This window comes from Sapajus apella, unplaced genomic scaffold (assembly GCF_009761245.1).
Source record: "Sapajus apella isolate SASKATOON/1434 unplaced genomic scaffold, GSC_monkey_1.0 scaffold157, whole genome shotgun sequence".
NCBI lineage: Eukaryota > Metazoa > Chordata > Mammalia > Primates > Cebidae > Sapajus > Sapajus apella.
This window is the reverse complement of record NW_022437097.1, coordinates 546,041-618,129: the sequence shown is the minus strand read 5'-3', so window position 1 is coordinate 618,129 and position 72,089 is coordinate 546,041. Positions and strand designations below refer to the sequence as shown.

Here is a 72,089-nt window from a genome sequence, read left to right as displayed (position 1 = left end):
CTACATTACATATATTGAGCGTGTTTTTTGGTCAATATTATTTCACAAAATCTATCAATTCTTCTATGAAATGAGATCAAAAAATGAGATCCTATTCACATGGTGGCGGGGGAGGGGAGGATGCGGAGGGACAGAATCAACAAGAAGTTAGTGCGATCCACGTGAGCACAGGTGCAAAGCTTCGCTCCTCAGCGACTTTCCTAACCAGTGCTGGTCCCTGTCCTCCTGGGGATACGATCCCGAAGCCCCAGAGCCCAGCCTGGGCAGCCTGTGGGTGGGCCTGAGCGGCTGCCGCAGACTCCAGGAGGCTTCCCCCGCGGCATGCCCCAGGCCCTGGCTGCGGGGTATCTGGTCGAGTCCCCTGCCTCGCTAAACCCCAGTAAGCCGGGTCTACGGGGTGACTCAGCAGCTTGCTCCCAAGACCACCATGAATGAATCTCCATCTACCCTAGCTGGCAACCAGGTCCTCAGTGATGGTCGATTCCCAGGGGTCACAGATTTGTCTTCTTATTTGGACTGAATTTCCTGTCTTTGCAAAAATGGACCCTACTCCCTGTCATGAAGGCTTCCTTTGGGAAAGACAAAAATCAAACAAACAAAACCAGAGACATCCAAATCAAGCAACACAAAACACAAGTTGATAGGTTTGACGTATCCTTCTTTTTTTTTTTTATTAAATACAATTTTCTCTGTAAAAATCCTTGAACCTTTAATGCAAAAGCTGACTGTGACAGTAGTGACAGTGCAATAAACCGGCAGCCCAGCCTTAATTCTTTCTTTTATGCAAACAGGATGTACTTCATGTGAAGCTGTGGAAAATCACAAGCAAACTGTACAAGTTGGCGTTTCTGATCCCCCTTAAGTTCGGTGTTGAGCAAGGCTGTTAAATAAGGCTTATCAGTCCCCTAGCACTTAAAAGAGTTTATCCTGTTTCTTTTATGTAGGTGCATGTAAACACTTTTGTTTTGGAGATGGAGTTTCATTCTGTCACCCAGGCTGGAGCACAGTGACGCAATCTCGATTCACTGCAGCCTCCACCTCCCAGGTTCAAGTGATTCTCCTGTCTCAGCCTCCCTAGTAGCTGGGATTACAGGTGCACACCACCACACCTGGCTCATTTTTTGTAGTTCTAGTAGAGACAGAGTTTCACCATGTTGGCTAGGCTGGCCTTGAACTCCTGACTTCAGGTGGTCTACCCTCCTCAGCCGCCTAAAGTGCTGGGATTACAGGCGTGAGCCACCGTGCCCAGCCGAAAACTTTAAATTATCAAGGTATTAGTTCTAACAGGCTTTTTGTGTGTGTGGAATTTTTAGGGTTTTCTACATATGAAATTCTATCATCTGTAAACAGAGATAATTTTACTTTTTTCTTTCCAATTTAGATGCCTTGTTTTTCTTGTCTAATTGCCCTGGCTAAAACTTCCAGGACTATGTTGACTAGAAATGACAGAAGTGAGCATCCTTGTCTTGTTCCTGATCTTGGAGGAAAAGCTTTCAGCCTTTCACCACTGGGCATGGTGTTTGCTGCAGTCTTTTCATACCTGGGTTTTTATTATACAGAGGTAGTTTTGAAGCCTGATCATGTTAAACATCCCTTACTTTTTATTGTGTCCAATTACATAATTATTATTGGTGCTTTCACACTCTCAATAAGCCAGGGTGTATACAAGAGATGCTACTTGTTTACAAACTGTTTTACATCAACATGTTTACAACTTTAAGGTAATTTCCAATTTAAACCTATAGCAGGTACTTACCTTTTATGAACCCGGTAGCTTACATTTGAGTCAGAAGCAGCTTACGTAAACATGTCCACAAGTCTAAGGATAAAATCAAGATGGCTTATTAGTTACTTCTTTTTTCTTACGCAGTGCTGCTGAACAGTAACACACAAAGAGGAAACACCTCAGGGTCAGATATGCATTACATCATTTGTGTCAGCCACTGCCCAGCCTCTTCACTGCCTGCAGGATCCACACTCATCCAACTCCCCACTCGCTGGGGAGCCCACAGGGGCTCACTGTCATTCGGTCCCTGCTGCCCTCTGACCCTGGCTCAAAGCATTTCCCAGCAACTCGCTGCACTCCAGGAGGGGTAGGGCCCCCAGGAAGGGGCTGTGTGTTCTCAGGATTCTGTCCTTTCTCATGAGATGCCCTTCTGCCTGGAATCCTTTTCACTCCACCTCTGCCTCTGCTGAGTCCTGCTTGTCCTTTATGATACAGCTTGATTTTCATTCCTCCTTCTCAGATCCCTTTCTTCCTCTACCATTCTGCCTAGGATGCTCCAAATATGTGGTTGTGTCTATCATAAGTCCTTAAAATGTAGTGTGAGAGTCTGCTGTGTGCACTGCTCTGAATAAGCCTTGAGCTCCTGGGGGCAGGACAGTATTTTTCATCACTGTCCCCCAGGGAGCCTGGGTATGGCAGGTGGCTGGCTCCCTGGGGGACAGAGATGCTCAGCAATCTTCTCTTACAGGCGAAATGAGTTGAATTTGAATTTCATTTAGCTACCTACCACTCACATAGCCATCATTTAATATTTATTAAGCTTCATTAAATACAGGTAACGTGTGAAGGACAAGAGATGCAGAAATACCAAGGCAAAGACACCTAGGTGGCCTTAATTAACTGCTGGAGTAGAGGTAAGGACAAGATGCAAAGTCAGTGCAGGAAGCAATTACTTTTTACTGACAAGACATTGAGGGGACGTTTGATTTGGGCCTTAAGAGATGATCAGAATTTCATTATTCTGGAGTCCAGTGAAGCATTCAAGGCCACGGAAATGAAGGGCAGAAATACATCAACTTAAACTGTCATAAAAGAAACATGTGCTCTTTTTAAAAATTAAAACAACACAAAAGAATTTGAAATCATGGCTCCATAATCCCACACCTCAGAGTGGGATTCTAACATTTTTCTGTATTGATATATGTGTGTATTATCTACACATATATATGTTTATGATTAGATACAGCTTTTGTTTTTATAAAATTAGATCGTACTACACGTACTTTCTGCAACTTGGATTTTGGCTCATGCCATAGTCAGCCTTCTATGTTGCTACATTCAAATTGATAAACCTGTAAGCATTATTCCAGAATAGCTGGATGTCCAAGAAATAAATAGGCCTTTTCACAGAATGATCAAAATAAATGGAATTGATGATTTTCTTGCTCCATTTATACACACAGGCACATGCAGGCACCTGTGAAAAGGAACCACCCATCCTTTCCATTCAGGACTGGAAACGGACAGTGTCAGGTCCACCCAAGGAAGCAGCTCTTTTACCTCTTTTCATTCTACATCTGCTTCAAGTAGAGCTTTGTTGAGAAAACAACCAAGCAACCAACCAATCAACCAGCCAACCTGAATCCAACCTCGATGTGCGCATTTATATACAAAGCAGCAGCTGCTGCACACGAGTTCTCATGAAAGCTCCCCGAATGTTGGTCCATGAGAAAATATCTGGATGTGATGGTATCAAGAGTGCTTTTGTTGGTAGTGTACAAAATTTAAAAAGGATTTTTACCTCTTAAGGACATATTAATACTTTCCTATAACAAACAGGTAGAAATTGACTAAAAGCACACGACAGCTACTGAACGAGGTCTGTGCTGGTTGGAGCTCTGGCCTGTGGTCTGCCCTGGCCTCTGACACTGTTGCATGATCTTGGACCAGTTCCCTTCCCTGGTTCAGATTCCTCTTTTGAGGAAGGAGACCCAGGCATCTGGGATTCCCTCCCCCTCTGTCATCCACTGTGCATCTCAATAGAAGAGAGGCCAGCTCAATAGAAGCAGGCCAGCTGGCACCTCCTGAATCTCCTTCCTGAAAATAGCACGCTTGGTCTTGGGGAAACTCTCTGGAAGACACTATTTTACTTGAAACAAGATCAAACCAGAAACCTTTTCACATGTGAGTCCTAAAACTGTAAACTGGAACCCTTTCATATGTGATTCCTAAAGCTATAAACTTAAGATTCTTCCATGTGTGACATCTAAAGTATAAGCCTACATAAAGGCAGAACCTTCCTTTATTAAATGAGCTGGGCTTTTGACAAATTACCGCCTGGTCTCCCGGCCAGATAAACTCTTCCCTCCTGTATTCGGTGTTCGAGAGATCTGTTTCCCACGGCCGCTCCTGCTACACTTTGAGGAAGACCTGCCCAGGGATTACTAAAGCTTCCTGCAGTTCTAACATTCCTATCCGTTTGCCATCTTGATGCCAGGCTGCAAATCGACCCCAGAATTGCTTCTCAGACATGGATGTTACTGCCCATTTCTCTGTGGAAGAAATGTGCAGTGAGAACAACAGTAGCAATGACGAAAAGGACAGGACATGAAGTGCTCGATCCATGCCTGGTGTAAGTTACTGGATCAGAGCACGATTCTACTTACAAGGCTGACAGAGCTCGTCCTCTGGGCTGATTACGTGATATCTATCATTTAGAAAACCTTGGGGAGGGCAGCTGTTAATTCAAGAAGAGAGAAGAGAACACTAATAAAAAAGCCTGTTGGATCCCTCCAGAGTGTCTGCCCTAGAGAGGATGCCCCACTCAGCTCTCTAGGCAGCCTCCTGCTTCCCCCACATTCACAGGGGGTGTCTCTGCTTCCCTGGACCTGTCCTTCAAAGTTGAGAGAGAAGGCTTAACTTCCCCTTCCCACAACGTCTCACAAACCCCAGGAGCAGAGCCGGGTTCAAAAGCAGTCCTTAGAAGTAAGAACTGCCCCTGAATATTTCCTCTGAAATTCTTCACCTTGTCATTGTACCTAAACGTCTGTTTGGAGAGTCTGTTTCCCCAGCTCAGTTTATCTGAAGCCAGGAGCCACCTCCACTTGGATGCAGTTAGCAGCTTTCCTCTGAACTCTTCATCAAGGTTGGGTGCCGTGGGTGTGGGGAAGGCAGAAGACAGACGGCTGACCTGTGGGTAACTAAGGGGACAAACGGAGGAGGGGTCTGAGAGACCTGCTCTGAGGGGCCTGTAGGTGGAGGCATCCACTTGCGATAAGAAAGATCAACTTGGTTTATTTAGACATTTTGATCGTTGTTAGTCCCAGGGTTTGTAGCCCTAGCAAAATAAATAGCAACCATGAAAGGACGTGAAACATATGAAAAAAACAGACAAAACGATTTAAGATCAGTCAGTTCTAGAGCCGATTTTGACAAGAAATATTTCATCACACTCTCAGGTTCACACCTGGCATTTGTAATTCAGCCACTAGGTGTCAGCAGAGCACCGTGTGCAAATGTGTGCAGGGTTGTCCCAATATATTTTATTTTGAAAAGCGGGCTAGGAAGGTTTTGTGATTTCTGCTTCTCATAACATTTTATTCTACGTGTGTTAATAATTTCAGTATTGCCTTTTCCTTTGGTTTTTTTTTTTTAACTTGTTCTCTTTTATGGGTGACAGTATCATGTGAAAACCGGTTGAAAGATTTTTGACAAAGCTCCCTTCTCCGGATCCACCCTCCCGTCAGCTCCGACCTGAGGCTGTCATTGATGCAGGCGGGCACCCTGGCCGGACCCTCAAAGCTCTTCTCCCAGAAAAGAGTTTTTTCTTTGCTTAAGATAATTCCCTCCAAAATTTTAACATGAATTTGAAAGGGAAAAACTCAATACCCGGTAAGTATAAACAGATGAGAAAGAAAATCAAATGTATTCAGTTGACACATTATCTAAATTACTTGCCTACATTTATTCACTCAACAAGTATGGATCAAGGTCTATTTCGAGCAACTGGGATTAAAAGAAATCACAGGCCAGGTGCGGTGGCTCACGCCTGTAATCCCAGCACTTTGGGAGGCTGAGGCAGGCGGGTGGATTACCTGAGGTCAGGAGTTCGAGACCAGCCTGACCAACATGGTGAAACCCCATCTCTACTAAAAATACAAAAATTAGCTGGACGTGGTGGTGTGCGCCTCTAATCCTAGCTACTCAGGAGGCTGAGGCAGGAGAATCACTTGAACCCAGGAGGCGGAAGTTGCAGTGAGCCGAGATCATGCCATCATATTCCAGCCTGGGTGACAGAGTGAGACTCAATTTCAAAACAAAAAAGAAAGAGAAAGCACAATAGACCTAGCATGAATTGGAAATCAAAGTTAATAAAAACCTTTAAAAATTTTTAAAAAACAGCTTCATTGAAATGAAATTTCTTCATCCTAAAATTTACCCATTTGAAGTCTATAATTAAAACATCACCACAACACAATTACAGAACATGTTAATGACCACCCAAAGATCCCTTATGCCTATTTGCATCCCACTACTTTTAAAATTCCATTGTTACAGGAAGAAGCACTTGCGGAGAGTTATTTAATATTTAATTTGTTCAGTGGAAAAACATGTTTTTCTTCCCTTTGGGAGTGTGTCTCCAAATTACCTATTAAAATTTTGCTCCCAGCCTTTCATCACAAACCATCTGCTGTAATCAGCAGATTCCCCTTGTTGTCCCCACAGCATCGTAGGTTAACTCCCTGTTCTGGGTCTTTGCTCACACCGGTCCCCTTGCCTAGCGCCCTCCGTGGCCTGCTTCACTTACCCAGGTCTTTCCATTGTACGCTGCAGGTGAGACTGCATCAAGTTTCTGAAGCCTCCCTCACTCAGCCGGTGCCCAGCCCTCCTCACTTCATAGCTTCTGGTTGGTAGAATCTGTTTGGTAGAACCTGAGCATATTTCATTTCTCTGCAATAGAGCATTGAGTGTTTTGATGCTGAGCTGACCGGGTACACTCTCTCTTTAGCATTTCTGAACTCCTTGGGCTCAGTTCAAGAAACCGGAGCTGATGGACCAACTGACGGCAAAACAGCGGAAGGAAAACGGGATCACGGGGGACGAACTTGACACCAGTGACTTGTGGTCAAGATAAGTTCAAAATTAGAGAGGCAAATCCATCTGTGTGTCCAGTGATGTGGAATAGAAAGGAGAGGGGAGGGAAGTGAAACGTGTTGAGGGGCTATTTGCCAAGTTATTTTTCCATACAATATTTTGGTAATTCTAGTAAATTTGCAGATGAGGTAACCGAGGCTCAGAGAAGTTAAGAAACATGACCAAGAAGGTAGAACTATAAGTCAGAATCCAAACCGAGTTCTCTCTGAATACAGAGGCCTGGCAATTTCCATACACACCATGTCTCACGAATGCCTCTCCCTCAGTGACATTGTTTCAGTTTCCCAAATCACAGAAAATCCCTCTAGAGTCACCTTGCACTCTGCTGCAGTAGAAAGGCATGGGGGGAATGAGAATAGTAAATAACCATCACACAAAGAAATTGAGGTCATTACCATAAGTGATGTCTAAGTGCTGTAGGGACTCAAGGGAGGTAAAATCATCTCCCACTGGGAGAAGAAGAACAGCTTCAAGGAAAGTGCATTTGAAATAAACCTGGGAGATTGGAAAGACAGTCCAAGCTGAGGAAACAACATGTACAAAGTGACCGTGCAGAAAGAGCTAACAAAGCAGGGTGGAGACCGCTTTCCTCGGAAGAGTTGATTGCAAGGTCGGCGTTTGGTTGGTGTCGGAGACCTGAGTGGGTAAGCAGTTCCCTACCTGAGTGGGAAACTTTCCCTAAATGAGAAGAATGGCTCCTGTGTCTGGGCTGCTTGCGCAAGCAATCTAGTTTCTACTGACTACATGCCTTCTTTCTGGAAATCTAGCATTTTGGCACTTGCTAGGCAGAAAGCGCTTATATGGCCAGCTTCCAATACAAAGATGTTGGATCTCTAATGAACTTTCTTGGCAAACAACACTCCAGACATGTCGGCACACTTGTTGCTGGAAGGGTTAAGTGGATCCTATGTATCTTATGTAATATACTGGGCTGTGACTCTTGGAAATTCAGATTTCCTTCAGAATTTACTTCATGTATGTTTTCTCTTTGCTGATTTTGCTTTGCATCCTTTTGCTGCAATAATTGTTTTCCTTTTTTAAAAAATTGTGCTTTAAGTTCTAGGGTACACGTGCAGAATGTGCAGGTTTGTTCCATAGGTATACACGTGCTTGGTGGGTTGCTGCACCCATCCCCCGTCAGGTCATCTACATTAGGTATTTCTCCTAATGTTATCCCTCCCAAAGAGCCCTCCTTGGTCCGCTTGACTTACCCAGATCTTTCCATTGTAGGCTGCAGGTGAGACTGCATCATCTTTCTGAAGCCTCCCTGGCTCTGCGGGTGCCCAGCCCTCCTCACTTCATAGCGTCGGGTTGCTAGAATCTGTTTTGCAGAACAGTGGTATATTCATATTTAACTTTTAACCATCTACTCAGAGTGAGTATTTTACTACTTCAAGTTGCCTTACCAATATAATTCCTTTTATCCTCCCACATTAATTTTATCTACAACTGTTTTATATATTATGTCAACATACATGGAAAACTCTATCAGACAATGTTACATTTTTTCCAACCATCCGTACTTTAAAAAACTTAGGAGAGGAATAGTAGTGTATCGAATGTACCAAGATTTTTACAATTTCTGTTTTTATTCCTTCACACCTGATTATCTAAGTTTCCCTCTGATAATGATTTCCTTTCTACTTGTAGAATTTCATTTAGCACGTATTCTTTTGATTAACTCATTCATCTGAAAATATATTTGGTTCACCTCATTACTGAAATATTTTCACTGGATATAAATCCTGAGTTGACAGGCCTTTTAACACATCAATACTGTGCCTTTTTCTTCTGATATCCATGATCTCTAAAGAGAAATTCAGTCATTCAAGTCATTATTTCCTTGTATAAAATGTCATCATTCTCTGACTCTTTTAAGAAAATTGTGTTGGTTTTAGTTTTCAAAAGTTATTTTATGATGTGCCTAAACAATTTTTTTGAGTTTATCTTGTCTGGTGTTTGCTGAGATTACTGAATCTATAAGCTTATATTTTTTGCCGAATTTGAAAGATTTTAGTAATTATTTTTTCTACAGACACACACACACACACACACACACACACACACACACACACACAGAGTCATGTGCCACATAATGACATTTCAGTCAATGATGACCTGCATATATGATGGTGGTCCCATAAGATTATAAAGAACTGAAAAATTCTTGTTGCCTATTTATGTCACAATTGTGACAATGTCGCGCAACACAATACTTAAGTGTTTGTGGGGATACTTATGTAAACAAACCTACTGCACTGCCAGTCATGTGAAAGTATAGCACATGTAATTATGTACAGTATATAATACTTGATATGGTAATAAATGACTATGTTACTGGTTTATGTACTCACTATATCACACTTCTTATTGTTATTTTAAGCTATACTCTTTTTACGTATTAAAAAAGTTAACTGTAAAACAGCCTCGGCCAGGTCCTTGGGAGTATTTCAGAAGAGGGTGTTATTATACAGAAGATGACAGCTCCTTGTGTGTTATTGCCTTTGAAGACCTTCCACTGGGGCAAAACCAGTGACGCTGATGATCCTGACCCTATGTAGGCCTAGACCGATGTGAATGTTTGTGTCTTAGTTTTTAATAAAAAAAAATTTTTAAGTAAAAAACAGTTAAAAATTTTAAAATAGGAAAAGGCAAAAAAAATAAGGATATAAAGAAAGAAAATATGTTCGTACAACTGAATAGTGTGTTTGAGCTATTACAAGAGTCAAAAAGCTTTAAAGAATTAAAAAGTTTATAAAATAAAAAAGCTACGGTAAGCTGATTAGTTTATTATCAAAGAAAAAATTCAACAAAATGAATTCAGTGTAGTCTAAGAGTACTGTGTTTATAAAGTGGGCAGTAGTGTACATTAATGTCCTAGGCCTTCATATTCACCACTCACACACTGACTCACCCAGAGCACCTTCCAGTCCTGCAAGGCATACACGTGGCATGGTGGTTTGCTGCACCTATCAATCCATCCTCTAGGTTTTAAGGCCCACATGCATTAGGTATTTGTCCTAATGCTCTTCCTCCTCTTTCCCCCACCCCCTCAGCAGGCCCCAGTGTGTGATGTTCCCAGGAGTGGGTCTTTATATTAACGAGTCTCTAAGGGGTGAGAGGAGAAAGAAAACAGACTGGGCTAGCACTCCGCTGAGTTCTGCTGCACGGGGTGCCTAACGTCGTGCTGTTTCCTGCTGTCTCCCCTGCTCCTGGGGAACCTGGCAGCTGTGGAAAGCCAGCTGTCTCTTGTGGCCCAGGAAACTTCTGTTAAAAGAGAAGCCAGCACACGAGATAAAAAAGTGAACAAGAAAGTGAACATAACTTCAGAGCAGCGACGTCAGGCCCTGTGAGGCATGCTTGGATCTTGACACAAAAATCCCTCTTTGACTAGATCTGGCTTTAGTATGGATCTTTCACTTTAGCCCAAAGCGCCTCCTTGAACTCTCAAATGTATTCTGAGCTGAGCATGATGGTGATTTGGGGTCAATTGACCTTCCTCATGATCTTCCCCAGGGGGACTTTCTCTCTCAGAGCTCAGACCTTACATATGGCCCCTATGACCCACCTCCTGAAACTGGAGGCTCTGGGAAACGGCTGATGTGCCTCGGGACAGAGCAGGCACTGTCCGCCACCGCTGTGCTAACCGTGGAAATAAAGTGTGGGTAGGGTATAGCTCAAGGGTTACGTGCAATTTTATCAGAAAGGAAATGCAATTTATTCTGACACTGAAAAATGAATTAGGTCCTCATGCTTCTTTTCTTTTTGTTTGTTTCTTTCTTTCTTTTTTTTTTTTTTTTTTTTCCAGGCAAGATCTCACTCTGTCATCCAGGCTGGAGTGCAGTGGCACCATCATGGCTCACTGCAGCCTCGATCTCCCGGGCTCAAGCGATCCTCCTGTCTCTCCTGTTTCTTAAGTCTGATTGACAGGGGGACAAAAGCACACATACCTGGCACCTCTCCTCGGAGGACTGGCCACAGTCATTTTTCGAAAGTTGGGGAGGTGTACACTAGATGGTGCTGTTGGCTTGTGTTATAGAACTCACACGGCAAGGGCTGGAGAACTGAATTTCACATTTGAGAAATGGAAAAGGAGGAAATAAAAACGCGGAATGTCCTAAACTTTCTGAAAATCCAAAAAGGGCCCAAGGGAAGCTAGTTCCATTATTCCTACTATGACGAATTGTATGATAGTCAAACATGTGCACTCTGGCGGGTGTTCCTAGCCTGGGCTGCCCAGGAGATGGCAGCTGTTCTAGGACTGGAGTGTGGACCCCTTCCCTGTGGTGAGCTGGGGTCCCTCTTAGGAATGACCATCAGCCCAGAGAGGAGGAGGGGCTTGTTAATGCAGGGGTGAGAGGGGGCTTGCAGAAAACTGCCACCTTCGGTGCTCTGATGTCTGAATGCCACTCTTGTCACCTTGAGATTAAAATTTAGAGACAGACCGTCCTGTGTGGCCTATTGTTGAGACGGGGCCTCTGAAAGGAACACAGGGACTACCCACACTCTCCCTGCTGTGGCTACTGGCCGCGCTGGCCGGCTTTGGTTCCCTGCGAGTTGGCCATTCTGATTGCCACATCCCATCCTTTCTCAGACACATCTATTTTTCTCACACCTGGGAATTACATCTGCTGGCAGTCTTCCGAAGTTTCCAGAGAGTTAGCAGCTTGGGGCTCATTCGTTTCTGCTCATTTCTGTTTAGCTTTTGAGAGGTGCTGTGGTCCATCCAGGCAAGACATGATCATAGCTCATCAAAGAGAGGTTGTTTTTGGGAAGCAGAGCAGCTGATTCCGCTGATTCCGGAGCTGAGGTAGCTGCTGCCGCCGCCACTGCAGCGACCTGAGGAGTGGGCTTGGGAAGGTGGTGGCCGCCATGCCCAGAGCTGTGCTCGGAAGTGCCAATGGATAAAAGTGCAATGGTACAGAAAGCCAAGCCTGCTGAGCAGGCTGAGCGCGGCGATGATGTGGCCGCAGCCTGAGAAGGCAGCCGCACGACAGGGGCACGCACTCCCTGCTGAAGACGGCCACATGCCCTCTGCCTCCTGCAGGAACACGGTGGGTGCCTGCTGTTCTATCTGGCTGGTCATCTCCAGCGCTGAGCAGAGAACAGGGAGGAAAGGGAAGCAGCTGATGGGCAAAGAGCACTGTGGGGGACAACGGCAGAACTGCTGGACATCTGCAACGAGGTTCCAGGGCTGTTGGAGAAATCTCTGATTCCCCAGGTGACACAATCTGAAAGCAAGGTGTTCTGCTTGAAAATGAGAGGAGATCGTGCCAGGTGTCTTTCTGGGGTGGCGTGTGGAGACAATAAACAAGCCACTGTGTTGAACTCCCAGCAGGCTTACCAGGAAGCACCTGAAATCGGTAAGAAAGATGTGCAGCCTGCATACCAATTCGACTGGGCCTGGCACTTAATTTCGCAGTCTTTTGTTATGAGATGCTAAATTCTCCTGAAAAGGCCTGCAGCCTGGCAAACGCGGCATTTGGTGAAGCAATTGCTGAATTGGATACACTGCACAAAGGGTCTTATAAAGACAGTGCTCCTACCATGCAGTGAGTTCGGGGCAATCTCACTCTGTGGACATCGGGAAACCAGGGAGACTTGGGAGATGCTGGGGAGGGAGAGAACTGCCTCTGTCATGCCCCGTGATCTGTTGTTCAGTGTCACCCTGTCCCACCCACATACATCCCTTTGTGAGATTAAAACAAAAGAATTGTGCATCGACTTGCGATTTTTCATAGCCTCAGCCTAGCAAAAATGGTTCATGGGATAAACAGCTGGCATTTGTATCTAAAACCCAGACTGGTTGCAGAAATGGCACGGCATTCTGAAGTTTTGGCTCTGATTAACATTGGCAAGATTACTGTGTGTTTAGTTTTCTTAAAGCTGAACGCTGTGATGATGGGTTTTATAATTCAGCAGAACTCTTACTGACAGGAAAAATAGACCCGAATGTTGTGTAACTCTTTGGAATGTTTAATCCAATATCAAAATAGTCACTGAAATACAATTCCATTGTAAAGTTGTACAGAAAGTTAGAGAGATTATGTTGTGTAATGCTGGGGTGTGGAGTGAGACACCGTCGTTTGGCATCCGAGTTTAATGGTAATTCACAGTGTTGCTGCCTGATCAGAGTTATAGACACTGGAGCTGTTTGGGCTGTTGGTGCTCAAAAGTTCATGACCACAAATGTCCACAGCACCCTCCTCGGAGGAAACTCAAATCCTGAAGTTGAAATTCTTTGTGACAGATAATTTGCTTGCGACACTGTGAAAAGTTCTGGTGCTCATATGACACACCTGACTGAACCCCCTTTCCTGCAGCGCTATGTTACTGATTTGCAACTTGTGCTTCTGGAGTGAAATTATTTTTCATTGTTAACACTGAGCTAAAAAAAAAATGCTGTGTGTTTTATGAATGCTCTAATCTGTTTCCTGGCTAATACTTTTTTTTTTTTTTTTTTTTGGTGTGAGGAATTTAATGAGGCAATGCATACAAAGTGCTCAGAACACCAGAGATACACAGCATTCAACCCAAGTGTTAGCCACTGTCATTATAGCACCAATGTCCTTCCCCCCACATGCCTTCACCCCACATTCCTGGATAATACCTTTAAGGATAATGCTCTGAGTCAGGCGTGGTTGTGCGTGCCTGTAGTTCCAACTACTTGGGAGGCTGAGGCAGGAGGACCACCTGAGCCCAGGAGTTTACGGCCGTAGAGTCCTATGGTTGCACCTGTGAATAGCCACTGCACTCTCGCATGAGCAACGTAGCAAGACCTTGTCTCCGAAAAGAAAAAAAGAATGTTCTATAGAGATTGACTTTCACTTGAGGAATACTCAGGCTTTAGGTTCTTCCTAGCTTGTGGCTCTTATTTATTTATTTATTTATTTATTGAAACAGGAGGTCTTCCTCTGTGGCCCAGACTGAGGTGCAATGGCACAATCTCAGCTCACTGCACCCTCTGCCTCCTGCGTTCAAGCTGTTCTCCCGCCTCAGCCTCCTGAGTAGCTGGGATTACAGGCATGAGACATCACAGGCCGGCTAATTTTTATATTTTTAGCAGAGATGGGGTTTCAACATATTTGTCAGGCTGGTCTTGAACTCCTGATCTCAGGAGATCTTGGCCTCCCAAAGTCCTGGGATTATAGGCATGCTTGGGGCTTTTAGATTTCGAAATCTAAACATTCATTGCCCCCGTCCCTTTTGACTGTTGACTTTGGTTTTCTCTTCTCTCTTTAAATTTCCGTCCTTCTGCTTTCTTACATTGTTTTCTTTTTGAATTCTTGCTTTATCTGTGTTTTGTTCACGTTTTAATGCTACATGTGGGCAGGGGTGAGAGACATGAGCGAGCGCCTTGGTGAGCAAGCTTGCTTTAAAGAGCTGAGAAGAGCTGCCTGCAGCACAGCTTCGTCTTCCTCCAGGCCTCAACATAGCGTCGCTCTTCAGTCACACCATGATCTGCATCAAAAGAGTATTTTAAAATATCCAACATTTTCTCCCTGTATTGAGGCTGACCCTGATCAGGCTTGTAAGTACCTGTCATCAGGTCTGCCAACTGCGCCCATGCAGCTTCGCTCTCAGAAGTGTTTAAACAAGACGCTAGCACTCGGGGCAGTTGTGTGGACATTGCGGGGGACAGGCTGGAGAGGATCCAGGCCCATCGGTCTCCCAGGGTCTCCCTCCACCTCTGACATTCCGCCTGGCTTCAGGGTCCATCTGTTTGTCCATCCGCCGAGATGAACAAAAAATTCATGCACTGACTCAAAACAAACCAAAAAAGAAAAACAGACAATAAAAATCCCTCCCTCCTTTGTAGCTGAACAAAAACGTGTATTCAGTTAATACTTGCTCCTTGAAAATGAGTAGTGAACGTGGAGCCAAGCTGGTCTTGTTTGTGTGTCTGGTAGCTTTGTTTTTTCTTACCAGTATTCTGCCTAACGTTTGCTTCTCTGATAGTTGTATTTATTGCCTAGCAAGCATGCCTGTGGCTGGGAAAATAGAATAGCAAAAAAAAAAGAGAGAAACAAAATGAAAAATGCCTGGTTATTGATGTACTAGGTTTGTGTATGTATTTTAAACGCTTACTATTTTGCCTTACATGGAGTAATCAAGAAAAAGGTAAAAATTCAAAAGTGAAATAAAAGTTTTATCAGTTAAAAGAAGGGAGACTTTGGATTTTCCTATTCAGGCAGCACTTAAAACACTTGAATTATACTTTCCATTACTACGTGTGGATGTTAGCCAATAAAACTGTGAGTGAAAGGCTTGACTTCCTTATGCCCATTGAAAAATTTATTTTGAATTTTTGTGGGTACACAGTAGGTGTATATATTTATAGGGTAACAAGACATTTTGATAGAGGCATGAAATGCATAATAAAATGCATTGCATCAGGGCAAATGAGGTCTCCTCTTCACTCTTACTTATTATTATTATTTATTTTTTCAAACAGAGTCTTCCTCTGTTGCCCAGGCTGGAGTACAGTGGCACAATCTCGGCTCACTGCAGCATCCGCCTCCTGGGTTCAAGCAATTCTCCTGCCTCAGCCTCTCAAGAATCTGGGATTACAAGCATGCACCACCACACCTGGATAATTTTTGTATTTTTAGTAGAGGTGGGGTTTCACCATGTTGGCTGAATAGGCTGGTCTTGAACTCCTGACTTTAAGTGATCTTCCCGCTTTGGCCACCGAAAGTGCTGGGGCTATAGGCCTGAGCACCATGCCTGGCCTTCCCCTTCACTCTTAAGTCAGAAATATTTTTCTATTTTTTCCATCATGGAGTTTATGATTTAAAACAGAAGAGGGAAAGTCATCTTATGCTCCTGCATTTACTGCACTATTAGGTTCATTTAACAGCAAACATATTTCTTGAGGATGTTGGCTGCCAAAAGTTTTAAAATCTGAGTGGACAGGTGTCCCATTAAGCGGTTTTGGTTTATGAATTTTAGGGAAGTTATTCACTGGATACGTCTAAATGCCCTGTTGTTTATTGTTGCAAAGTATGAAGACTTTGTTTGGATCTCACCCCATTATACGTATTTTTCTCTCTTTGGTGTCTAAAATCTACCACGTGAATATACGGCGAGGATGAGGCAAATGTGCCCTGCCTGTAATATGCCAGTTTAATTGCTCATGGAATTTGTGAATGACGTGGAATGGGAAGTGAGGGGAGAGTGAAATGTGGGGATGGGAATCTCAAGAGCTGGTCTTGACAACATGTGACTTGCCACAGTCAGGCCGGGTGTGGTGGCTCACACCTGCAGGCCCAACAGTTTGGGAGGCTGAACTGGGAGGATCACTTGAGGCCAGGGGCTCAGACAAGCCTGGGCAACATAGAAAACCCATCTCTACAAAAAATAAAAATAAAAATTAGTAGGGCATGGTGGCACCTGTGGTCCCAGCTGCTTGGGTCTGTTTAGGTCACCGCTGTCTCCCCAGTACCAGGATCCCTTGAGCCCAGAAGTTCAAGGCTACAGGGAGCCCTGATGGTGCCACTGCACTCCAGCCTTGGGTGACAGAGTGAGGCCCTGTCTCTAAAAAAATAAAAATTAAAAAGAGCAAACGTCTGTGAATGGTGGAATTCATTGACTTTGGTCAAAGGCTGAGATCACCTGTAAGAGGGGGGACCATTTGCTGCCAGATTAGCTTGGTTCCATGGTGACATATTTTCATAACTCCTGCACATTGCCTTTATGGAGGGTTGCTGTGTCTAGTAGTGTGATAATCTGGTTATCATATTTCTCCCCCGCCAGACTAGAAAACCTACGAGCCCCAGGGCTGAGTCTGTTTTGTGCATTGCAGCATTCCCACCGCCCAGGCCAGAGCCCAGAACAGGGACGGTGTGCAGTGCACTTAGGATCAAAGGTGTATCCTTTGCTGTATCTCACGTACCTGTGTGACTGGCTGCAGCCCCTTTAGCCTCCAGATAGTTCTTGGAAATGATGGTAGAGAAGCGTGGATGCCTGGACTGGGAAAGGGGCGACGGGAAACTCTCCTGTATGGCAGAATAGCAGCCTCCATGCAGGGCGCACTCACTGTTTAGACAGCTGTCAATTAAGAACTTTTGGTGTGCCTGCTACTGGCGAGACAGTGGTGGCCGAAACAGACATGAGCTCTGCCACACAGTTTTTGTTCTTCTGGAATTTACAGTCTAGTGAGGGAGATAGACTGTAGCAAAAGAGCCACAGACATGAGTGGACAATTACAAACTGAGGGCAGCAGGTCAACCCAGAAAAGCCAAGGGACAGGCAGCCATAAGAGCATCCATCAGTGGAGCCCAGCGTAGAACTGGGGAGTTAAGGGTGGCTTCCCATAGGGAGCCACACTTCTGCTGAGTTGCAGGTATCTAGAGTGGAAAGGCTTGTGCAAAGGCCCTGTGTCTAGAGAAAGCTGAACTTCTTCAAGGACCTGCCAGAGGACAAGATGTCAGGAGATGAGAGGTTAGAACATGAGAGGTCAATGGCAACGTGCAGTAGTTGTGAAAGCACGTCACAATGGAACCAAGCTAATCTAGCAGCAGGGGGTCCCCCTTTTATAGGTGATCCCAGTCTTTGACCAAAGCCAGTGAACTCCACCATTCACATAGGTTTGCTGTTTATTTTTGTGTTTTTAGAGACAGGGTCTTGCTCTGTCACCCAGGCTGGAGTCAGGGCTCCCCGTAGCCTTGAACTTCTGGGCTCACGGGATCCTCCCACCTGAGCTGCCCAAGCAGCTAGGACCACAGGCACCATCATGGAACCCTGAAAATAGGGGAGCCTGGTGCCAGGTGAGGCACAGAGGTCAGCAGAGGCCAGATCACACGATCCTTAGGTGTCAAGTGTTTTAGTCTTTATTCTTAAAGAATGGGTGGTCTTGAAATAAAGCAGAGTGTGGTATAATAGGCGTATCTGTTATTTATTGCTGTGTAACAAATTACCCCAAAGTGTAGTGCCATAAAACAACTTATATTACTATATCACAGCTCTTTGGGCTAGGAATTTGGTCATGGCTTAGCTGGGTCCTCTGCCTCTGGGTCTCCCACAAGCTTACAATCCAGTGTCAGCGGGAGCCGCAGCTATCTCAAGGATTGCCTGGGGAGAGGGTTCATTTCCAAGATCACCAAGTGACTGTTGGCAGACCTCAGGCCTTTGCTCACAGCGGGCTGGAGGCATTTCTTCATTGTCTCACGAGCCTCTCCCTAAGGCTTCTCACAACATGGCAATTTGATTCCCCCTGAGTGGTAAGGCAGGAGACAGAGAAAACATTGCTTTTGTAACCAAATCTGAAATGTGACATTCTGTCACTTTTACGATATTCTATTCATAGAAACAACTCACCTGCTGCGGCCCACACTCAGGAGGAGGTTGTACTAGGGAGTGAATGCCAGGGGGTGGGAATGTCTGGGTGCCAGTGCAGATGCTGCCTACTGCAGTGTGAAGAATGCATTGGAGGGGTCAGAATGAACATAGCGAGAAGATTCAAAGTCTCCTGAAGGAGTCTAAGCAAGGGACGGTTGCAGACTGTAGCTTGGAAGAATCCGGTAGCTGTGGTGACGATGGACTCCGGGTGTATACGTTGGAGAGACACTTAGAAGGTGAAATTGACAGGTAGTAGCTTAGAGATGAGTTGGATATGAGAGAAAAGGAAGAGAATGTCACAGAGCATTCTTAGGTGTCTGTCTTCTACACTGCGCGGACTGGGGCCATTTGTGGAGTCAAGGACCGTGAGACGAGGACCAAGTTAATGGGGAAAATCAGGGGTTCCATCTTGAAGGGACTGGCACTGAAACGATACACAAGGACCCTGAGATTCCAAATCACTTTACTGGACATCTCGTGCATGCAGGAAGATGTCTAAATCTTGAGCCCAGACATGCAGGCTTGATGTTTAAGAGTGGGAGCGTCAGCAGGCTGCCTTGTGAAGAAAGTTCAGGCTGATGAGGGGTGGATCTGGGCCTGAGTCTTGGTGAGCTCCCCATGTCATGATGGGTAGAGAAAGAGCAGCCTAAAAGAAGGTAGATAAGGTGGGGCTATATCAGAGAGACAGTGGTCAGGGAGGGGCTATTTCAGAGGCACAGAGAGGAGAACATTCAGGAAGGAGGGAGTGGCTGACAGCACTAGGGCTGCTGGATGACTGTCACTCGTTGGCACACACTTACTGAGCACCTGCTAAGCGTCAGGCCCTGAGAGCCTCCATTTGTTGTCACCTTCCTGCACGTCTCAGTGTAGGGGATATGTGGGAACCGAACACCTGACGTATACTTTTAAATCCCCCAGCCACAATGCTAGCTGCCAAATCAATGTTAGCAGATGCTTGACATCGCGATTTTTCCAAGGGCCTGGCTGGATAGGGTGGGTGTTTTGCATGCAGCCCCTAGGCTGACCGCATAAGGCTGGGGACTTCATAACAGAACAGACAGCAGGACCGTGGTCCCAGGAGACTCCAAGTCAGTGGGTCAAAGATAACTAGGCAACTGATTTTAAATAATCAGGTTTTTTTTTTTCCTGGTGCACAGGCAGGATGGGGAGCCCCTCAGAGGTCTGGGCTGAATTCTGTTTCCTCCAAGAGTCAGTGCTTCCACCCCGCATGGGTCACTTGCTGAGCTTCCTTTTCCTACCATGAGAGATAAGGAGGAAGGCAGTTGCCCACTAGGTTGTTGTCTTGAATGGGATCCTGTTTGTGGAAGCCCTGGAGTAACGTCTCAAAAGAGTCCCAAGTCTCAGGGTGGTTGAGGATGGTGCCACTCAGGCATTAACGTGCATGAAACATCTGGAGATCCTGTAAAATGTGCATTCGGCTTCGGTCGCCCTGGGTAGGGTTGTGAATCTGCCTTTATAGCACACTGCCATCTGAGTCAATGCTCTGTCGTGTGAACCATGGGTCCTTCGGATGGTAATGGTTGGTGAAATTTGCATGTGGTGTTATGCATGACCTCCTAGCTGAGGTCTTCATGATGTTCGCATTTGATGACATCATCACAAGATTGCTTCGTGTTTCATAAATGGTATCTTCTGCAGTACTAATAACCCAAAGAAGCCATTCTAACCCCAGAGCCAGCAATCATAGAAACAGTGAACCCTCCAGCTCGAGCACTTTGATAATGAAAAGCAAGCAGCCCACTAGAGCATCGGCAACAGAAGAATACAACACTCAGTCAAACCCGTGATTGTAAACCGCGGCACGAGCAGCATAGGTTGCGTAGGCGTATGAATCGATCAATCCCACCCACTGCAAATGCAGAACGTTTCAATATGCTTCATTCCAAAGTTCTTTTGAATAAAAAGCTTATTCAGGGGGTAAATGCAAATTAGCTCTAGGTGTGCTCCCTTCAGCCAGCTGTAGAGGAATCTTAAGGGCAAGGATTCAGCGCCCATAGATTTTGCTCTGTGCAAGCCCGATGACGCACTGTTTTCTAAGGCAGGGATTTTGAGTATGTGCAATTTTCAGCAGCACAGCCAAGGCATTTAAAAGGATGATCATGAGAATGAGATTCAGGTGATTGGAGGTGGTCACAGTTTCATGAAGGGGGTTGTTCATATGGGATACAGCCCAGGATGACACGTGCCCGGACCTTTTTTAAGCTGATGATGTTTGCAACAGGCTCTGACAAGCAGAGTATGTACAGAGATGAAATGCATTTTGAAATTATGCAGGTAAAGGAAATCACGCTCTCAGGATTGTAGAGAGGGCTTGCGAGCAGAGAGGAGAAAGCAGAAAGGGTTTGTAGAGGCCCCAGTATTCCAGAATAGCCTTGACTTCAAGGAGACGGCTCTAACGTCCCCACAGTCACCCCATTGTTTGTCACACCAAAAGTTTCATTACCATGAAGGGCAGGCACCAACATTTCTTTGTGCTCATGTTGTTTCCAGGTACCTTATGTGCTTTTTTTTTTTTTTTAGATAGAGTTTTACTCTGTTGACCAGGCTGGAGTGCAGTGGCACAATCTCAGCTCACTTCAACCTCCGCCTCCCAGGCTCAAGCAATTCTCCTGCCTCAGCCTCCTGAGTAGCTGGGATTACAGGCACATGCCACCATACCTGGCTAATTTTTGTATTTTTAGTAGAGATGGGGTTTCACCGTATGGGTCAGGCTGGTCTCGAACTCCTGACCTCAAATGATCCACCCACCTCGGCCTCCCAAAGTGCTGGGATTACAGGCATGACTTTTTCTTACTTAATACTCAAAACAACCTTAGGAGGTGGGACTATTATTATTCCCACTTTGGGATGTGAAAACTAAGGTTCAAAGTCGTGTAGTTATAAGCAATGAGGACAGGATTGGAGTGTGACTGAGCAGCATGTGGGATTGCATGGTACTCTTCCATCTCTGCTCACAGGAGCTTGGCCGAGGACACAGCAGCAGCCTGGCCGGTGTCATCCCCACTCCCCACTTCTGCCATGCACTGCATTCCGCTGATGGCAGCTCTGCCACCCACACTTCTCAGAGGTCACGTCTTGTCTAACAGCAGTGTCCCTGATGTATTTTAAATAATAAGTAGCATTTTTAGAAAATGCATACAGCAGAACACTCGGGTCTGGGTGTGTGCATGCCTGTGCCCGTGTGTGTTTCAGACCCCTTGCACTTCACTATACTTTGAGGAGGGAATGGGGAGGTTGTGCCACTCACAACTGATTTCCTTCCAGAATGGAAGTTAATCTGTTTTAGAGAAAATAATGTGGCATTTTACATATACATAGCAGTGAAGTTAAAATTTCATCCCGGTTACACACACAAAGGAGCAAGACTGACTCCCAACACTGGAGTTTGCTCTCAGTTTTAGCTGCTGCTGTGTCCCCTCTGCACCAAGGACCTTTGTCCACCTCTCCACTGTTTGTTAGCAACGCTGCTGACTCCAAAACGCTTAATCGCTCTCAAAACGGCTCAACTTGTAAAGAGCTTTGGAGGGGTAAAGATGGAGAATGTTTCATGTCAGTATCAAAGAGGAGGCTGTGCTTGTGTCTTCTGGGGCCAGTTTCCCAGAAATTTTGCCGCATCTGGCTTTCTGAAGATTCAAATGTTATAAATTATTTGTTCCTTCTTACAGCTATTGTCAATTGAAAGGTTTCGTCGTTTGTGAGAATGTAAAACTGAAGTCTTCATTATGTCTTGCTGAGAAAGGTCATACTGAATTTTTTTCTGGTGGGAGGTGGTGGGTGAGGCAAGCAGAACAGACTGTCTAGGAGTAATTTAGACAGAAACCGAAAGGGTGGAAGGTGACTTCAGTGAGCCTCAGAGGAAATAGCCTGGGATCCCCTTTTCCAGGTAGAATAGGGACAGCTGGGCTAAGTTTGCAGGGAAAGCAAACAGCAAATATAACATTTACCGTGGTAGTGATGGTGAAAGGGTCTGAACTTAATCTGAGTGGCGAGTCCATTTGGGGGCTTGGCTGTCACATTCAAATGGTTACTGTGAAATAAAGCCTTTCTGTCTGTGCACCAGAATCACTGCTTTTGTCTACATATTTTCTGAAAGGTTCTTCTCATTCTATTGCCCTTTACTTAATGGCATCATCAATGTGAATATTATGAATGAGTTTTATGCACTGCACAAAATATCATTGTCAGAAACATATTCTGAAGCAGGGAACATTAGATAAAATCAACAAAGGTTGGAGAACCTGTCCCCTCTGCCGCCACCTGGGTGCAGGTTCTCACTGTCTCTTTCTAGACAATTGCAATAGCTTCATAACTCTTCTTCTTGCCCTGGGTCTCTTCCTGTGAAAAATCTGTGCTGTTCTGCACAGCCACTCTGGGACACAGGCTTCTGGCACATTGTGACTCGGAGTCCCCTCCACGCAGCCACGAGATGAGGAAAGAGCCAGTAAAGAGCTTGTCACTTCCACTTACACGTTGTTAGCAAGAACCTGTGCACCACTTAACTGTGACAGAGCTTGGGAAATGTCATCCATCTCTGTGCCCAGGGAGAAGAGGAAGATGTGGGTATTGGAGAGTACCAGCAGAGCCTGCCACAGGGGCCGATCCTTCTCAGGCTGGCCCCAGCCTCCCCTTTTCCTTGTTGCCCCACCCTCAGCCCCAACTATGGGACTGCATGTCTTTGCATGTGCTGATGCTCCTGCCAACAATTCTCATCTGACTCCTGTTCTGGGCATGTCCCACCTGAGCATTTATCTCCTGTGAAACTGCCTTAGAACACCTAAGTGGAGAAACACTTTCTAAGTGTAATGGGCTGTGTTTTCTTCTGAGGCTGTGTTTTCTCATGAGCCTGTTCAGAAATACATTGCCTTGTATTTGTATAGAATTATAAAGGATCTTGAATAGCCCAGGTAAATGTTAAAGAATAAAAAACAAAGTTGAGGGACGCTCAATGCCAGATTTCAAGATTTAAAATAAAACTTTGCTAATTAGGACACTGTGGTATTGACACAAAGACAAATAGACCAATGGAAGAGGCTGGTGAATCCAGAAATAGCCTGCACATAAATGGTCACAGAATCGACACAAAGCCGCTCCTACAATTCAGCGAGTGAAGAATGTTTTTTTCAATAAATGATGCTACATCAACTCCATATCTATTTGGAAAATATGAACTAAGCTCTTAGCTCACCCCATTTACAAAAATTAATTTGACATGGATCAATATCTTAAGTTGAAGGTTAAAACAATGATGATTTAAGAATGAAATGTAAGAGAATATCTTCATGACCTTGGGATAGGTAAAGATTCATTAGACATGACCCACAAGCACTAACAATAAAGAAAAAAGTGATACATTAAACTTCATTAAAATTAACAAATTCTACTCTTTGAAATACACTATTGAGTGAAAAGACAAGCCAGAATCTCAGAGAAGATAATCACAATGCATATGTCCAACAAAGGACTCATGTTCTGAGTATCTAAAGAACACATTCAAATAAATAAAAGACAATTTTTCTAAGACAAAAGAATTAACAGACACGTCCCCAAAGAGGACATACAAAATGGTCAAGAAATATGGAAATACGTTTAATATCATTACTCATCAGAGAAATGCAAATTAAACTCACCATGAAAGATCACCATACATTCAACAGAATGAATAAAATTCAAAAGACTGACGATGCCAAGTGCTGGCAGGGATAGCAAGTACACGGAACTCTCACCCACTGCTGCAAGGGGGCAAAGGGTGGATCAGCTGCTTTGAAAACTGGAACTACCTTCTCAAACTAGATCTATGCCTGTCTTGTGACCCAGAAATATCAGTTACCTGTAGGTGTTGTCAGGCCTGAGCTCTTTTGCTAAAGCAACTGCTGACCCGTAGTCAGAGCATGAAACGTCATGATTAATTAATAGTGGTGCTTTGCACCTGTGGATTTGAGGAGCACCGTGTGAGCTGTGCCGGCTTGTCAACATCGTTCATTGGTAACAGATGATTTGTACCTGGCGTTGCTGAGAATCCTAGAGGGCTCGGCTATTGCAGCCATGGCGTTCTAAAGTGCCTGATAGATGGAAAGATTAGAGGGAGTAACAAACATGTTTTGTAAATATCTTTTTGTTAAAATTCATATGAAATGTTGTTTTGGGGGGAGAATGGCCAAACTGAGGGAATGTGTGCTCTTTCCAGGGCCACAAGGGGGTGTAGTTTCTAGGGCAGGAACTTCCCAGCGACAGGTCCTACCTGCCTTCCCCCATGCCTCCATCCAGGACTTAAGGGTCTTTGTTTAACTTTGGCACATGCGGGAAAGGATCAAAGATCAGTCACTCCAGCAGAAGTTTAAAGGAACTCTTTCCATTGGCCAGGGGGCTTAGAGAAGGTGGAAATTCCTCCCAGATTAAAAGTCCCCTTCTTCCTGACCTCCTTGGATTCCATACGTGGGTCCCCTTCCACTACCTTTGTGGAAGCTGCTTTCTCTCTCCTGGATTCCATCTTTCTGGATTCTCTCACTCAGTGTGAAAGGAGCTTTCCTTCCCTGATTTTCCCCTTCTGGGGACCCTTCTCAGGAGAAAGCAGCTTTTCTTTCTCCTCATTCAGTGTGAGAGCTAGCTGTTTCTCTCTCCCCCTCTTCTTCTTTGTTCTCTCTCTCTCTCTGCCTAAATAAATCACTTTCTGCAAAAACTTGTTGGGTCCAGTATTTACTTACGAGCGCACCTCACCTTCTCCCATTCTTGGGAGAGCGAGAGACCAGCAGCCTGGATCCCAGCAGGGAGCAAGCTAAACCTCCCCTGCACCCCGAAACCTGGAAACAAAACCACCTGTTAAGTAATCTGCAGTGTGTTTGAACCCTGGTTCAGGGGAGTCAAGAGAAGGGTGAAGTGTAGAGAGCTCTATGCCACTGCGCTCACAGTGAGGCAAGATGAACCATTACCTGTTATGTCTGTGCATTTTGTTTTACTTATCTCTGTAAATACGTACTATATATAAAGGACAAACGAGTCCTAGTTTACACCTAGTTTTTCTAGATGTTAAAGAGGGTGCTAGTGTATGGCAAAAGTAGAGTTAGCGAACTCATATATTTCATACATTTTGTTTTAAAATTCCAAGGAAAGATTGTCTTCTGAAAAGCCGAGCATTCTTTCTCACTGGGTTGAAGGAGCTGGGAAGGATCCTAGGCCAGAATGTCCATATTTCAAAGACTCTTTCAAATTATAACTATGGTTACATGTGTGCAGTTTATTCCAGACTGCTGTGTACATAGTCTGGAAAATGTACACATGGACATATGGACAAATTCAGTCCTTACCTGAAACATCTAGTCTCTCTAGGTGTCTAAAGTGCCTGATATATGTTAAATGTTGAGGTGGCAACATAGCACTTTGCAAATACCTTTTTGCTAAAAGTTGTGGGAAATACTCTTTTTTTGGAAATTGAATTGTGAGCAGTATAATACTGTCTATACTTGTTCATGACTTAGAGGAAGTGAGAGGGAGGAAATTGCAAAAGGTAATATGCTAGTGTGTTCATACTTGGACATTTTCAGACACCATTTTTCTGTAGGTTTTGTGCATCTTGTTTTGCTGTGCATATAGTGCATATAATGAAAAAGCAAGTCTTAATTTTGCAACATCTGGTCTCCAGATGTTAAAGAGATTTCCAGTGAATGGCAAACTACTAAGAAAATTAGCATATTTTTATTCCTTGTGTTGAAATTTATAGGAACACTTTGTTCTGTCAATGACTTTTGGATAGAAATTCGCTCGTCTCTAAGTGTTACATGTGCCTGTATTTGTCCACTGGATTGAAGGCAGAGAGGAAAAAGTGAGGAGAAAATGGTTCAAGGCCAAAAAGGTCATTTTAGAAGATACCTTGGATTATAACCATTGCTATGTGTGTACGATTTCATTTAATGGTGCTGTGGACACGGTGGACAAGTTAAATGAAATATCTAGTCTTTCAAGACATTTGAAAATGCTTGATTATTCATTTATTTATTTCCATTTTTATTTATTTTTTGTAACAGGGTCTTACTCTGTTACCCAGAGTGGAGTGCAGTGGTGCGATCTTGGCTCACTGCAACCTCCGCCTCCCAGGCTCAAGCGATTCTCCTGCCTCGGCCTCTCCAGCAGTTGGGGTTACTGGTGCGCTCCACCACCACCCTGCTAATTTTTGTATTTTTATGAGAAATGGGGTTTCACCAGGTTGGCCAGGCTGATCTTGACCTCCTGACCTTAAATGATTCACCCACCTCGGCCACCCAAAGTGCTGGAATTACAGGCATGAGCCACTGCACCTGGCAGGTGATTATTAGAAGTAGTATACTTGCATTTTTTAAATTTGTAAATAGCTTTTAAAAAACAGATGGGAAATAACTATTTGTAAGTGGAGTTGTTGAACTACCTCTGCAAACAGTATACTCTCTGTACTTGTTTATTGGGTTGAGAGTGCTGAGAGGGAAGAAATTGCAAAAGGTGTTTTGCTAGTGTTTATTAGAAATTTTCAGCTTAATCCATAGCCTCCCAGGGTGCTGGGATTACAGGTGTGAGCTGCTGCACCCAGTCAATAGTGGCTATTAAAAGATAAGCCCTAATGCTCAAAGTATGTTAAAAAATAGATGTAGTAAAACAATCTATCTATAAATGTTCTTTTGTTAGATTTAGGAAGGCCTGTCTTCTGGGAGTGACCTTCATTACTCCACCTCTTGGAGCCAGATACAGTCCTATACTTAGTCACTGGGGTGGTGGAAGATGGAGAAAAGGAAGGGGGAAGGAAAGGGCTCCTTGCTAGTATCTTCACATCTAGAAGACAGTTTCAGATGGTAACCATAGGTCTATGTGAGCATTTTTAGTAAAGTGCCTGTGTGTAATTCTGGACAAAGATCATTATTTTGCAACATCTAAGCTTTATGAATGTCCTGGGGAGCACGGGCAGCCGCCAGAGACCAAGCCCAGGGGCGCAGCTGGGAGCTGAATCTCACCTGGGGTGTGCGAAGAAGGCTGGGACAAGCGAGTAGAAAAGTGGGGTGCAATCCAGGGGTGTTGGGGTCCACGTCGGTTGCGCATGTGCCAGGCCCACAGCTGAAGTTGGAGCGCGTCCTGAGTAATGGCAATGTAGACGCGGCTTGAAGCAAATGCAGATACTTCAGTGGAAGAAGAAAGGTCTGGCCTACAACCCATTTCATGGTGAGAACAGCGTGGCATAAATGCCAACGATGTGAAAAAAAACAGAAGAAGCTGGATTCCATACTGTGGAGACTGTTGCCTATGCACCAAAGAAGGAGCTAATAAATATTAAGGGTATCAGGAAGCCAAGGCTGATACAATTATGGCTGAAGCAGCTAAGCTAGTTCCAGTGGGTTTCACCACGCAACTGAATTCCACCAAAGGCAGCCAGAGACTGGCTCCAAAGAGCTTGACAAACTACTTCAAGGTGGAATTAAAACTGGATGGATCACAGAGACATTTGGAGCATTCCGAACTGGGAAGACCCAGATCTGTCATACATACACTGGCTATCACCTGCCAGCTTCCCATTGACCGGGGTGGAGGTGAAGGAAAGGCCATGTACATTGACACCAAGGGTACTTTAGGGCAGAACGGCTGCGAGCAGTGGCTGAGAGGTATGGTCTCTCTGGCAGTGATGTCCTGCGTAATGTAGCATATGCTCACGCGTTCAACACAGACTGCCAGACCCAGCTCCTTTATCAAGTGTCAGCCACGATAGTAGAATCAGTATGCACTCCTTATTGTAGACAGTGCCACCACCCTTTACAGAACAGACCACTGGGGTCGAGGTGAGCTTTTAGCCAGGCAGATGCACTTGTCTGGGTTTCTGCAGGTGCTTCTGCGACTCGCTGATGAGTTTGGTGTTGCAGTGGTAATCACTAATCAGGGGGTACCCCAGGTGGATGGAGCAGCCATGTTTGCTGCCCATCTCAAAAACCTGTTGGAGGAAATATCATCACCCATGCATCAACAACTAGATTGCATCTGAGGAAAGGAAGAGGAGAAATCAGAATCTGCAAAATCTACGACTCTCTCTGCCTTCCTGAAGCCGAAGCTATGTTTGCCATCAGTGCAGACGCAGTAGGAGATGCCAAAGACTGAATCATTAGTGTTTTTTTCCTGTTACAAACCTTAAGTGTGGCAGCCTAATGGGAGTGCACCGCCCTGCCCCCTGGGGCTCTCCGCAGGCCTCTGCCTGTTGTGACTGCCAGGAAAAGGCTTCCGGGAAAACAGCTATTGTGTCAGCTTTTCTGATGGTGTAAACAGGAGACAGGTCAGTAGTCACAAACTAATCTAAAATGTTTATTCCTTCTGGAGTGTAAAAAAGATTATTTTATTTATTTATTTTCTCATTTCAAGCACGTATTTTTCATCAGGACACAAGAAGACGTTGCATACATTCTAATACACATGGGAGAGCGGTGATGAGAACTAGAGCTAGCAGATAACAGGGAGGAGAATAAGCAGGACAAAGTCATCTCACATCATGTTTCTTGTTTTCTTTTTTTCTTCTTCTTCTTCTTTTTTTTTTTTTTTATTGAGATGAAGTCTCGCTCTGTAGCCCGGGCTGGAGTGCAGTGGCTCGATCTTGGCTCACTGCAACCTCTGCCTCTTGGACCTGGTTCAAGCAATTCCCCTGCCTCAGCCTCCGGAGTACCTGGAATTACAGGTATGCACCACCATGCCCAGCTAATTTTTGTATTTTTAGTAGAGACGGGGTTTCACCATGTTGGCCAGGCTGATCTTGAACTCCTGAGATCCTGATCCACCTGCCTTGGCCTCCCAAAGTGCTGGGATTACAGGCACGAGCCACTATGCCCGGCCCATGTTTCTTATTAAATACCCACGTGTTCATTATATATTATAGCATTGTTCTATGTTCTCATGTTACCCACAATATCGCTAAATAACGACTGCTTACAACCGTCCTCCTTCCCAGTACTGGTCTGACGCAGCCGGCCTATGGCAAAGTCTTCCATTCCCAGTACTACCTGAGGATTGATTATTGTACTTTTTGATAAAGCCCTTGATGCAAGGCTGACATCAAAAAAAATTTTGATACATTATTGGTTCAAGAAAACGCTAGTGCACTATGGACGCCTTTGGGGGAAATTTTGTTTCAATAAATACGGAGTGGAAAGTTGCTCCCTGCAGATTCGAGGGGGGCTGTTGGTGTGCCGCCCGCCTGGGCTGCTCCAGAAGGGAGCCCTGGGGTGGGGCGAGCCTCGAGACGGGTGTAGGCCCCTTCCGTCTGCCCCACCAGCAGGGTCCTCTCTTTTGCTCTGTTCAGAAAATGCCTTGTGGGTTTGGTACTCAAAGGGGTAGGGGCAAAAAGTAAAAGGATGAGGGGTGAGACACACATCCAGGGAAGAAGGGTTTCAGCGCAGAACCAACATCCCTCCGGGGCCCGGCTCTCTATACGGTCCGGCGGCCCTTGCCTACCGCGGCATGCCTGCTAGTCGGGGTGGGCTCTGCGGGCAGGGGCGGACTGTGGGTGGAGGTGGAGTGGAGGAGGGTCAGGTTACGTGTTGCTGTTGCACAGAAACCTGTAACAGAGGTGCGCGCTGGCCGTGAGGACCGTGACCATGCACCTGTTGACCAAGAAGAGCTTCCAGAGAGTCGGTGCATGGTCCTCCTTCTTCGCGGGTGGTGACAGCTCCTCTTTGGCTGGGAAGGCAGCCTGGGCACCTCGAAGACTTCCCTTCACGACCCCACTTCTGACTTCAGTGTCTTGCCTCATGCTTTCCAAGCTGTAGGGTACGGCATTTAAAGGGCTTCCTCTTTCTTCCTTAATGGGGCAGTCTTTATCCTCCTGGGTCTCATCCTTCCGCCACTGGTGGTTTGGGAAGAACTCCCTGCATTTCCCATTGTGTGGCTCCAGAATTCATTTGGGTGTCTGGGGGCGGGGGTGGGGGTGGAGGTGGGGGCGCGGGAGGTTGGGGGACGTGCTCGGGCGGGGGCTCCAGTGGAAAAGCTCCTTCCGCTGATCCTGCATGGAAGAGTCTCCCATGATGAACTGGCACATTGGATCACAGCCAGGTAAGAGAAGCGCGGCTGGTCTGCTGTCTGGATCAGCCCCATCCGAAACTTCTCATTTCTAACGGCACTTTCTTGATATCAACGGAAGAAGGGTCTTTCCTCTTGTCCATCAGCAAGAGGCAGATATCAGCCAGACAGAAGATCCCGGACTTGCCAATGCCCACACTGCAGTGCACCACTAAGGGGCCATGCTCCTGGCTGAGTGGCCCTGACTCTCTGACTTAAAAGAAAGTTCAAGAATGAGGCTGGCAATTCGGGTATTCCACAGTCAGGCCATGTGATATAGTGGAAATGTAAGATCTGTCAAGTTTCTTGGGTTGTAAGATTTTCCATTTCTAGCTGTGGAACTGTATAATATGACTTGATATCTTCAGAGATCAATGTTAATTTCAAATTTGTGTCTTCAAAGATCATTTCTTTTTCTTCTTTTTGTGGCCAGTGATAAAAACTAGAACTAGTGAATTACCCGATTTGTAATTTTTTTTTGTTATAATTTATAGAAAAGATGCAACTTGGACAAGGAATTTTTTTTTTTTTTTTTTTTTTTGACACAGAGGCTTTACTTGTCACCCAGGCTGGAGTGCAATGGCATGATCTTGGCTCACTGCAACCTCTGCTTCCTGGGTTCAAGCAATTCTCCTGCCTCAGCCTCCTGAGTAGCTGGGATTACAGGCACCTGCCACCACGTTTGGCTAATTTTTTGTATCTTTAGCAGAAACGGGATTTCACCATGTTGGCCAGGCTGTTCTCAAACTCCTGACCTAGTGATCCACCAGCACTGGCCTCCCGAGGTGCTGGGATTACAGGCATGAGCCACACACCCAGCTGACATGGAGTTGCTAATCCACCTCTGAGCAGTGTATGCCAGGACTTGTTCATTAGATTGGCAACAGAGGAGCAGAAGGAAGTGTAAAGAGAGTGATGTTTGCAGATGTGTCCATATTTACATTTTTATGATAGCTATTGATGTATGTGCATCTTTTTTAGCTGTACTATAGGAATACATTAAGTAATTCAATGAAAACATACCTTGTTAATATTTTAATAGTATAGATCTGCTAATGAGTTCTCTTAGAAACATTATTGTTAATGTATTCTGTTGCTGTATATTTCATTTTAAATTGAGCATTAAGGGAATGCAGTATTTTAATCAAAACTCTGCCAATGCTTTTATCTAGAGGCATGTCGCCATTTTTGTCTTCTATGACATTTTTGTCCCAAGAAAGGCAGGATTACATTTTTTTCTAACAGATTGAGTTTTTGTAGTATATTCTTGGTTATCAAAATACCCATATAGCTTTGAGATATTGAATTGGTAAATACTCAAGATGTGTGAAAAAGCATGATATATACTGTATGATCTCATACAGTATATTGACTGTTGTGTCTGCATGTGGGAATTCACTCAGGGTGATGGCAAAATTATTAAAGGAAAAATAGTACAGAAAGTTATAGGATGTAGTCTCAAACCCTTTTGGAAGGCCTAAGGGTTTTTTCTACAGTTCTTGGTTGAAGCAGCCAGAGTCTCTTTGCAGGAGCCAGAGAGATTAAGGTGCAAATACAAAGGATTGTGAATAGTTTACCTAGCTAGCTTGTTTACTCATGTGGTCTTAAAACTAACCTTTGAGCCGGATGGCCCTTTTGGGGGAGGTTGTCTAGGGAGATTACCCACTAATGGTGTTTGCTTTGGGCATCCAAACCTGTCCGTTAATTTTTCTCTACAAGTGTGTTGACTTAGAGCCTCTGTTATTAAATCTATACTGAATAAATGAGGAGAGGGCAAACTAGTCAGCTGCAGGATCATGTAGCTGTGCTCTCTCTCTGTGAGTGGCTCAAAACTCCTTGGCCCCCTTGTTCACTGGAAATTTATGGGATGAATCCTGGCATCTACACCCACACAGGACCTAGAAGGACATGTTAAACTGTAAACTGCTTATGATTGTGGATGACTTTGTTCTTTGCTTTTTGTGTTTTTCAGTTTCCTATAATGCACATAGTAACTTTAAAAAATAAAGGCTTTTTTAAAACCTAAAAAAAGAGGAAGTTATAGAATTGAATACTCCATGAGATATGGTAAAATCACCTTATGCTAATGGTTGCAATATAATGGTATAAATGAGCTTTCACTATATGTATTAATGAACTTTAAGATTTGGAAATCAAAATTCAGTTCATATATTCAATTAAATGTGCTCAGATTTTATTGTGTTAGATAGGCACATATTTCTAATGCAATATGAGTGAATCAATAGAATCTTTATATTATTGATGAAATGTGGTCATTTCCATGTAAATCTTATATGGCTATTTCTATATGAATATTAATAATCTATAGACCATATGTTACTAATAGGTATTTAAATTCCTTCAAGTGCTTGTGGATGTAACTTTATGCCATAGCTTTATCTTCGGCATGAAAAAAATAAATGGATAAGAGAGACGACTTGTAGTAACATCACATTTATGCCCAGCTTCTGTGTGTATTCACAGTATTCTGTGGAGAGGGGGCGAGTATGAGTCAAATTCCTGATACCTTGAATAACTCTCAAATCTGTATCTCTGTTTCATCATGCCACCGTGAGCTAGGTAGATTCTCCTATTCCTTCTCACCCTTCCACACAATACCCGCCTGTCCACTTAGACTTTTATTTTGACTTTCAAGGCTGGGGATGTTAACAGTTGGCGCAGGCAGTGCAGTGCTGCTGCTCAGCGAGAAGCTTGTGTGGCCTTGCTAGGTTTCCAAAGCACAAAACCACACACCGTTTTCATTAGTGTGAAGTGCAAGATTCTCTCTTCTGTGCTTATTTGCAAAGAAATTAAGACGTTACCTTTCAGTGGAAAAATTTCCCTGAGTGCCCTAGTTCAGAGGAGCAACGAAATGTAATACTCAGAGAGTCAGATGTTGAGGAACTCCTCAAGTTTCCTGTAAAAGAGCAGAAGCACAGGCTGCAGGATGACTGAGGGTGGGGCTGGCCCTGCAGCAACCGAGGGACGTCTTTACAAATATGCTCATGTGTGGTTTTTTTGTTTGTTTTTTTTTTTTGAGACAGAGTCTTGCTTCCTCACCAGGCGCCAGGCTGGAGTGCAGTGGCACAATCTCAGCTCACTGCAACCTCTACCTCCTGGGTTCAAGCAATTCTCCTGCCTCAGCCTGCCAAGTAGCTGGGACTACCGGCACGTGCCAACACGCCCAGCTAATTTTTGTATTTTTAGTAGATACAGGGTTTCACCATGTTGGTCAGGATGGTCTCAATCTCTTGACCTCGTGATCCACCCGCCTCGGCCTCCCCAAGTGCTGGGATTAAAGGTGTGAGCCACCACGCCCAGCCTCATGCATGTTTTTACATAAAAATAATTTTAAAATTTCTCAATCCAGGCTAAGAAAAAAGAAAGAAGACACAGATTACTAATATCAGAAATGAAAGAGGAATCATCATTACTGATCAAGTGGATGTTAAAGGGACAATAAAGAAATATTATGAACAATTCTATGCCTATAAATTGTATAACTTAGATGAAAAGAACCTATTTGTTGAAAGACAGAACCTACCAATACTCACATAAGGCAAAATAGATGATCTGAATGGGCCTATATCTACTAAAGAAATTGAACTGATAATCAATAAACTTCCAAAACAGAAAGCACCAGGTTTAGAGGGGTTCAAAGGTGACTTATACCAAACAATTGAGGAATAATTGATATCATTTATTCATAATTTGTTCCAGAAAACGAAAGCAGAAGGAACACTTCCTAACTCATTCTATGGGGCCAGTATTACCCTACTACCAAAACCAGATAAAGATATTGCAAGAAAGGAAAACTACAGACAAATATTTCTTATGAACATAGATGCAAAATCTTCAACAAAATATTGGCATACTGAATCCAACCATGTATAAAAAGAGCTATAGACCACAATCAAGTGAGGTGTATGTCAGGTATGCAAGGCTCAACATTCAAAAACCAATTAGTGCAATCTATCACATCGACAAGCTAAAGAAGAAGAAGCAGATTAAATGATCATATCAATAGATGCAGAACAAACATTTGACAAAATCTAACACCTATTTTTATTAAAAACTCTTAGCAAACTAGGAGTAGAGGAAACATTTCTCAAATTGATAAAGAACATCTGCAAAATGCTTACAACTAACATCATACTTCATGGTGAGAAACTAAATGCTTTCTTCCTAAAATTGGGAATAAAGCCAGGGCGTCCCCCCTCATCACTCCTATTCAGCATTATATCGATTCTTGTTAATACAATGCAACAAGAAAAGGAAATAAAAGGTATACAGATTGGGAAGGAAGAAACAAAATTATCTTTGTCCAAAAATGACATTATTCTACATTCTTCAGTAGAAAGTCTCAAATAATTAACAAAAATTCTCCTGGAACTGATATGTCATTAAAGAAAGGTTACAGGATGCAGGTTAATTAATATCCAAAAGTCAATTGGTTTCCTATATATCAGCAATAAACAATAGAAATGAAAAGCAAAACACCATTTACATTAACACTAAAAAAGTGAAACACTTAGATATAACTTAACACACTAGGTATACGATCTATGTGAAGGAAAACTACTAAACTCTGATGAAAGAAATAACAAATCTAAATAAATGGAGAGATGTTTAATGTTTGTAGATAGGAAGACTCAATACTGTCAGAAGGTCAGTTCTTCCCATCTGGGAATCTATAGATTCAATGCAATTCTAGTCACAATCTCAGCAGATTACTCTGTGGATATCAACATATAGATTCTAAAGTTTACATGAAATGGCAAAATATCTGTGAATAGATCAGTAGAATATTGAAGAAGAAGAAGAAGAAGAAGAAAGAATGACATTACCCAACTTTGAGACCTATTTTAAAGTTACAGTAAACAAGAAAGTCTGGTATTGGTGAGAGAACAGACAGATAAATCAATGTAAGAGGATGTAGAGCCTGAAAATAGACCCATGTAAATGTATAGTCACCTGATTTTTTGACAAAGAAGAAATGCAGGTTAATGGATAAAGGGACAGTCTTTTTTTTTAGACAGAATTTTGCTCTTGTTACCCATGTTGGGGTGCAATGGTACACTCTCAGCTTATCCTAACCTCCACCTCCTGGGTTTGAGCGATTCTCCTGCCTCAGTCTCCTGAGTACCTGGAATTATAGGTGTCTGCCACCACATCTGGCTAATTTCTCTATTTTTAGTAGAAACAAGGTTTCACCATGTTGGCCAGGCTGTCTTGAACTCCTGACCTCAGGTGATCTGCCCACCTTGGTCTCTCAAAGTGCTGGGATTACAGGCGTGAGCCACCATGCCAGGCCCAAAGATACAGTCTTTTTAACAAATCGTGGTGGAGCAAGTGAACATCACGTGCAAAAGAAGAAAAAGATCTAGACAAAGACCTCACACGCTTCACAAACTTAACTAAAAATGGGTCATAGACCTAAGTGTAAAACATAAAAGTATAAAACTACTACAAGATAACATAAAAGAAAATTTACATGAGTTTGAATTTGACTGTGAGCTTTTGATGCTACATCAAAAGCATAATTTATGAAGGGAGAAAATAGGTAAGTTGGACTTTAGCAAAATTAAAACTTCTGCTTTGTGAAAGAAAGTGTTACGAGAAAAAAAGGCAAAGCCACATGGTTGAGCTTAAGCATAGTTGTGAAGAGGCACCAGCATTCTTTTTGTGAGTCATTTCCCTCCCTTTCTCTTTTTCCCTTTTGTCCCTCAGGTCAGTGGGGAGTGATTCTTTCTGCCGCCTTTGAGGTCTCTGTTAAGAGATGGAAACTTGTCATTAAAAAACACAGTTATGCATAAAATCCCTGAGTGCAGATACTGGTCAACAGTGTTAAAAAGCTTCCATATGTGTGAAAATTTGCAGAAATAGAAAAAATATGTAAATAACATTTGAAGTGTGTTCTATAGTAAATGTAAAACATGATAATTTTGGAAAGCTTGGAAACACTTCCAAACTGGACCAGCCTCTTTGGAATAAAATGGCTCTACCTGCTCACTAAATCTATGTGAAGCTTGCTGTGGCGGTGATGAGAACATCAGGCTCATTAGTGGTTCCAGTCAAAAGAATAAAAGACTTTAGTGACATCTCATAGGCCTAGTTCTCACACTGCTGAAGGAACCAGTCCATTCTGAAATCCATGGACTTACCTCAAGAATGAGTGAAGGGGCTCAGCGCAGTGGCTCGCTCCTGTAATCCCAGCACTTTGGGAGGACCAGACGGGCAGATCACTTCCTCAAGTGAGTTTGAAACCAGCCTGGCCAACATGGTGAAGTCCTGTCTCTATTAAAAATACAAAAAATTAGCTGGGAGTGATGGTGCATGCCTGTAATCCCAGATACTCCAGAGGCTGATGCTGAGGAAGGAGAATCGCTTGAACTCGGGAGGTAGAGGTTGAAGGGAGCTGAGATCACGCCACTGCACTCCAGCCTAGGCAACAGAGTGAGACTCCATCTCAAAAACAAAACAAAATAAAACAAAACAGAATGAGTGAAGGATTCTCCCTCTTGAGAAAATGTTGACCTGTAAAAGATTGTGAGGACCTGAATCGGTCCACTTCTCTATGGTTCAAAATTATTTTATTTTTTATGCTATGACCTGGGGACACGCAAAGGCATTTTTTCTCCTTCCTTATTGCTGTAGCAAAACTATCAATATTGTTATGCCTCCAGCCAAAGAAGAGCATGGCCACGAATTCTTGCCTTGATTTCTGTTCGTTTCTCTTTTCCTACATTGGAAGGGCTGCCAGTTGGCTGGCTGGACTGTTCTAATCACGCATGAAAAACCTCGTGACCCAAAGAATTCATGTGGTGTCCTATTTGCATTTTAGGGTAACCACATGAGGTCTGTAAAGGTGAAAGAAGCTATATCACGGCCAATGGCAAGTTGGAACTGTTGGATGGATTTTCACTGCCTTTCTGGGTTGCTTTTTCAGGAGGATCCACATATGTGACAATGGTTCTTGGGGTCTTAGGGCAAGATAACAGGGATCTTAACCTCGATTTAATGTGTCCTTAGGGAAGTTTTAAATGTTGGGGGTTGCACCTAGCACAGGATTCTTAGCAAATAGTAGTTGTGGTACTTTCTGACTTGCTGATTGCTTATACAGAAGTTTCAAACCTAGAAACAGGTCATGGTTTTTATGTTACCATCTGTCTATAACTACATGCTGGTCACAGCAAAACCAGGCTAGAAAACCAAGATGCTGCTGGTGGTAAATTTCATTTACAACAATACAGTAACTAAAAATATAAGAGAAAGAAAAATATAGAAGCTTTCATGACATAAACCATAAACCTTTACAGACAGCAATAAAAGTAGACTTGAATAAGTGGCAAGATACTATAAATAAGTTTAAATTCAAATCAAAAGCCCCATGGGATTTGGAGAGCAGGATTGGACAAAGTGTTGCTAAAATATCCTGTAGGTAAGCACCAATACTCACCAAGAAATCTTTAAATATAGAGAATATTGGAAAAATTTAAAGATATTAGAGACCTCTATGCAGATGTAGTCTGTTATAAGAGTAGATAGATGAATTGGAGAGCACAGGCTGCTTGCAGGGACCCTTCCTCTGCTCCACTCCAAGAATAAGAGTTTATGGACAGCATCGCTAATTATGAGGGAAGGAAAACTGGTTAGTCAGTGATGTAGGCATTATAAGTGGGGAATGGATGTAGATTCTCTCCTCATACCATATACTGACCATAGTAACTCAGTCTCCAGCCTCCTCAGTGGTCAATGGAGACAGCATGTGCCAAGCCCTCCACCCTGAAATAATCCCAGGGTGAGAACACACTCTGGTGTGGCCCCAAGACACCAGGTACACACAGATGCTCTCGTAAGGCAGGATGTTCTGAACACTTAGAGGTCACCGCCCAGAAACTAGCCAAGGGTGAGGCATGTTTTTCAACTGGCAGGGTTTGAATGCCCCAGACTTGCTGAGTTAACCCTTTACTGCACAGGGACTACTGGTGGCTGCACAGAGAGAGGGAACAGACAACAGGAGCCCTGAGGAGGGACTCGGGCAGGTGTTTGTGAAGAGGGGAAGGGGCGGAGCTCTGGAGGTGGGAGAGGACACTGGAAGAACTCAGCCTGTTGTCTGGCCACATGCATGTTTAATGGAGGGCAGCCTGCCTCAGGAAAGAGCTCTGGGCCAGAGGCCAAGGCCATCAGGAGGGAAGGCAATGCTGATGGCTGAGGCACAGTCAGTCCCAGGTTCCAGGGTCCACACGGAGCCTCTGCTGCAGCCTCATGCCCTCCTCCCTGGCACTGGCTTAGCAAAGGCCATGCCTGGTGATGATCTTGTAGAATGAAGGCTGAGAGTTTTCTAATAGACCACTTGGTCAGTTTCTAATTGGGGAATGAGGAGATTTCGGAAGAGCTTCAAGGCATTGCTGCTGATTCAGATTATCTCCACAGTTGCTGTGCCTGTGACTCACTTTTTCTCTCCATTTCTTTCTTTCCACCTTCCTTCCTTCCTTCCTCTCTCTTTCTTTCTTTCTTTTCTTTTTTTTCTTTCTTCTTTCTTTTTCCTTCCTTCCTTCCTTCTTTCCTTCCTTCTTTCCTTCCTTCCTTCCCTCTTCTCCATTGCATTTTGGATTGTCATTCCAGGATATTTAAAAACAGTTTTTACTCGTTTTCTGGAAAAAGAACATCTTTATAGACTAAAGAACATCTATAAAGACTGGACCACTTCTTGCCATGGCCCTCCCAACTCTTGTATGACCCTACAAAAGAATAGACAGCCAGACTGGGGCAGGACAACACGTTCTCAGAAACAGAATGCCCACAGAGCAGGCACCACACATTTGCTATTGCTTTTTAGTTCAAAGGTCCTGCCCATTTCATCCTCAGGAGCAGTTTTCACAGTTACCAGGGCTTTAGGGCCGAAATATGAGGAGAAACTGAGGGCTGATCCCATTTCTTGAGCGTTCACTGTTCTAAAAATTAAAACAGAAGAGGATATCACATCATCATTTCTATCTAGTGAGTGTGACCCCATAGGAAAGGCAGACAGCGATGTCATTTCTTGCCGTGGGGTGCGAATTCCTATGAAATGGATGGACTCTTGTGAGACAGGGACAGTCCGCACCACTCGCCATTCCCCGCTGGGGACAGCCTTCTCCATGGCAGGGAAGCCCTGTGACTAAAGCATTGCTTCATCTCCGTTAGCCAAGCACTTAACGTTGTATCAGAAGATATTACAAACTACTGATAAATGTGCCAAAGTCAGCAATACTTTAATCACTATTTCTCAGATTTATGTAAAAAGCAATTAAGGTAAGCTGTGAAATAGGAACATAAATCACTGGAGGAACATTTCACATTTAGTGCCCCGTTATTAGTGACAAGAGAGCACTCCAGCACTGGGTATTAGTGGACTCTTAAAGCAATCTCAAATTATGTGGAATTCAAATTCCACGGAGTAATTAGAAATCTAAATAGGACGAAGCTTTTCTCATTTAAGACGTTTCTGACGTAACTATTATTAAATTATCTATGAGCAAGAGTTGGAGAGGACGAGAAAAACATCCCTTTCACGAAGAGCCCAAATCAGTAAATAAGAGAAAGAGATGAGAAGTAGTCATTGGAATCAAAGCCCATGGCTCTTCTCCATGACTCCACCACAACCCATGCCCTTTAAAAGTTTACTGAGAGGTCATTCTGCATCAAAGTTTCACCACCTTCTTTATTAGCCAATCCTACGCTGTTCTTTAATTGTGCATTGTAATTAGTGCGCAAAACAAAACACAACGCCTAGTAAATTAAAAAATAATTCAGGACTTGAGTTACTTGTATCTGTCTTGCTTAAAGTTCTGAGTCAATTACTTGATGAAAGGGTGAGGTGCCTGCTTTTATGCTCAGCTGGAAGAGCCGTACATGTCACAGGAAGGTATTCCATACACCTGGCATAGGCGGGATCTCAAGAATGAGCAGTCATGGGCTTCTCCAAACCAGAAAACTGGGACCTCACCTCCTCCACATGGAATTCCTCTCACAGAAATAGACACAGGCCTCACAGTAGAATGGTAAAATTCTAAAAGCGTTATCTCAAAGGACCAGAAAAGGACATGAAGAAAAGGTGAACCAAGGCTTGAAAAAATGTCACAAACGGTGAATAAGTGAGATCAGGGTAATACAATGCAAATGCTGCTGGAAAACAAGAAAAGACATGTTTGGTGTTAGGAAGTCTTAAAAACTCATTTTCTATGATATCTCATACAGACTTTGTTTACTGGAGAAAATAATTAGCTCAGGAAGTCATCAGTCAGGGAATGAGCACTGGAACACCTCACTGTTTTGGAGGCGACCTCTGGTAAGGACCAAGTCCTCTCTCGTGTTTGCTCTCTTGACCCTCCCCATGGGGGCTAAGACTTTTCCTACCCTCCTACCTGTGGGGAAATGACTCACTCCTAAACACGTGGTGGGCAGGTTTGAAAGCCACATAGGCAGTCAGAAAAGTCATGGCAGGGGCACTTCAAAATAAATCTCTAAGGGAGCTGTAAAAAAACAAGAAAGAAAGAAAAATATTTTAGACGAATCAAAGCCCTGGAAAAGCCTTCTAAATCCTACCCACTCTGCCAATCACAGGGTTCTTCCCTGAGGGACCTTCAGAAAATTAAGGAGATAGAAGCCAAACTCAGATACCATCGCAGCTCCTTTGTTTGAAAAATCACTCTTTGCTATAAACTTTCATGTTCATGGGACAATCCAACCAGTATTTTAATGATAATAGTAATCACGGAGCATGCATTTCCACTGGAACGTTCGGAAGCCAAGGAATAATGGCATTCTGGCTCTGATGCCTTCTGTCCTTGTTTACATAGTAAACGACACTCTCTCAACAGCGCTTGGAACGATGCCCTTTCATATCTGACAATGAGTTCATCTGGTACAAATAGAGAACCTTGAGGAAATGTGAGTCTGCCTTCCCCAGAGGTCAGAGCTTGTTATGTGAGCGCCGAGCCCCACTGCTGTCCTTGCTGGGCCTGTACCCCACAGCGATGCTGGCCACACCCAGCAGAGCCAGCTGCTCTCTGTCCAGCCCTTCAGCAGGATCTGTGGTCGCTTCTGAAACTGCAGGGTCCCTCTGTGCTGGCTCGCCGGGCCCTGCTGCTCTCTGATGCCATTCTCCTCCAGCTCACAGACGTGCCCGGTGGCACATGGGGTTTTCATTCTAGACAGAGCCTGGGAACCCTGCCCCCATCAATGTTGACATGTCCCCTATCCAAAGGCGCTCCTCTGCAAGGTTTGCAGACCACTGCCTGCCCGAAAATCAATCTGACATCCAAAATGTGTACATCCTACAGTGCCCTAGTGTGCGTTTTACCACTTTTAAAACAAGAGTGGTCCCAACATCTCCCTTAGGGACTAACTAGTAAATTGAGACTTGCTCTCTGAAATATGCCACAGTTATGGCCCTAAAAGTGCCCAAGGCAGGGCCTTGTACTTGGTGGTGGGAAACTTAAATGAAACGCATATGCTCGGTGATTTTCACTGACTGTTAGGCATATGGCAGATAGTCTTTGCCAAGTTACAGAATTAGTATTCCTTTTCCAGATTTCCCCCTCTCTCATACCTGGACAACTGGAGCAGAATTCATAAAATGTGAAAAAGGTGAACGTGCTGAGAGGAGGAGGGAGAAACAATCTCTGTATTTGTTCAGCCAAATGGCTAAACGCGCTGTGACCAAAACCTGGGGACCGAGAATGAGACGCTTCAATTACGTGAAGCAAACTAACATCTCAAGTTACGTTCAGCACAGACACATCTGCTACAGTGATTTTTAAAAACCATATAAAAAGTTGTCAGGCAGCCATTGCCAATACAATGCAATGAAAAGAGCACATGCCCTAAGTCGCGGCTCAGTCCGGGGCACAGACGCCAAGCTGTGTCATCTCCGGCAAGACCCGGAACGTCTCTCGGCCTCAGTGTCCTCTGTGAGGCCTGGATGTGAACCTCACAGGGCTGCGCTGAAGAGTAAATGCGATAATGAATCTGAGGACTCATTGTCAGTGCCACTTAAACGTTCTTGTTTTAAAATTTATTGCTTTTAAAGCCATGTGAATTGGGTGTTGAGACATTTAAAAATTCTCACCACATGTGGCAAGGTTTATAGAGCCCTGACTTACAGAATGCCAATTCACAAACGTCAGCCACACCCGGCTTGGGTGGCTCCATGAGTCTTTGGCTGTGAGAACTGACCTCTCTACACGCTGCTGCTGCTGGTACCGCTGGTGCCTAGGCTTCCTCTGTCTTCTCCCTTCCATTTCTCCTCAAAACTCCTGTCCCATGCCCCACCATCATAGCACAGAACCATACTTTGGGCCTAAGGTAATTAAATAGACTGTTGTAATTGACCTAAATACGGAAGCACCACGCAGAATTAAGGTTGCATGTGAAGAAGTCTGACAATTTCCAATTCCAAGGAGCTGACAAACCAATATACATGTGAAGATCAACATATTTGGAGATCGCAGACCACCTGGGCAGTAATTTTCCATGTGTAGGCCTAGTACAATTTTCTTTTTTGTAGATTGGATAAAGAACGTTCACAGCTAAAGAGAGTACTCTGGCAAATGCTTAAACCTATGATCAAGCTATGACTTGTGATTCTACTTGTCACAAGCTATGATTTGTGATTCTACTTACCCTTCTATTTCCAAAGCTTATTCACACCAAGAGTAGAAGGCTTACTCAATCCGATAAAAGTTAGCTATTAAAAACTTTACAGATAAATTCTGAACACATTTCCCTCTAAGTTTAGAACAAGGCAGGGATGCCCACTCATGCCAGATCTATTCAACCTTGATAGTAGAGTAAGTCAAGAACGATAAATGAAAGTTACAAAGGCTAGAAAGGAAGAATTAAAGCTGTCTTTATTTGTAGGTGATATTGTGTACAAAAAAACATTCAAATTCAGAGATTCCCATGATAGAACTCTCTGAGGTGTTGAAAACATTCCGTATTTTGATCTAGATGATGGTTATACAGGTATTTACTCATTGGAAAAGTCACTAAGCTGTACATTTAAAATATGAGAATTTTACTTGGTACAAATGCATTTCAAAAGAAGTTATATGGTTTAAAATCATCTGCATGAAAATATAACCACTGATGCTTTCAAAACATGTTTGCAAATTATTTGATGCTTCTCCTCTCAAAATGTGGACTGTAACTCCCTCCCCTTGAATATGGGCTGAACTTAATGACTCATGGCCAGTGAATAAAGGCTGTGGAAGTGAGGCCATGTGACTTCTGAGACAAGACCATCAGAAGGATGTGGCTTCCATCTGCCTCTCTCTCTGTTAGGATGACCACTCTGTGGGAAGCCGGTCGCCATAGCATGAAGACGCTCAAGCAGCCTTGTGGAGATGCACGCTTGGTGAGGAACTGAGGCCTCACACCAGCAATCGGCAGCATTGTGCCGGCTGTGTGATCTTCCCAACGTGCGAGTAGATTCGCCAGCCACTCAAGCCGTGGTGCTCCTGCAGTCCTGACTTTCTGACTGCAGCCTCATGAAAGAGCCTGAGCCAGAAACATCCAGTGAAGCTGCTTGTAAATCCTTGCCCCACAGAAAACTTCGAGAGGTAACAGGCGTTTATGGTTGTTTTAAGCCAGAGAGTTTTGGGGGTAGTTTGTTACACAGCCATGGATAATCCTTGTCTTCAGTGTTAGTGATTATGTTTGAACAGGATGCTTCATGGCTGGGCATGATTGAGATGTGAGAAGTTCTATATGTCTTATAATCTAACCTACAAAACAAGCTTCGAGTGCCACCTATAAGGCATGATGTAAACTAAAGCATACCAAGTCCTGAAAATGTAAAAACGCAAGTAATGTTACGTTATTCATTTTCTAGATGCCCCTTTCCACTTGTGGACCCTAAAGCCTCTACATCTGGAGATTGTGGGTGACTTTGGAACAAAATACTAAGAATGCAACAGCCATAAGAAAGTGATATTGTAAGGAGTTTTCCCAGGGTAGAGAACCAAGCATGACAACTGAGGCCTCTTTTGCCAACGTGACAGTGTGAGGAGGAAGAAGGAAAAGCCTCTGACTAGTTGTATTTTGGTCTCATTATACTACTTTGCTTTCTAAAGGTGTCAAGTCCCTATAAATCCTCTTCTTGAAGCACTAGGAAGTCAGGTTCGAACTCACCAAATGACGGAGGAACTGGTTAGAACCTGCATCGCTGTTGTTAGAAGACTCAGATTCTCCCCCAGCACCAGACGCTCTACCTGGAAGGTCACAGCAGCCCTTCTCCTTGCTTACCACTCAGTACTGTACATGAAGAGAAGCTAATTTCCAACACAATGGCCGACTTTGTAGCCACGGGGCTGCCCTTTCAGATGAGCTTAAAGAAAGTTGCCCAGTTGCTTCCAACTCCTTATGCTGTTCTTCCTCAATGCTGCTTCCCCACCATTCTGCTGCTTCTGCATTTTCAACAGTAAGTTTGTTAAACAAGCCCTCTAAAATGCATGGTCATGAATAATTTTAATAGTAAAATGGTTTACACTATAGGTGCTGGAAATAAGTAAGCACCTGATAATGGATTAGTTGCCCTTAAGAATTTCCCCTTAAAAAATCTTTAGCATTTCTCTACAACCACTGGTGGCTGCTTTTGTTGTTATTGTTAGACAGGGTCTCGTTCTGTCACCTGTGCAGTGGCACGGTCATGACTCACTGAGGTCTCCACCAGCCAGGGTCAAGGCATCCTCCCACCTCAGCCTCCCAAAGTGCTGGGATTACAGGCATGAGCCACTGTGCCTGGTCCTCTGGTGGTTTTCTAAGGGCATCAGTTTTGCCTGAAAAGCAAGGAAGAGTTAATGATCAGGAACAAATACCTGAACAAACAGAGCCATCCTCTGTGCCTCAGGGAGATGTGATCCCGACCACAGCATGTTCTTGACGCTGTACACTCACAATGTGTCCTCATGTGAAGTCATCGTGTAAAAAACACACACCTGAAAGGACGAATGAGCAGGAACAGAACGTAAAATGCAGAAATCACTGGAAACTATTCCTAAGGTGACAAAGTTAAGATTCAACAATAAAACCACTAATTTAAAAGAATACAAAAGAAGAAGGTTTTTATGTCAGGAGTAGGGATCAGAGTGGAAATCCAGTGTAGATAATAATCACAATGATGGTGAAAATGACTTTTTAGCAATCATGGAAAGAACAGAAACCATTTAAAGCACTTTCCCCACACACCAAACAATTTGAAGTCCTCTAGGAATCTGGTGGAAGATGAGACTACAGAGGTAAGGTAAGGGTGTCCTGGGAAGAGTTCTTTTTCAAACAAAGGAGCTTTGGAAAACCTCAAAGGAGGCAGAAAACAAACATCTGGGGGGATATGTGTGTGTGTTGCTGTGTGAATAAAGCTGAGTGCCCATGGGCTGCTCCAGCTGGAGTCTGACAGCTGACATGGAGGAGAGTGAGCTGTGGCCAAGGGCAGAGGAGGCGAGGGTCATGGAGGGCGCGTGGCGGGAACATGCCACAGAGGTGATGAAAGGCAGCTTTGTCGACAGAAAGCAGGGAAGCCTCATGGGGAGATGGGAGATGTGGGATTGTGGGATGTTTAGGGTCACTGGAACCATTGGCTCACTGGGGCCACGGGTGGACAGGGGTGCTGAGGGACAAGGTTTCAGGTGGTGACTTCATGGCAGGTGCCTCTTTTATCACCTCCTGGGCCAAGAGCTGGAGGGGTTATCTCAGCACGCCCTGATCCTGCAGTGGGAGCCTTATGCATTTCATTCCTCACTTGCTCCAAGAGATTACTGTGTTCTTCACTGGGATCTCCATGAGGAGGGTGGGGGCATGCAGGATTTAGAGGAAGCCCGGGGGACCCAGCCTACCGGAGGCTATGCGGGGAGGCAGAGGGCATCCTAGCTTTCCCCCCCAAGATTCAGTGAACTGCAGTAAGCCAGAATAGACTCCAACTTCAAGGCGGTGTTTACATAGGACACTCCTGACAGTGGAGGCGGAGCCTGGGGCATGGCTCATAGGACCAGGACTTTTAGGGGCTCAGTGTTACTGGGTAGTCCTGCTCAGCCTGTGCTGCCCCCTCTCAGGCTTTTGATCAGCCAGAGAGTCCACACACACTGAGCAACCACAGAGCGTGTGGCCAAGTCTGAGTGTTCAGTCACATTAAAGGGCCTTACAGTCACAGGGCACACATCTTTCTATTTGTATGGCTTTGCCCACAGTGCAGAAGACCAGATCTTTATGCCACTGCAAGGGTGACATTATAGTGGAAGTTGCTTCTAAAAATGCAGTGGTGAATGTCATATGGAGCAAAGTGGAGTGAAAAACACAAAAGTTTTAGTACTGAAACCAGATAAACCCAGCCCAGCACTCCTCGAAAGCCTCTTGGGCCAGCTACTTGACTTCTCAGTGTTATCACCTTATCTACAAACTTAGGATGCTGTTGTGGATGATGATGAGACTCATCTCTTGCTGCTGATGTTATGAATAACACTAAAGCGTGAAAAGTCACATGAGTGAATATCACCTATTCTTGCTCTAACTCAGGGTTGAGTCTTTGGTTCCATGAAATCCTAGACTCACCCCGTCTGGCTCCATAGCAGGGCTTCCTAGCATCCAGCATGGCTGAGTTTTCCATGAACTTGGGAGGTGCAGACACCTCAGGTTCCAGGGAGACCCATCCACAGGCCCCACACTCAACCCCAGTTGTGTGAGAGGATGCTTTTCTGCAGACATGGCAATGTATCAATCGGGCTGAGTGTCTTACTGCAAAAGAAATTCCACTTCACATTAGTTTTCAGCAGTTACAAACTGCTTCAGAAGTCTGATTCTAGATTCGCTAGTTTTGAGCTTTGCTGAACAAAATCAAAGGAAAACCTACCATTTAGAGACTACCAGATGGCTTTCTCTTTTGTAAGAGATGAAGCCCAAATTAATAGTTGGAGAAAAATTGCTCTTCTGTTTGAGACAAGGAAAAAAAGACACTTCACTATGGGTTTTGGTTTTTGAAAGGTGAAGCCAAGATCCTACTGTGAAATAGCATTTAAGACAACAGAGAATCATACAGTTTTCTACAATAATGTCAAGGGTGGTCTTCACTGTGGGTAGAACTTCATTTCTTCACTCATTCAAGCATTGTTCATTGAGCTAGGATGTACGGATCCCAACAGAGTGCCTTGCATGCTCCAGGCCTGGGTGCTGCTGCGTGCAGCCAGCAGTCTAGTAAGAGGAACAGACATCAATCCAACAATCGCCTCACTGCCACCAAGTGCTGTGAAGCCAGGGCAATGTGCGATGGGGCACTGAGCCTTGTTTTGAAGGCTTCTCTGAATAAGTGACTTCTAAACCAAGATCCAAAGATGGGTTTATAGGCAAAAGGAGTTAGGGTGCTTGCTTCGGCAGCGTGTATACTAAAATTGGAGCAATTCAGGAAAGATTCACATGGCCCCTGTGCAAGGAGGACTCATAAATTCACAGTGTTTCATAGTTCTGCACAACAATGTGAAGGCATTAAATACCACTGAACCGTACACTTACAGTGGTTAAACTGGTACATTTTATGTTATGTAAGTGATAATATGTATCACAATTTTAAAAAAGAGAATGTGCGGAGTTGCAAATGCCCCATTGCAGGCAGAGGCAGCATCAGGTACACGTGTTAGTGGCCCAAGAGGAAAGCCAGCAGCCAGGACTTGTGTGCTGAGATTTGTGGGGTGGCGTGTGGCCCAAGATGAGACTGGGGTTGCAGAATCTGGTTATCGGTCTTTGTCTCAAGGTCAGGGAAAGATTACTGAAAAGATTTTATCAGGGCAGTGACATAATTTGTGTCAAAACAATCACCCTGGACTAGGGCAAGAGTGGTTGGAGGGACAGTGGACGCACCTGGCCAGGTAGAAAGGTGTTAGAGTTCTTCAGGAGACAGTGGTTGTCACTTGGGATAAGGTGCTGCAGTTGAGATGCAGAAAAGGGGATAAATTCAAGAAAACTTGGAGGACAAATGGCTGAACTTGTTGATGAGTTGCCCTGGGGGCGAGAAGGACTCACTGGGACAGATCGCTGGGTGGACAGTGGGGCCAGTAACTGGGGCAGGAAGCACAGAGAGAAGGGCTTGGAGGATGGATAGCGGTGGTTGTTTTGGGCATGGTGTTGAGCTTGTGCCTCAGTGAGGTTTGCAGCTGCCAGCGGGGGAAGATCCTATGCATGGGTGGTTGACTCGGGGCTCGCTAAGGCCTGCACTAATATCTGGTGGAGTCTCTGGGGATTCTGCTGGCTCACGCACTGCACTGTTTTCTGAGACACTTCTGTCACGGGACTGGGGAGGACTCAGGACCACTCCCGAGGGAAAACAGATGGAATGCCCTTTCTGCCTCATGCAGCAGCAGGCCTGCTAACAGGACAGCTGACGAAAACGATCTCTTCTTCTTCTGCATGGCTGCTCCCAAAGAAGCCACACTGGCTTCATGACAGCACCCTGACTGGACCTTCTGGGGCATGTTTGTATTTTAGACCTGCCAATTAACTGTGTGTTCAACTCTGGGTCCTGTAGACCCCAGGATGGGCAGTACTCAGAGCACTTCTGAAGCACTGGCTTATAAGGCAGACACTGTGCTGAGTGATTGAAGCTAAATGTTGCATCCACCCACAGGGCTTGAGTCTCTGGAACAGCTGCCTTTTCATTTAACAATCTTGGAAAATAAAAGCATACTGGCCAGGTGTGGTGACTCATGCCTGTAATCCCAGCACTTTGGGAGGCCGAGGTGGGCTGATCACATGAGGTCAAGAGTTAGAGACCAGCCTGACCAACATGGTGAAACCCTGTCTCTACTAAATACAAAAAATTAGCTGGGCGTGATGGTGCGTGCCTGTAATCTCAGCTACTTGGGAGGCTGACGCAGGAGAATCTCTTGAACCCGGGAGGCAGAGGTTGCAGTGAGCCGAGATTGTGCCATTGCACTCCAGCATGGGCAACAAGATCGAAACTCTGTCTCAAAACAAACAAACAAAAAATAACATACACGGTTGAGATCCACCAGAGGCCGAAGTGGCCTTGTATTCGTGAGCTTCTCTCGTCCCTGCCTCCAGTCCCTCTGTCCTCCCCGGGCCCATCCTAGTGCCATCCTGAAGGAATATCATTCTTTATTCATGCCCTGCTGCTGAAACATGCATAAAGGTTCGAACTCAACAATCAAATGTCAGAAAACAACATTTAGGACATATCACCCAGACCACCAGGCATGAAATAAATGCCTGCAATTAGTCACGCGTGCCTCCAGGAGTAAACATGAGCTGGAATGAAGGACGGCTTTTTAATTATGCCAACAGATGAAGTCTTCTTACTATGTACAGAGAAGCATTCAGGCCAAATTCTGGGGTAAGTTCAGAAATGTAATTCCCTAAAAGTGGCTGGTCATAATTAGTTTGGAAGTGGATGAGAATATGAGGTAAACCATTTTTAGCAATGACTCACTCTCACAGTTAAGGGTGAACATGTACTGAAGGAAACTTGTTAAGCTGTCAAGGTCAACCAAGAAGCTCTTGATGTGTCCTCAGGAACACAATTTGGTATAAGTAAGGCTACATATAAACAAATATGATAAACATATCTAAGGACAACATTCTCTTTTGAGAGTGCTGGAAAGGGCCCCAAACTGAGAATGTGTGGTGTTTCGCAATGCTCTGATCCCATCCTCACCAAGCTCCATTGTCTTACAAATTTGTTCTGCTTGCTGGCTTTGCTGCCGATGGAAGAAGGCATTAACAGGCTGGTACAAGGATGCTGAATTACCTAATCAAACTATTCCTTACTATGAATTGCCGCATTGTTATCTGCATTTATACAAACTCGTTAGGTTCGTGCTGGTCCGGTAGGTATCCTCTAAACTGCCTGGTTCTTTCCCATGAGCCCATAGCCTGAGGGGTGGCAGGATGCTTCACACTTGCCAATGAACAGCATTTTAGTTTAAATAGAACATTCTGAGTTTGAGCATTTGTTCTATTTAGAGCTCCATTTCATGTCAGGGCTGGCTTAAATACTCTTACGTATGGCTCTTAGATGAAAGCTGCCTTTGAGATGGCAGGATCCTATTTTTGTCTTTCTGGATGTGGGGTCCCACAGTATAAGGCTTGTTGGATCATAAAGAATCTGACTAGCCATCATCCTTAGTTCCTGGGAAAGAGACTTTAAGTCACTGGAATTTCCAAGTCATTTGACTGTCTTAGTCTAGCCTAACAAGACGACTCAGAATGGGGCTGGTCACCATAAAGACCAGACATGTGATTACAGGGCTGGGGCTTCGAGCCAGCCTGGCCCCCAAGGAGGGGAGGAGAGCAGGAGGCTGAGTTCATACACATGGCCGGTGTTTCAGTCAATTATTCCTTCACAGAGAAGCTCCAATAAAAACTGGACGTTAATGCTCAGTGGCACTTTGCAGTTTGTGAACACATTGATGCATTGGAGGTGATGCACCTCCAACATAATAAAACTCCTGCACCTTCCTTTAAAATAAAACAGATATTCCTAAGCATAGTGCTTTCCTCAATTCTGTCAATCATTCTAGTAAATTACTAAAACTGAGGGGAGTTATGGGAACCTCTTGAATTTACAACATTTGGTCAGAAGTGTGGGTGACATGGGGATCCTAAAACTTGTGTCTGGCATCTGAAATGAGAGAAATCTTATTGAGTATCCTGCCCTTTGGTCTATGGAGCCTGTTGCTAACTCTGGGTGGTTAAAATCAAAATTGGAGGATATAACAGTGCAGAAAGTTCGTGCTCCTGGCAGGGGAAGAGGCATCACCGGCCTGCTCGGGGTCCTGTGGTCCTGTATGTGTGTGCCATATTGCACAATAAACAGGGGGATGTGTGTCACATCGCCCCACGTCAGATTTGTCTCTCTTAACTTCATTTCATTCTATGTCTTTTGTCTCTAGAGGCACATGTGTTCTGAGAAAGACTCATAAATGTATAAACTGGCATTTTCATTTACTGTTATATCATTGAAATGCCTTGCAACTTTTCTATTTTCAATAGTTACAAAGTCAGAATTTCTCAGGAGGTCTGAAAATTATATTTGAACCATTGGTGTCTGTGCATCCAGTATGTGGCCTGCTATCCAGGAGGATGCTGAACCAAGTGATGTGCCCTTCTTTGAAAAATTAATCCCAGGATCAATCCCTAAATGGGACAAAGGGATGTACTCATGAGCACAGAAGTGCTACTGTCTCAAGAAACCAACTTCTCTCAACTTTTCATTCAGAGGAGGCAGAGTTGGGGGTCAGCCACCCCCATTTCTACTCATGTCAGCCTGCTCCACAAAACTGACAGTTTGGGGTCTGCTAAAAGCCCTTCTGCTCCACTCCTGGGAAAGCTGTTCTCCTTGGGGGCCTCTGACAGCAGCTTCCGCCTCCCGCCTCAGCACTAGTGCAACTTCTGCAACGCTGGCTGCAGGTTAGACTCATCAGGAAGATTTAATAAAATGCCCATGCTATCTCCACACTCAAAAATTCTTGCTTCTCAAGCTAGGCAATTCTCCTGGGCTCTGCTGGCCTTGCAAAGTACCGTGCCTTGCCTTTGCCTGCAACCTGCAGGTTTGATTAACATCTCCAGAAAAGGTGACCCCACGGCTGTGTTTCCTGATGCATTCTTAGGCCAGGTACCTTATGTCTCACTCTTGACATTTACAACTAGAAGGAGAGTTGACAGTTTGAAACACTTCATTTAGTTTTGCAGTTCTAATTAAACATCTCCAGATTCATATTCTTGAAACAAATACGTATCTCATTTAATGAGAACTTCCACGGTGCTAAAGGTTTGATGTGCATTTTCTTTTTTTAGCCCCTTTACTGTGAAATATGACACATATAAGAAACAAAAATACACACCTGAGTGAATTATCAAAAGCAGATGTTGGTAAACCATCACTTAAATTCAGAAAGAAATACAATATGGCTAGCATCCCAGAAATCACACCCATCCCCCTTCCTTGCCACTAACCCCTCTTTCCTTACAAAAGTTAGGTAATAACTTCCCTGACATTTAAGGTAATCACTTCCCTGTTGCTTTTGATTGCCAGTCACCAAATATGCATCTCCAAAGTTGAATTTTGTCTTGCATTTTATGAATTTCAAACATATGGAATGTATGTGTTGTGTCCAGCATTTTCTGCTCAATGTCTGAAATTCACCCATCTTCCAATTCATCCACTATAGCAGTGATCCATTCATCTTCAATGCTATTTAACATTCTACTGCATGAAAAAGGATCCATCTCTCCACTCTATTGTTGAATAACATCTGAGCGAGTTCCAGATTACGGCCATTGAAACTGATCGTTAACAGTGCTGCTCTGAACCCTTGCACGTGCTTCCTGATGTCCACAGGAATTGCTGGGCCATAGGCCCTGTGCAGCATCCTCCACTCCAGCAGACAAAGCTGAGACATTTTCCAAAGTGGCTGCACCAGTTCACAGTCCCATGCTTCGTACTCTCTCCAATACATGGTGCTGCGAGTTATCCTCAAATTAGCTGTCCTGTGCGTGCGTATGACAGCTCTCTGTTTTGAAAAGGATTTTCCATTGTCAGTGAGGTTGAACAGTCCTGTGTTCCACGGCCACCTGACTATGCACCTCTGAAAAGTGTCCATTTGGTTCTTTTATTTGTTCCTCCACTGGGTTATCTGCTCCTTCTGTGTGACTCTCAGGACATTCTGGATGCCAGTCTTCTCTGATGTATGTTACAAAACATCCCCTTCACTCCAAGGCCTGACTCCTCATTCTCCCAATGACGTCTCCACAAGAACGAAGGCGCTGATTTTAAAGTAGGTCAGGTACATTTTCTTATGACATCCTCCCCAAATTCCTGTGAATTAGAATTATTGCCCCATCCCCAAGGTGTGGAAACTGGTGTTTAATGCTTACAGAAGTTAGATAATGTGCTAATGAGTGGCAGCCCTGAGATTAGCTCCCAGATCTGCCTGACGCCAAAGTCCATGCCCTTAATCCCCAGTCTCTACAAATAACAATTGGCTATTTGCATTTGAGTCTTGGCCACAGTCCCAGTAAGCAGCCGGTGAAAGCCAGATTTGTAGATTTCTGTTCCTTTCTTAGCCCCTCTCCCACCCACTACTCCACAATGGATAGGTGCACATCAACGGTTGACTGTTAATTACTACATATGTGCTTAAAAGTGTGAAGTTAGCCCTGCAAAAGTCTTGAAAGAGAAATGTTATCAGGCCATACTTGGTAAAAAAAATTAGCCCCTTCACCTCTTTTATTCATTTTTTAGCAAATTTTAACACCCAAACTCAATCTCTTGGCATGGTTCTCCCATGCATGACTTGACAGGGGAAAGATCAAACATGGGAATTAAAGTGATCTCTCTAGGTCGTCAGATGCCCACTCAGCATCACAGGTAGAAGTGCAAGAGGAACTTTCCAGGAACCTTGCTCTGTGCTGCGCTTGGGAGCATTTCACTGTCTGGCCGTGACTGACGAGGCAATTAGTAGAGGCGAAGTGTGATGTTCACCCATAGTGCTTCATTCTGTGTACAATGCAAGACAGTGAGAAATAGATGGAAAAAGAATCCAGGCAAATGCCAACCAGCAGAAAGCCACAGGAGAAATATTAATATCAGAATAACAAGAAACATTCCCCAGCCCGCCTGCCAACCACATTGCTCAGTCTTTGGTGCTCACCCAGTGAGACAGTTCTTGCATTCTAATATATTTTCCAATGGTCTTTCAAGAAAGGGCCTAAGGATGAAAGAGGGCAATGTGCCCTCCTGACTTGGCCTCTTTTCTAGTGCTAGGTCATGAGAAGGTTCAGCTTTGACTTGACCTTGAGGCATTACCATTGGTTCGAATACAAGGAGGTCTCCCTGGACACCTGTGCCTGGGAATGGACGTGACTCTTAAGGAGCCAGCCCCATATTTATTGCACTGGGAGAGATGCTCTGGGGCATCAAGGAGGTGTCTGAAGAGGTAAGAATTTTCTCCTTGGGAGTGACTGTTCCATAATTTGTTATGGGGGTGGGGGTGGGGTGCAGCTCAGCCAAAACCAGACAAAAGCTGTTTAAAGTAACGATCCCTCGGCAGAAGTTGACAGTCAGGACGTCTGGTGGGAACTTGTGTTGAAGACCACCCCCACGGAGGGATCCTCTGAACTGCAATGCGAACACCCGGTCCCCTCTCTTGCCCGTTTGCCTCTTCCTCCCTCAGGAGATCAGGGCGTGTGGGGTCGGGGATGCCAAACGCCTCCATTTACTTCGGTTACTCCGGGGTGCACCATTCCAATCAAAAAACTTCATTCTGAATGGAACATTCTGAGACTGAAAAGACAGAAGTGCCCTGAAGGCCAGCCCTGAGTAAACCTCAGGGGAGAAGAGCAGCCCCCAAGAAGACCCCATCCCGCACGGTGACTGCAGTCCACCCGCAGAGAACCCCAGCACGACTAAGAGGTCAGTGTGGAGGCCAGACAGATTTCCAGTCAGGAAGACAAGAGTCCTCAGACAGAGGACACTCTAGACGTTCCTGCTAAAATACTAACAGCTACTGTTCATTGCAGACTGTTTATGTTTCCCGTGCTTTTCAAGCACACTGCATAGGTAATCTTCACAGCAGCCCTATGAGGTAGGTGCTTTAGGAAGGAGGGAACGGAAGCTCAGAGAGGTTAAGCGACTTGCCTGAGGGCTCCAGCTCGGAGGCGGAGCCCGGCACTCTCATCGGGAAGCCTGCGGGCTGCGGGCCCGGGAGCGGTCTCCTGCTCTGCCCTCTCCCCGACCACACCGCGCCTTCGGAGAGTCCTGATGCGCATTAGCATGCTAGTGACGCTGAGAAGTCCAGAACAGAATATTTAAAAATGCAGTTGTTTCTATTCTTTATTCCAGAGTTTGTCACACTTAGTTGACGAGTCATGCTTCCTTTGAAATGGGGTGATCAGACCCCAGGACACAAGAGGGGATGAGCCCGGGCGGCTGCGGGCTGGCAGCGCAGGAGCGGGGGAGGAGCGTCTGTTCCCCGCTCCCCGGAGGGGTGTCTCTGAGCGCAGGGGTCCCGCGCCGGGCCGGCTCTCTCAAGCGTCCAGACCGGGGTCAGTCGTATGGCCGATGGCCGGGCAGGAAGGATCACTAGGTGCAGCCAGGGTCCTGGGGCAGAGGCCCGTGTACTGGGGCCAGTCCCAGTGAATTACCTTTGCCCCCCACCCAGCCCCATTCAGGTGTTTTAAATTACAAGAGACAGACAACTACAATGAGAAAAGAAAAGAAAGAAAAGAAAGAGAAAAGAAGAGAAAAAATTAAAAGATTTAAGAGATAAAGTTGGCTCCAAATCGCTTGGGTCCAGGGACTAAAACTCTCTGCGTCTCTCTCTCATCTCTCTCTCCCTGAGCTGTGCCTTCCTGCGCTGGCTTCATTCCTGGGGAACACTCTCTGGGGTGACTGGCAGCAGCTCCAGGCTCCATCGTCTTTATTGTCCACCCAGAAGCGCCAGCAATTTCCTTCCCTGCAGCTCCGGCCCAAGCCTGGGCCCTGGCTCTTCCTGGACTCAATTGGGCCGGGGGGCCATCCCTGAGCCAGTCGCTGGCACCAGAAGGCTGTGGCACTTCATTTGGTCAGGTTTGTGTCAAGCGCCTAGGGGTGGAGCTGCCCTCCCCTCCCCGCAGGGAAGGTGAGTTGAGTTGGGTGTCTTCCTCCTCTCTGCCCGGTACAGTCTGTTGTAAGGGAAAGGGGCACTAGGCACTGGTCAGGCACAACCTACAGCATCCACAATGCCCCCGGCATTGGGAGAGGTGGTTGTGAGCCACGAATTATCTATTCTGTGGCTGGCCTTCAACACAGCAGTTCTACTTTTAGACTTTATCCAAAATACACAACTGGATAAGCATGTGTGTATGTATGTACACACACAGTGAAAACCCAGAAAGTTGGCTGGGCACAGTGGCTCACGCCTATAATCCCAGCACTTTGGGAGGCCAAGGCAGGTGGATCATGAGGTCAGGAGTTCAAGACCAGCCTGGCCAACATGGTGAAACCCCATCTCTACTAAAAATACAAAAATTAGGTGGGTGTGGTGGCTGGCCCTGTAATCCCAGCTTCTCAGGAGACTGAGGCAGGAGAATCACTTAAACCTGGCAGGCAGAAATTGCAGTGAGCCGAGATCAGGCCACTGCACTCCATCCTGGGCCACAGAGTGAGATTCTGCCTCAAAATAATAAAAAAAAAAGAAATGAAAAACCAGAAAGTCAACCAGCGTTAACCAGAAAGTTATCCAGAGTTGTTACATGAAATATGAAATATTCTAACAGGACACACACAACCTTTCTATGTTATCATGTCTGCAATAATGTTTTCAAGGAATTGTTTGTAAATTCTAGTAATGCAGAATATGCTTAAGTAATTCATTTGTTATAGCTCTGAACTTTTATTAAAAAGGAATTGTTCAGGCCAGACGCAGTGGCTCACGCCTGTAATCCCAGCACTTTGGGAAGCTGAGGAGGGTGGATCAACTGAGGCCAGGTGTTCGAGACCAGCCTGGCCAACACAGTGAAAGCCTGTCTCTACTAAAAATACAAAAATTAGCCAGGTGTGGTGGCATGAACTTGTAATCTCAGCTACTCGGGAGGCTGAGGCGGGAGGCTGAGACAGGAGACTGGCTTGAACCCAGGAGGCAGAGGGTGCAGTGAGTCGAGATGGCGCCATTGCATTCCAGCCTGGGCAACAAGAGCAAAACTCCGTCTCAAAAAAAGAAAGAAAGAAAAAGGAAATGTTTAAATAAATCATTCACATCTAAATATTATGCAACCAACAAAAAATAATGTAGATTTGTATTTATCAATTTTAAGATGTCCACAATATGTTACTGAATGGAAAAACAGGTGACAAAAATCTACAGTAAGGCCTCGCTTTTGAAAAGTTATTTATCAATCTTTTTGTGTAGGTATGACTAGAGAGCTGTTACATAGTGTTCAAAATATTAGTAGTGTTTATTGCTGGGTGGTGGCAATGTGGGTAATCTTTACACTTTTTCCTTTTCTGAATTTTTACCATAAACAAATATTTTATAATCAGAAAAAGTCAGGTTATGTATTATTTTCAAAGAAAACGCTTTATTTTCTAAGCTAATGGGAGAATCCTATCTTCTTCCTTTAGAATCTGCATGTTGTCAAGGAAAATGTTACAGTTGCCCTGGAGCGCCTCGATCCTGGGTACGCTCTCCTGCTGCTGCTGCTGCTGCTGTTGTGGTCGTCCTGGGAGAACTGGCTTTGTGCCTGGTTTGCACTTTAGCGCTGCTTCAGTTCTCATGGCGTCTGGGGGAGGTGGCTCTGTGTTGCAAACAATCCTTTGATTTGCCCAACTGTCTTTGGGTGCTACCCATCTCGCCCACATGCCTAGGACAGTAAATCTTTCCTAACGAGTGTCTCTCTCCCTTTCCCTCCCCGTCTCCCCATCTGTAATGTCCCCCATAGCAAAGCCTCCAAGTGCCGTTGCGTCTCCTGGGCTGGGTACGTGCATGTCAGCTTATCTGCACCAAAACCAGCCTGAGGACTTGTGGACTGGTCTGAAACTAGAGAGCTCTTTTTGATTTCATCATTGGATTGCTTTGCAAAAAGGGACCTTTTCTGGTTTAATTTCTTCTGTCAATAATTCTGAATCATGGGTAGCTGTCCAAAAGAAAGAAGGATCTGTTGTTGCTACTCTTTGTCAACATAAATAAAGTTATGGTTTCAATTCAGTAAAGTTTTTTGAGCAGCTGAGGTCGCCTCTAAGTTGGTAGAATAATTTTGCCATTTTTCAATCTGCATTTCACACAAGGTTATTAAAGGAAAAGTGCTAACAAGTTTGAAATGAGAACTGGAATTTTAAACGTGTTTGTCTTGAGCCACAGCATAAGGTACAATTGCAATGCTTTGGTCTCTGTATCTCATCACTTAAACCACACTCTTATTTTTGTACTTTCGCTCACCTTGACCAGAGTAGAGGATCACATAAAGGGTATATTTTCCAAATAAAGCTGTTTGGATCATCATAGTTTTAACAAAGACAATCCCTAACATCTGTAGAGTGCATTCTCCGCACTGCTGCCAGGGCTGTTTGACTAAGACACTAAGACTGGTTCTTAGCACGTTACTTGCTTGCTTAAAAACCTTTGATGAGCCTCCATTGCCTATGTGACAAAGCCCAAACTCCTTAGCTCAGCATTCAAGGGCCTTCCCCATTTAACCCCAACCTTGCCCCCCTCCACTCCCTACAGGGACAGCACAGAGGCCACTTCCTGCCTTTACACAGCTGGTTCCTGTGTCCAGGATGCCCTTGGCCTCTACCTCAAGGCTTCATCTTACTCTCTCTGGGAGACCTCCATGCTTCTCCCCCGGGCACCCAGTGCTCTTCTGAAAGACCTTACCATGCAGACTCAGTTTATGTCATCTTGTCTTCTCTGCTAGATTCTGCACCCTCTGAGGAATCAGTTTCCAAGTCTGGATAAGCATCTGCTCTCCTGGGCAGCGTGATAAAAATACCATCCCCGAGCCCCACCCCAGATCAACAGAACTAGAATCTCTGGGAGCAGAGCCCAGGAATCTGAATTTAAAGCAGTTTTCCAGGTGATTCTGACTGGCAAGCAGGCCTTGTAACCACTGCCCAGAACAAGCATGCATTTTCCATGGGCCCAGCCAGGTGATAGCCAGGAGGGAGCAGAGAGAGAGAGAGGAGGCGGAGAGCTCAGGTGCACTGAGGGCCCACCTTGTGCCAGGTTCTGCCCTGGGAGCATTTATACCCGCTCATTCGATTTCAACCACCGCAAGAAACAGATGATGGTATGCCTATGATGCCAGATGAGGAAACCAAAGCTCAGGGGGTTCGTCTGAGGTCCCCACTAGTACGTAGTGGAGTTGTTAACAAAACCAGCTCTGCTGTCTCTTTGGACTCACATTCGTCTTCCATAGCCCATGTTAAATAAATGCTAGGTAAAATAAATGAATATCTGTGTTTGTAGATGCTCCGTGCCTCAGGCCCCTGCAGATCTAACCAGCAAGGTCTAGCCATTCTGTTTGTTCACGTCCATTCTCTGTCATGGAGACCTGGGAACAACCTCCTAATTCGTCTCCCACCGTCTCCTGCCATCTCCCCTTAAATCCGTCTTCTCAGCTGCAGTGGAGTGATCATTTAAACTTGCAAATCTACCAAAGCTACTCTGCTTGTGGTACATTTTATGACATAGAAGCTTTTCATCTTTATATAAATAAATATGTCTGTTTCTGCCTTGATAACTTCAAGGTTTTCAAACTTAACTGTGAGTATTTAAGCTAGATTTCTAATGCAAATAACAATCCAGGGGTTAAGTTACATACTATATTAAGAGTTTGTACACATTGACATGAAAGACACATCTTAGAAAAATGGGCAGTAAAGTATGCATAAGCAATTCACAGATGAGAAAATTCACCTAATCTACAACCAAATGAAGAGACTCCAATTATGATGTCACTCAACACCCCTCAGACTACAGAAAATTTAAGCTAGCTCTGACAATTAATGCTTGCAGCGATGTGGGGAGAAACATATTCTCATAAACTGTCGGTTCAAATGGGAATTTCTCCAGCCTTTCTGGAAAACCTTCTAGTAGCATGTTAAAAGTAAAAACTGCAAATACCATGTTCTAACTTTCCATTCCTGGGAATCTATTTTCCAGTATCAAACTCCTGTGATAAAGGACCTCCAGAGGAGATTACTTACTGCTGCATTGTTCAAATGCAAAACCCTGGAAATCATGTGACTATTCATCTCTAAAAGAATTGTTAACTTTATTACAGAACATCCACATCATGGGATAATATGGCCAAATTAAAAATGTAAATTGGAATTAAATTCACCTGGGTGCATTTGTATGAAGCATGGTTGTGTGAGGAACACAAGATACACAAAAGAACGTGATCCTGTTTTGTAAGATGTTACCACATGAACACATCCACATAAAGCCTTTTAGATGTATAGTGTGAGTGTGTGTTCAAGTGTGTGTGTGTGTTTGTAGATTTATGTGAACGTGGAGTAACCTAGGTGAGGTTGTTACTGAGGTGTGGGGGTCGCTGACAGTAGTGAGCAGAAAGAAAAGGGACGGAGTTAAGTCCAGACCACAGAGATGAGGGAGAAAAGGTTAGTAAAAAACTGTGATAAGCCCAATCGGCGTGCATGATATGATCATATTTGTGCACCTACACGAAGTTACATAAACATGTATATGTGTGCTTGAAAAAGTACACAATGCGCATCTGATCAGCTGATTCCTCCACCTGAAACCTGTCAATGGCCTGCTGTTACCCTGTGGTTAGATCCGGAGTCTCTTATCTGGCTCCAGAGGCCCCTTCGCCCCTCCCCCTCCTATATACTAGGCTCCTCCCCAGTCTTTGGGCTACAGACGCATCTCCCCAGGGACCTCAGGTCCCCACCCCCTGCACCATCTCCTGATCCTCTTTGGTTCTTCACACTTGCTTTTGTCCTCTGTCCAAGACATCCTCCCTGACACAGTTTCCTGGATAATTCTTACTTGTTTGAATTTCTTTCTTTACTCTATATATTTAGGGTGTACACCATGATGTTCTGATGTACACATGCACACTTGATTAATACTGTCTAGACCTTAGCTAAAGCATCCATTTCTCGGGGAGCTTTCCCTTTTCCTTGATCTCCAGATGTGGTAGCCTTCCAGATGTTCATTCCCATGGTCCTCTGTCCTTGCTCAAGTTCTATTATTTTTATTTAGTCTCCAGCTGTAGTTTATGGCTAATTTGTTGCATTTGAATTGAATGAGAGCCTATGGCAGGGGCCAGCACGACTCCCCGGATCTCATCACAGTGGGTGGGTAGAACATGTCTCCAACCCTTCTTGCCACCCGTGGCTCTGTCAGCTGAAATGAGGCCATTTAGATTCCTGTGGAAGCAGAAGGAAGCAGTTATACCAGCACATGGCATCTGCAAGGGCTGGGATCCTGTTCAGCACCATGTCAAACTATGCCCCCACTGCACCCTCTGTGTCCTTCTGGCCCTCTGTGCTTCTCGGTCCCCTAGTCTTTCTCCCTTTGCTGCAGCCTTGCAGGGAGGAAGCTGGGCAGTGGTGGCCCCATCACTACTGCCCCCATAGAAGGCCACCTGCCCTATGATCGTGTTTGAGGCCTGAGAGGAGGCTAATGTGAGGGTGACTTTAAACTCTAGAATGTGTCTGGACACCTGCTGTGCCACCTGAGAGCTAACCCGACAGGTGTGAAGGGAGTTCACACAGGGGACTGACCTCGAGGGCGCTGCAACCAAGTTTATCGCCATGCGTTCGTTGCATGCTTCTAATTAAACCCGTTTACGAAGAAAAAGCAACACATTTACAGGAAGACATAAATTAATTGAGTTCCTTTTCAAGCCACATTGTTAAATTCTTTTTATAATAATAGCTTTATTTCTGCAAGAAGTTACATTTCTGTGTTCATAAAAAGCAGGGAAAGAAAGACAAGATTTTATGACTCCTTTTCCAGGAGACCCGGGGAAGCCAAATTTTCAGCAAGGTCATTGCCCTCAGTAAGCTTAGAGAAAACACTCCAAATGTCTCAAGACCTGAAACATTTTGAAATGAGGAGGAAATGTGGAAACACATTATGTCACATGGGCCTGTGAGTCCTGGGGAGTGCTAATTCCAAGAGCTTTTTATATTAAATAGCCTGAGCGTCCTAGCCTGCTTGCGGTCATTCCGTCCTCTGTGCGGAGGGGATTGAGCAGGATAATAACTCCCATTAGCACTGGGGGAGGTTTCACATGTAAATCCCCTAGCAAATGGAAGCACAAATGGAGAGCGTCCTGTTTAGTAAGTCAGCATAACTTGGGTGTTAGTTTTTTTCCCCTAGAAAATTGCCCATGGTTGCTTGCTATCTTTGAAGTCAGTGAGGTGGGCAACGCTCAGTCCGTGCTGTTGGCCGGCTTTTCCTTCTCATCAGGGTTGTCCAGCATCTTCAGCCTCCTCTCCAGCCTCTGCCTCCATTCTTCTCTGAGCCTGCGGAGGGGAAACCGTGCACATGCTCAGTGCATTTGTCTCCACCTATGCTGGTCCACTGAACCATGGCTTTTTCTTCTCAAGGATATTTTAAAAGAAAGCTGGTGTGTGTTACTCTCCTCCCTGTGTTCATGTGTTCTCATTCTTCAACTCCCACTTATGAGTGAGAACACGCAGTGCTTGTGGTTTTCTGTTCCTGTGTTAAGGGGAGGACAAATACCTAATGCATGCCGGGCTTAAAACCTAGATGACGGGTTGATAAATGTAGCAAACCACCATGGCACACGTATACCTACGTAACAAACCTGCACGGTCTGTACATGTATCCCAGGACTTAAAGTAAAATAATAATTTTAAAATTCCAAGGCTTTTTACAAATGAACAAAGAAAAAAATGAATAGTCACAAGGGCAATGTCTATGAATAGACGGCTCTATCCCAAACGCAATCCTTCCCAAATTGATAGGTGGATTCCACGTAATGCCAATCAGAATCCCAGAAAGACTTTTCTATAGCTATCAACAAGCCGGCTCCAACTTCTGTATGGAAAGGCAAAAGTAGATTAGCCTTAAGAAGTCTGAAGAAAGCTGTTGAAGACTCACACTACCTGAGTTGAGGCTTAATATAATTAAGTTACCATCATCAGGGCAGTGAATAAACAAATAGATTAATAGCACAGAATAGAACAGAAAGTTCAGAAATAAATACACAGTAACATGGCCAGTCGATTTTCGGCAAGAGGTTAAGGCGACTCAGTAGAGGAAGGATAGGTTTTTCAACAAATGGTGCCGGAGCATTATGTATCTATATTCAAACAATAGACCTGGAATCTGCTCTGGTCTGAACATTTGTGTTTCCCCTCAGATTCATATAGTGAAATCCTAACTTCCAAGGGGATGGTGTTAAACTCTGCTAGATTATGGGCCCGGGAAAGAATAGGAAGATTCTGGACTCATGCTCTGAGGTTCTGGGGGTTAGATAATATGTGTGTACTTCAGGAAAATCAGAATATACAGAAAAGAATTAAAACAATTGAATTCACCTTCATCTTTCATTCTTATAAATAACCCTACAAGAAGTATAATACTTAATACTTTTTCTGTATCCCAGTCTATTTTCCTGAGTGGCTCCCAGAGGTGAAATAATACCACTTAGAAGGTATAAATATTTTGAAGGCTCTAGGCACCTATTACTAGATTGGCTTCAGGAAAACTTCTTACTTACAATCTGCTTAATTATGGGCCCCGGAAAGAATGGAAAGAATCTGGCGCGCGGGCCTGTTGCTGGGTGGTGCTGTTGCATAAACACATGAGCAAGCGGGGACTGAAAGTTGAAATACTGTCAGAGAATGAGGCACATGGGGCAGTAGTGTCAAGACATTGGTTGTAGTCCTCATTCTACCTCAATTTTAAATAGAAATGAACGACATCAAAGTATAGTTTGTCTGTTTGTTGAGCACGGGGCTGCTGCTCTTCCACGAGTGGGCAGCTTCCTCACATGTGGGGAACTCTGCTCCGTTCCACTGGTCAAAGTATGTTGTACTTACAAAGGGATGATTTATTGAGCTTATATGACCTTCTACTTTGATTTCTACAGATTAGCAATTTTCATAATTATATTTCTGCATCATGGTTGTTAAGTATTCATCCTATATTTTAATTTGTAATCCACCTCTCCAACCTGGAGAATACCCAATTTCACAAGCTTTTTTGGTTACACATCTCTGAAAGCCTGTGTAACTAAATCTGCCTTCAAGTACATGACTTTTGTCACCTAGGATCTTTTGAAGCTCACTAATAAGGGCTGCTGCCTGGTGTTTCATTGAACTTCATGCACTTCTTAACCTAATGAGGATTCATTCATTAACAAAAGGGACTGTAACTTTTACTGGGTGTGGTGACAAAGCTGACTGGTGGCTGCAGCTTCTTTCCATTTGTATTTGCCTCAGATCAATGCCAAGGCCACACTTCCTGCAGGCTGCTCTCAGACAGCCACTGGGCATGGCCGTGGTATTAGCGCAGTGCCTCCCCAGCGAGCTGCAGAACTTCTTTAGCAGGTGGCTTTGGCTCACTGACTCCTCGTTACTCTGCCCAAAACTGACTAGGGCTGCCCTGCTGTCTTCCCAGTCCTAATTCCTTCTTCTGCTCCTTCATGGAGGTCAGACCCGTAGCACAGTCTGATGACCTGCCTTCTTTGGCTTCATGGTGTGCTGAAGCTGCCTCATAACAGTTCAAGAGAACCGAGGATTACTTTTCAGGAATTTTTTTAAGCTAATTATTAAATACAGACAGTATTAAAAGTAAATTATATAAAGTTCTAATTAAATTGTATTAAAACAAGGACACTGACTACGTAAAATTCATTACTTCCTAATGATTTTACAACAATCTATGCTCGTCAGGTTACTTAGGTCGATTTCACCTGTATGGGGAAAGTACTACATGACGAGGGGTTACTGCCAAACACCTCTTCTGAGCTTGGCTTCATTTCAGACATCTCACTGGTAGCTTGAAACAGACTGTGGTGGGAATATTCACACCACGGAAGCTGCAAACAGTTTAAATCATGCACGACTTCAGGTACCATTTTGTTCATTGTCTGAACTAAGGTTTGGCCCTAATGCCAAATCTGGCCAGCCACCCATTTTGTAAATAAGGTTTTATTGAAATATAGCCCTGCCCACTTGTTGACATATTTTACTTACATATGGCTATAGCTGTTTTCACACTACAATGACACAGTTCAAGAGCTGCAACACAGATCATATCACCTAAAAAGCCAAAAATATTTACTGTCTGGTTCCTTTCAGAAAATGTTCCTGACCCTTGGTCTAGACTTAGGAAAATGATGGACGAAATCTTAACATGGATTAAATTTAGAAGTGTGCCGTGTCTGTAGCTAATATATTATAAATAGCAAAAAAAAGTTGAGGAAATATTCTTCCAGTACTAGAAAGCAATGGACTTCTTCGCTGAACTAGATAGTAATCAAGCACTTATTTGTTGCATAACTTTTTTCAAATTATGGTTGAATTTCAACCATCAGTTGGCCCCGATACAAGAGGTTGGCAAAAAATGAATAAAAACACTTTTCATTATTATTCTCTGTGAGAACCAGGTGACTATATGGGATTTATAATAAAGAATATTGTGTGTTCTCTTATTGTTTATAAATTGTGTGCTACACAGCTTTCGTATCAGTCAGATTTATAAACATATGCATGTATATACACACATACATTTTTCCTCCAGAGAGCCAGTGGTTAAACATTCATCAACACACAGCTTCCTTCCAATTTTTCATTCACAGGTGCTTCCTCTAATAAATCTTATGCACATCTAATCTCTTGCCCTCTGCTTCTTAGAGGACCTGAATTAACACATTTGGTGTGATGCATTCATTCTAGGAAAAAAAAAGTTAGGAATCTGGGGTTCATAACATATTCATTTACTTTTTATAGCAGTTACATGCTATTGCTAAATGGTAACGAATTCAGGTCTCTATCTACCCAAATGTCTTTTAAATCTTGTCTTATGAATATTTAGACACTTTGCTGCTCCTTTTTGGTCAATATCTTTCATTACTGTGTTGCTTCTGTTTATTTTGGGGTTCTCAGTAAACTGGTGAATATAGATTTATATATGGGGCTTTCCTTTTGCAGCAGGGAAGGTCCATAAGAGGAGGAGAATGCTTAAAACTTGGCTTACAAATTCAGCTACATCAAAAGAGCCATAAGACTGGCATTAAAGCTCAGAGAGAACATTTTTACCTTCAGTCTAAAAATATTGACCTCACTTTTCAAATGGAGACCAAGTCATGTTTACTGTTTCTTGTTCTAGAGTCTTCTGATTTGTGAAGGAGTTGTCAATTTCTAGGAGCACAGACTCTCCTTGATAAGTCTGGGGCTTACCTAGAAAACAGGATGATATTTGTGAGATTCTTAAGTCATGAGCATAATGTTATTCCTGGAGTGCGTGAGGACAACTGGATCCATAATTATATTTTTCCTATCATATGCTAGGCACTAAACATATGTGTCAGTTTCATCCTCCAAGAAGCAGATTTGTGGGAAACACCTATGAAAAATAAAGAAGGGAGGAAACTGAAGCAGTCAGGAAGAGCCTTATAGACTTCAGCACTGGTCTGACATCTGTGAAGGGACGGGGAAGTAACGATTAAGTAGGAAGAACCCACCCCACAGCACAGTTCTGAGGAAGCTTGGGCTGCGCTGGTGGGGAGTCCCTGAGCAAATGCTGCCTTCGGAGAAGCCTTGTCATGCAGGAATTGCCTAGAACTAGCACCTCTGCCACCCTCAGTTTTGGCTAGGGGCAGCCTGGGGAGGTATGGTTTTGGCTCACCCACAATGGTAGGTGCAGAAAGGGAGCTGCTGGCATGACCAGTCAGCTGTTTCCAAAGCAAATGATCCTGGAGGGCCTCTGAGTGGGGCACTTCTGTGGCTACCACGCTATGTGAAGAAGAGCAACAGCATACTCCCTGTCCTCAAGGAATTGAGAGTTGGCCGAATTCTTGATCTCCCATTTCAGATCTCAGAACTCCGATCTTGATCTCTGTGCTTTTGCTTTAGTATGAAAAGTGACATGATGATTTTGCTGCGCCTACGCCATTCTCGTGGATAGGAAGCATGCCTTGACAATTGTTTCCTCATAGTGGGGAGAGGCGGGCCTGCGTCTGGTTTCCTTGTGGTTTGTAGCTTGCTGACTGGGTCTCTGGTCAAGGGTCAGAGCTCAGTCCATCCACACAGGCTGGCAAACTTTGGCATACTGATTTGACCAACTCAATTTACCAGCTGCTTCCTTCCTATCCTTTTAGTTTGAATGAAAAATCTAACTAAAATTTTTCTCTCTTCTGCTTATTCTTTGTAGAGTAACTCTTGTCTTATAAAAAGTTTGAAATAGTGATTTCATCTGGCTGGGAGATTCTGAGTCAAATATCTGATTGCCTGAAGCTGAAAACATGCTAGTTGATATAATTGATAAGCAGGCTTCAGAGCAGAGGGAGGTGAGTGGTCTTGGGTTGAGGCTTGATGTACCCCCAGATTTAACGTCTACTTGACACTGTTGAGATCTGCTAAATTATGAAGAGGTATTTTGAAGACCACACTTCTTGCATGAAAACATTAGCTGTTCACTGTTCAGTTTCTTAGTTATAGCTACCGGTTGGGCACTTAGGTGTCCATAAGATTTATGACATAAACTGAGATACTTTTGAAAATAACAGGGACTGCAGTCAATGATGATACCAAACTTCCCCGGGCAAACCAGGAGGTGTGCTCACGGAGGATGCCCACGCCGCCCTCGACTCTTCTCGAATTACCTCAATCAGTTGCTTGCAAATACTTTCCATCTTCTGTGGGGGACTAACCCATCCATGTTCTGTTGCTTTTCTCTATCCAGACTCAGAGAAAGTAAAGACGTTTCCATTTCTGGGGCCACCCACTTTGCCTTGTGATCTCACCCCCAGGCCTCTGACAGATATAGAACACCAGTTCCAAGGAAAAATGGTTCTCCCCATCCCTGGATTCCTTCCCAGAGTCACTGTACCCACAGGTGTGTGTGTAACACCCTTCACCCGGCTCTGGCACAGCATCTTGTCAGGTTAGCCCAGCAGAGGGAGAGGAGCATGAGACATTATTGGATTTGTTCTCCTGTCAACAACGGGATTTGGAGGTTTTTTGTGTCTACTACTCACTCAGACACTTAGAACATTTCTTGATTGTACAGTGGATTGGAATTTTTTATATAAATGGAGGGTAGAATAAAAAAAGGTGTGTGTGCCTGCATGCGTACATTGGAGGGTGGGCATTTGCCTATAGTGGAGTTGGGGGAGGCAGGGACCATAGGGCTGAAATAGGGACTCAGGTGTCTATGATATTCACTGGTCTGCAAGTATATGCTGGGAGAGTATTATTTCATTAGGACAGTGTTTCAAACTATTTGCTCAGATCAGCGGGGATTTAAGCAAATGTTCTGACATTTTGGTTTTCATTTAAAAATTCTAGGTTTTTTGCAAAACCTGGTTCATGTAGGATAGGTATGTGTTTGCATTTTTTTCAGCAAAAATAAAAGTAAAACGACTAGGTTTTAATTCATTGTTTACCAAATTAAAAAGGCTTTTGAGAATTTTAATTCACAATTGCTAAGCACGCTGGCTCTGGTGGGTGGCCTTGAGGCTGCAGGAGAGACCACAGGGAGCTGCGTCGCTTCCCCAGCTCCGGGTGGGATCCCGTTTCTGAGTCCTGCGGCCACTGTGATCGCGTCTTTAAACACTTAGCTGGGGGAGACTAGCGGAATGTTTCATGATGAGCGCAAAGATTTATTCTTTCAGTCATAGAAGGTAGAGAAATCTGCTCCAAACTTTAGGAGAGGGGTTCATTTCTGGGGCACATGGGAGCCTGGAGAATTAATGCAGTTTGTTCTATGGACCATTTGCAATTGATTGCCATTTTTATAACTTATATTATTTTTTACTTACAAAATGGCACAGGACCAAATTTTTGGAAAAGATATGAGATCTAATCCTTTTCTTTTACATACTCTCTCTCTATATAGTATGTAACCATATACATATACTATATATATGTATATATGTGTATATGTATGTTTTACTGTCTTGACAAAAATGAGATCATATTGCAAGTTTTTGCTTTCTGGAAGGGAAGATACAGCACAGGGCTGATGATGGGATCTGGCTTCCAGTGGCCTAGTGGGCCAGGACTGGGGGAAGGAAGATGGTGGGGACCACACAACAGGCTCCCTTCACTTCCCTGAGAATCTCCAGGATTGGATGCTCTAACATGAGACTCTTCTAGCATGTAGGAAAGCCTAGTTTTGCGTATTAGGCCACCAGGTGTGTGGCTGGAATGTTGGCAGAGCTCTTCTCTGGGTTTGGAAGGCGGCTCCTCACTGGGGCTTAAGGAAGGGTTTTGTTTTAGAAATTAACTTTGAGTTTTATACATGTGAATTACTCATGTTTGCAGCCCAGCATGCACTAGGCAGACACAGAAACATGGAATCACGGTGCTCTGCTGTGGAGAACACATGACTGCCATTCCACCTGTGGTGGACATCCTAGCAGACAGACATGCTGGCTAGCCTCTTCCCATGTTAGGGACAGAGAACCAGGACAGGCCCAGAAGAATTGAGCTGGTCCACATGACACGTCTTCCCACATAAGCAAACCTTCATCTCTCAGCAGACTCCTAGGACTAAGAATCCTTCTCTCGAGAATCTTGATATTATCCCAGATGAGGGATCTTTTTATTAAACTAGTTTTTCGTACATATACATATCTGTCGACTTAACCCTAAAATTTAGTATAACCACATGCACTGGAGATTGCAACAGAGAAGAAATGGCGAAGGGATTGTTTTAATTCATCAAGACATAAATAATATATTCTCATTTTTTTGTATTAAAAAGTCTTGTCCAAGTCTACAAGTCATTGATTCTCAATCAGGGTTGACTTCGCCCTCCAGGTAGCCTTGGTTGTCACAATGTGTGTGGCGATCTCACAGATAGCTCAGCTTTGAGGCCAAGGATGCTAATAAACATCTTAGCACAGAACAGCCCTCTACAACAAAGAATTATTTGGCCCTAAATGTCGATAGTGCTGAGCTGGAAAATCCCTGGTATACCTGCAAGACTGAATGAGTGGATGTATTGGTGATGTTTTCCATGTTTTATGATATTTTGACATCTTACAGTTTGCTGGCTGGGAAGAGACTGTCCCTGCTAGGACTAGCCCTGTCTTAGAGACAGCAAAAGGCTTGGCCGATCTCCAGACCAACCAGTCTCAAGTCTGTAGCCCTAGCCACCTCCGTGTCTAACTCTCACACCCTGAATCACTATTTCCCCTGCCCTTGATTATCCTGGGGCCATACCAGGCAACTGGAAACCACTCCTACAGCCCAAAGCCTACCAGAATGATCCAAACTAACCAATCCTGAATTATACACTCTGCCCTGCCTTGCCTTTTTCATAGAAATCCCAATAAAGACTCTGGCTGAGAGGTTCTCGCTAGCTCTTCTCTCACCTGACCAAAACCAGGAGCTTCCCCTGTGGCCCTGTGGGACATGTGTGACCGCCTCTCTGGGACCTGTGAGTACAGTGAGCTTCTTCCTTCCAAGCCTTGCCCCCAGGTCCTCATGAGAGCTCGCAATTCCTCCTGTCGTTGTACAGCCTTTACGCCTTCATGTCCAGCATATGTACATTCCTACAACGGTGGACACCACAGAGAATTCACTACCTCCGTCTTCATATCTGGCATCTTTCTAGGAAATCCACTTTAAAAGTAATAATAGAGAAAAAATTCACATACTTTTTCAGGGCGCTTCTTTCCTGACGATCTTCCTCCAGTTCTCGGTAAAAAGTCTGTTTGCTAATTTCTTTTTCCCAGAAGCTTTTGAGCTCATGACAAGTGTCGCAGCAGAAGACTTCTCGACGGATGTATTGATTGTTCATCCCCTGAAATATACAAGTAAAGCAAATCCCAGTCCTTCAAATAAAGCCTCTCTAGGTTTGGTGTGATAGAAAGATGAGCTTACACGTAGACACTGCTATTTCTATTTACACTTTTTTTTTTTTTGGTGACTGTAAACACATCACACATCTGTACTCTAAGTCTATTTCCTCAACTGCAAATGGGAATAATAATCGTTATGCCAGAAAACATTGTGAAAATTTTGAATTAGACAAAACCATAATCTGGTAACTCTTCCAGATTATCTGAGTCTAAAGCTTGCCCTTTTCACTGTCTTTGAGACATTTGACAATTTTGTAAATTATAGAACAATGACAGTAATGAAAATGATTCATGAACATAGAAATCCAAATAAATTTTGTCCACTAAAATGCAATTATTCTACCCATCAATATCAATTTTTCATCTATGTGTTTTTAAAATTTCTTTCGAATCAGTTGTAATACATTACTAGTTTTTTCCTTATTTATAAGTTAAATAAAATATTTGATGCATGTTCATTTTATATTTGTATGTGATTCATTATATTAGCTTTCTTAAAAAACGATCCTTTAAGAGTGACCTCACAGTTGTGCGTGTGTGTGCGTGTGGAAGGCGTGCATCGTCAACAAAAGTGCTAAGCCTCATGCATCACAGATAGCCAGCACCCAGTCAACAGCGTGCTCTTTCCATCCTTCCTCACAGAACAGCAACAGCCTCTGCCATCTATCAAGCACCCAGTGTGCGCCAGGCATGCTTTACACACTGTCCCATCTGATGCTCACTGCAGCTCTGTCTCCACTCACTGTTCAGATGAGGAAACTAGAGTGAGAATCTACCCATGGCCATCACTGAAAATACAAGCGCTGGCATTTGAACTTAGGTGTGCCCATCTTCAAAGCAGTTGCTCTTTGCTCTGCAGATCCTCTTTGCTCGCCAGACGTGTCCACTGCGTTTGGAAACAGGTACACCTGGAGCAAGCTCGTTCAGCATATGTGTATACATCCTATGAAGGGACACCTACTTAACCCAAAGATGTTTGCTTTTTACCCGAACGTGGTCGACTTTCCAGATCTTACAGTGCCATCAGGCAGGTGGACACGGATGCCTGCACAGCAGAGCCCTTCCTGCCGGCTGGTAGCTCTTGCTCAGAGAAGTGCTTCAGCCCAGACTAGAGACTGGAAAGGGACCTGGTCCCTTACGTCCCAGCTACGAAGTCCCTATGATCCCACGCAAGCTGGGTTTTCCTGGGGCACCCAAAGGATTGGGGGTGACAGAGGAGTTTAGAAAAAGCTTCGGAGAA

General features: G+C 44.3%; 1 protein-coding gene, 1 non-coding gene and 2 pseudogenes across 2 annotated transcripts; 2 read left to right on the top strand and 2 right to left on the bottom strand.

Annotated features, from left to right (window-relative positions):
• The first annotated feature begins 27,338 nt into the window (after positions 1 to 27,338).
• On the top strand, positions 27,339 to 28,342 carry LOC116541854 (annotated as a pseudogene).
• A 916-nt stretch (positions 28,343 to 29,258) lies between these two features.
• Positions 29,259 to 39,431, bottom strand: LOC116541848 (annotated as a pseudogene).
• Positions 39,432 to 47,679: 8,248 nt separating this feature from the next.
• Positions 47,680 to 47,784, top strand: LOC116541859. The gene has a single exon (XR_004264976.1). It is a non-coding gene; the product is annotated as a U6 spliceosomal RNA (small nuclear RNA).
• A 13,942-nt stretch (positions 47,785 to 61,726) lies between these two features.
• On the bottom strand, positions 61,727 to 70,788 carry LOC116541856 (protein FAM240B). The gene is made up of 2 exons (XM_032266348.1): positions 70,646 to 70,788; positions 61,727 to 62,309 (listed from the first exon to the last, which is right to left on the bottom strand). The coding sequence occupies exons 1-2, from the start codon at positions 70,786 to 70,788 to the stop codon at positions 62,216 to 62,218; spliced, it is 237 nt and encodes a 78-aa protein (XP_032122239.1). The 3' UTR covers positions 61,727 to 62,215.
• Positions 70,789 to 72,089: the final 1,301 nt, after the last annotated feature.

Coding starts and splice junctions, on each gene's coding strand:
- LOC116541856 (XM_032266348.1), bottom strand. CDS start 70,788: ATGAACAATCAATACATCCGTCGAGAAGTCTTCTGCTGCGACACTTGT. Junction 62,310..70,645: donor GAAAGAAGCGCCCTGAAAAA/GTATGTGAATTT, acceptor TCCCCTCCGCAG/GCTCAGAGAAGAATGGAGGC.